Here is a 72,089-nt window from a genome sequence, read left to right as displayed (position 1 = left end):
ATAGATCTATATGCATATACATATGCATGTATATAAAACACATATATAATAATGCATACACATATGTATAAAATACATATATAAATCATTCTTCAGTGGGAATCTCAATATGGCAGAAGGTCTGAATCTGAATATTAATTGGAAAGTTATTAGGAAAGGGAAGGATTTTTGCTCTGTATGCCTTAGGTCAGTAGGTACAATATTATTATTTTCAATATTAAAAACGGAAAACATTGAAAATACTGTATAATGCCAGAGAAATGAGAAAATTCACTTCCTTCACTAGAATGGAGAGGAGGATTACACATTTGTAACACTGCATATATCAAAGTATTCAGTTATGTGTTGATTAGCTTTGCTCATATGTTTTCTTCCTCACCTCTCCCTTATTTTTCTTTTTCAGTTTGGAATACAAGAGTAAGAAAGGATGAATATTATATTTGGAAATGAAGCTGATGTAAAAATGAAAATTTAATAGGAATTTAAAAGAAAAAAGAAAAGGCATCTTTGGCAATCACATGCAATTTTGTTTGAATGGATAGTATGAATTCAGTCAATCATTTTTCATCCCTATGGATAATTCTTATGGTCCTACCCCAGATATTTCACACACTTCTCTTAGCTCTTCACCTGCCCTGGCCTTCAAAGGAGCTCATTCAGGTATAGAAAATATGTGGTTATAGCAACAACCATTGTTACTAATTGATCAAAGTGGTTATCAACTGATTACCCACTGTATGGGCAGCTGATCACATGGTCACATCATTTCTGACTTCACTTTGTTCATGCTATTTGATAACAATTGTGGGAATACCCCTCATATGTGTTGATAGCATCCATTCTATTCCTAAACTCAGGAGCCATTAGAAAGGCTATAAGTTTTATTCATGAATGTCTGTAAAAGCATCCAAGAACTGCATTGCCGCTACTAAAAATGTCAAGTACCATATGTGAAGTGTTAGAAGAAGAATTAAAGGCTGAGTTTCCCCCTGGGAAAACAAACATGACATTGACCAATATGTGATATGGATAACACATTATCAGATCCCTTGCAAACATGGTAAGGTAAAAATAGCCATAAGCCTTAAAATAATCACAATACCGTCATGCTTTCTGAAGTTCTAGGCCCAGGTGGGTCAGAGTATGATATTAAGCTTTGTTCTATTATGTATGGAAAAAGCAGAAAATATCAAAGGTATACTGAATAGTACTAGCTTTCAAAGGAACAGGAAGCATACAGAATTTTGGAGCTAATCCCCTGTCAACTGCAGAGTTTACACGCATGATTTCAAAATTTTTATGTAACTCCACCTTTCCTTAAAAAACTGGTCCTTTTTGCTTGATGTTTTGCTCTCAGATTTTCTGAGGTGACTCTTGTAGACCTCAGTTTCAGCCTGTTGTAGGTGTGGATTTTTGCTGACTAAAAAGAAAACAAACCAAAACAACAAGAATAATAACAAAAACTATGAGAGTAACATGAGGAGTTTCTTCATAGAGATAAAAGTTTTCTGAATAGCCACTATACTCATTGGGATAGGTAATTGATCAGGGAGGGGGAAAATGATTGTCTTGCTTCAGGGAGTGCCTAGTTGACGTTTTGTAACATAAATCTACAGTGGACCCAGATAGCCTAGTTTACTAGCAGATGAACAAAAGCAAGAGTGACAAATGGTGAGAACACTCAGTTTGGTGGGTGAAGAGGCTTAATCAATTATAAGGGGGAAAGGAACCTGAGTACAGAGAATAGCATATAGTTGCTCAGTATCACCAATTAGTCAAGGTAGGGAAAGAAGAATAGTGTGGTTTGTGCAATGGTGATTGCAGAGGGGAGAAGAGAGCTAAGGACAAAGAACTAGAGGCAACAATGAAAACCAAGAGGAAGCTTAGGAGGTCACTGTGGTCTTCTGGTGGTTATGGTGAAAGAATTAATTCAGATTGCCCCTGAGCTCCTTGGGAAGACTCAGGTGTGAAGCCAAGGGCTACAGGTAGGAGGGCTATCCAAAGCACCTGATTGATCATGCTCTCTTAAAGTTGTAGATTGATCTCCTAATTGTCAAAGGCAATGATATTTTTGTGATTTTTCTTTTTTTGCCTCAATATCTTTTTTCTTCTTGTTATATTAATACTGTTGCCATCCTAATTATTGAAAAAATATCCTACCTTGAAGTTTTCTGATCCAGAGTTCTCCTGGTTCATCTCATTTCTTTAACAATAAGTCCTCAAATAAAGCCCTCATTTGTAAAATATGTAGGAAACTAAATCAAATTTATATAAATACAAGTCATTCCCCAATTGAGAAATGGTCAAAGGATATGGACAGACAGTTCTCAGATGAAGAAATCAAAGTTATCTATTGCCATATGAAAAAAAATTGCTCTAAATCACTATTGATTAGAGAAATGCAAATTAAAACAACTCTGAGGTACCACCTGACACCTATCAGATTGACTAAGATGACAAAAAAGGAAAATAATAAATGTTGGAGAAGCTGTAGAAAAATTGGAATATTAATGCATTGTTGATGGAGTTGTGAACTGATCCAACCATTCTGGAGAACAATTTGGAACTATGCTCAAAGGTCTACAAAACTGTGAATACCCTTTGACCCAGTAATACCATTACTCAGTCTGTATTGCAAAGAGATCATAAAAAAGGGAAAAGGACCCAGATGTAAAAAATATTTATAGCAGCTCTCTTTTTGGTGACAAAGAATTGGAAATTGAGGGAATTCCCATCAGTTGAGGAATGGCCGAACAAGTTGTGGTATATGAATGCAATGGAATACTATTGTTCCATAGAAACAATGAGCAGGCAGATTTCAGAAAAACTTGGGAAGACTTAAGTGGGCTGATTCTGAGTGAAGCGAGCAGAACCAAGAGAACATTGTATACAGTAGTACCAACACTGTGAGGTGATCAACTGTGATAGATTTAGCTCTTTTCAGCAATATGATATAAGATACAAGACAATTCCAAAAGGCTCATGCTCTTCACAAAGGAAAATGCTCTCCACATCTAGAAAAAGGAACTTTGGAATCTGAATGCATATTGAACCATACTCTTTCTACATTTTTTGTTGTTGTTTTTTTGAAGTTTTTCCCTTTTGTTCTGATTCTTTTTTCACAATGTGACTAATGCAGAAATATATTTAAAGTGATTGTACATATGTAACAGATCAGACTGCTTTCTGTCTTGAGGAGGGGGAAGGGAAGAGAGGAAGGGAGAAAAATTTGGAATTCAAAATCTTATAAAAACAAATGTTGAAAATTATCTTTACATGTAACTGGAAAATAATAAAATACATTTATGACTTAAACAATTAACTAACTAAATAAAAAAGCAAAAAACAAGAAAACCAATAACCCCCCTCTCTCTCTTTAATGTATTTCTCTTTCTCCTCCCATCCCAAATGTAGACATTTCTATAGGTTGGATGTTTGAGTTCTTCCTTTTGTGCACTCTCTTCCTTCTAAAATGCCTATAATGACATATTTCCTATTATCACTTTTATAGAATTTTAATTCACTCCAAGAAATATATATTAAGCCCTAAGATATTACACCCAATTATATTTATATAACCATGATTATTTCCTAATGCTTCAAAATCAAAATAATTTCAATGATTTACATTAATATTTAATATTTTTTATAATATATACAGGAGACAGTATTGTGTAGTGAATGGAAAACTGGTCTTTCAGTAAGTAAGATATATGTTGAAGTCTTCCCTCAATGCATACTGTGACTTAAGAGTAAGTCACTTAACTTTTTAGTGTTTCAGGAAACTCTAGAATTCTATAAATTGCAGATCATGTCCTTCTGTATTGGTAGAGAAGATTTGTCACCAGGAGTTTCCTAAAATTACAAAATTTCAAATCTCGATCCAAAAACATAAATTAAAACAAAAAAGATTAAAAATTAATGACAATTTCATAATGAAGTTCCCGAACAATCATTAAGATTTAGAAAATGTTTATTCTTATTGCTACATGCTACAGAACATGTTTTGAAGGAGATGATAAATATAGAATAACATTTTAGTAACCATAATGAGCCATCACAGTTTCAATTAGGAACACATTATATATCTGTCCTCTTGGAAGAAAGGCAAGGGACTATTAGAGCAGAATGTTATATGTATATATTTGTATATGTGCGCATGTATGTATAAACACATACACAGATACATATACATGTATATGCATGCATGTGGGTGGGGATGAAAAGGTTTTGCTTAATTGATTTATTTTGTTACAAAGAAAGTTTTAATTACAGGGTGAATAGAGAAAGGTGGTAAATTTAGAAATGACTAGGTGTAAACTCAAAAACCAAAAATTGAATAGAAAGATGAAGAAGTAAGAGGAGGAGGAAGAGGAAGAGGAGGAGGAGGAAGAGCAGGAGGAGAAGATGAAGTGGAAGCAGAAGAGGAGGAGGAAGAGGTGGTAAAGGAAGAAACCATATTTTCATGTGTAAATTACTTAGCACAAAATAAAAAACTGCATTTATTGATATACAATAAACTCTTAAAATTATTTTATATGTAATATGTCCTTTTTAGATGAAATCACTTGTCTACCTGATTTAACAGAGTTTATAAGATTTTTGACTCCTTTAATTTATTCCTTTAATCTCATTTGATATCAAGTTTATCCTGATCAATAATTCATTTTTCTAAAGCCTTGATTACAGTACATAGGTGTAAAGTCAGGTTGGAGTCAGGAAAGTTCCCAGGCCATGGAATCCTATTTGTCTTTATTTCCTGGATAAATTTCTTAACATTTTGTGACATGTAGCAAGCATAGTGAAAGATCATGTTATATTCTACTTTAGTTGGTAATTTCTGTAATGCCAGAACAATTCTGCTTATCAGTATACTGAAATGCCTTTCAGAGTTCATTATTTCTTCAACTGGGGCATAACTTCCAGGACCAATGGAAGTCAAAACAAAACAAAACAAAACAAAACCTACTACACAAATTTTTTATGGCAAACGTTTTGTTGCATAACAAAGATCCCCAGATTTATAAGTTTATATTGAATGGTTCTGATTACAATTTTAGTTCAGCATCAAAAATGAAAGTGAGTTTAATCAGTAAAAAAAAAAAAATACCCTTTCCCCCTCCAATCATTGGTATTCTAGTCTCTGGATTGTCTTAGATAAAATGGTCTTTGAGGTCATTTCTAGCTATAAATCTATGACTCTATGATCAAATGAAATAATATGTATAAAGTACTTTGCCAACCTTAAAGTCCTATTTGAGTATGGATAATTATCACCATCCTTTGATCTTATGAACATCAATTTGTACTGAACAGTTCCAGAAGCATTGTTGTATGACTTTCTTCATGTCATTTGGAGCAAGTAGGAGGGGTAGAATTTATACCTTCTTTTTCAAATTGCTCATCTTTCTCTGTTAGACCATAATTATATACTTATTTCTAATATTTGTATTATATTTATTTATTCAAAATATCTTATCTACTTATTGACATGGATTGTATCCCTTTTCATTTCTGAATTTCCAGAGGAAAATCACAAAATCACAAACTTTCAATGATTCAAAGGACCTTGGCAGTCATTTCATTTTTTGGATATTCAACATGTTCTCAATTCCTAAGCCTCCTCTCCCCTCTAATTACAGGACTGGAGGGGTGGTACACTAAAATCTTCCCAAACCTATTCTTTATAAGGGGGCTGAGATTTCAACTTTTTAAGTAACTCTACATTTTCTATCAGCCACTCTGTTTAGCTGCATAGTTTCACTCCAGGTAACCCCATGCTCCTTGGTTCCCCCCTGAAACCCCACTTCTTTTTCAACTTCTTTTACAGCTTCCCCTCATTAGACTATAAGCCCCTAGATGGTATTTGTATCCCAGACACTTAGCACCTTGCCTGGCACAGAATACGTGTTTTTAAAAGTTTATTCAATTGAAAGGAATCATCCAGCTTCAGCTTGAAAAATTCCAGAGTGGATAATCTATTACATCTAGAAACCATAAATTCCACTTTTCTTTTCTTTTTTTTTTTAGTTTTTTTTTAGTCCACTTTTCAATTAACTTTTGGGATATCAATCCTGAAATCAAGCTTCAATTTGCCTCTTCATAACTTCTATTCAGTTGTCCTGGTCTTGCTCTAATCCTAGAAATGATAGAAAACCAAAGGATTTTATTGATCAGGGTGTGAAGTAGTCGTTTGTGCTTTAGGGTTCAATAATACAATCTTACATCCCCTTTTGTTATTCATTTTCCCCTTCTGTGGATGTATCAATTCTCCTTTGTTACCTATAAGCATCTTTTAATGCACCCAGTTAGCACTATAATGGTAAATGTTTAACAACTGACTTTTTGGTAAAAAATACTAATGTCCTTAAATATAATCTGCATTATTACTATTTTCTCCATTACTTTCTTAAGTCTAGTCAATCAAGCAAAAAATAAATTAAGCTTTAATTTATAGGATTTGCTTATTTCTGAGGTGTAAATGTTCACATTGAAAATTTAACAATTTACTCTCATAAATCCGTTTGAGCTGGCTCCATCACATTCCTCCTCCCATCTGCCTAAATCCTTTACTGGTATGCCCTGTATTAGATTGCCCTAATTCAAAAATTCCTACCCTTCAGATCTTCTTACTCAGCTTCTGTATTTTTCTGTTTTAATTCCCCAGGGCTCTGCTGATTGTTCTGTGATATGATAAACTGATCTGTAGCTAAGTGCTAATAGATGTTAATGAGTTAATGTGTTAGCCTTTCTAGATAATATATTTGCATTTTAATAGGACCTTCTGGAGACATAATTATTTAAGCCAAATTGATAAATCTAAAAGTGCCAGGCCAGGAAAGATCTGGCTTAGATCTATTCATTTGTATTTTGAATACTCAATTCACCTTTCTGTCTTCTCAATAAACAGTTGTATATGATGATTCAGTAACTGTTCAAAAGATTATTTTATCTATCTATATTTCTATCAATCTATCTATCATTTATCTATCATCTATGTATCTATCTATTATCTATCTCTCTCTCATCTCATCTCTCTCTCTCTCTCTCTGCAGGTTGGTATCCCTGATTTAAGTCTCTTTTCTTACTCCATTTCATTCTCAGATTAGCTACTAAAGGGATCTTGCAGGTCCAATCATGTCACACAAACACCCCACCACACCCAACTCAATAAACTCCACTGGCTCCATAACACCAAAGTTTGGTGTTCAGGCACTTTCATAAGCTACCCTACTAAAATTCTCATTTACCTTCCCCCTTTTCCCTCTATTCTCCAAGTATCCTATGAACCAATAACACTGTTCTCCTTTTATTCCTTAAACAAGATACTCGGTCTTCTGACCTCGGGGAATTTTCACTGGCTGTATCCCATGCCTGGAATGCTCTCCCTCCTCATCTCTGCCTCTTGACTTCCCTGGCATCCTTCAAGTCCTGGCTATAATCTCACCTGCCAGAAGCCTTTCCTAATCCCCCTTAATTCTAGTGCCTGTCCCTCTGTTGATTATTTGCAAGTTATATTGCATATACTTTGGATATAGTTGTTTATATATTGTTCCCCCATTTGATTCTGAAGTCCTGAGAGCAAGCACTATACTTTGTCATTCTTTGGGTCCCCCAATACTTAGCTCATTGCCTGGCACATAGTAGGTGCTTAATAAATGTTTGTTAATTTACTGATTGACAAGTCTAGACATGTGCTTTTTGTTGATTAAAGAGTCTATTATGTATGGATGATTCCTTTACCAATATAGAAAAGAGAATTATTTTAACTTATAATTTTATAGAAATACCTACAGCAATGAGGCTTTTCATTGTCACAGAGTTGGTATATGTTAGAATCAGTCCTTAATTCCTATAGCATTAGCCTAAATCTCAGAAGAAAATGTAAAGACTTTTATTTAGGCTCCAAACAATTAAATTCAAAAGTGCAGAATAGAGCAGGCATGGTGGGCCAAGATTCTGTCTGATAAAAAGTCTAGGGGTTTTGGTGAACTTCAGGCTTCAAATGAGATAGCAGTATGAGATATCCAAACAGTTAATATAAATTGAGAGGCATAGCTCCAAAGACTAAGAGAGCAGTGGTCCTTCTGTACCCTCTCCTAAGCAAATCTTTCTACATGTTGTGTTCAGTTCTGAATGTCCAAATCAAGAATACTGACAACCCAAGGAGCATACAGAACAAGCCCACAAGGTTAGTGAATGTCTTGAGTCCATGTCCTGTGAGAATCTTTTGAAGAAACTGGAGACATTTAGTTTGGAGGGACTTACAGGGACATGACAACTTTCTTCCAGTATCTCAAGAAACATCATGTACAAGAGGGATTCAATTTGCTTTTTTGGCCCAAGAGGGAAGAACTAAGAAAAAGTCCAGGACATGGTAAAGAGACAAATTAATGTTTGGTGTTAGGGAAAAAAAATCCCCAGATTATCACTGTCCAGAAGTACAATGAGATGCCTTGAGAAGGAACCTCCTTGGAGGGTTTCAAGTAATGCTAGATGACCACTTGCAAAGTACATTATAGTGGGTGATTCTTTTAGGTGTGAGCTGAAAGAGTTAGCTTCTTGGGTCTCATCTAAATATGAAAATCTATGATTCTGGAAACACAGATCTCAAGGCTAGCCATCTAGACATACAAGTCACCCTCTATTATCTAGTATATGATATTTTATCCTAATCTTGCACTGGGCACATTACCTCTAAAAAAGCTTCAGCTCACCGATTCTACTAGGCATTGGGCTTTGCACTTTAAAATTGGAGCAGCTAGCAGATGGGACCCCATGTGTCTGAAACCCATTTTCTGAACTTGTGAATGCTTTTTTTGTTCCTAAAGGATTGCTATAATTATATATGCTATTTTGGTTACTTTTATGGGAGAAAAATCTCCAAGTTATGTCAAGAAGCTAGTTCTAATTTTATTTAGTTATTCATTAAAGTGACACTCATGCAAGTACCTGACTATTCAGTGTTTATGAAATAATTTCAATATCCATAATTGAACTTTTCATGCTAAACTTAAGCGATGAGTCAAATGAACTTTAAGGACATCAAGGATATCAATGTATAGCAGTCTTGTTGAATATCAATCTATTGGTGTTATGGAAACCTGATGATGGTGGTCTCTGAACTACACAGATGGGTGAATTTAAATGCAACATAAACATAAGATGAAAATATTCAAGATGCCTGGTGTATGGTTTTGTTTATGTTATAACCAACTAAAATGTTAAATAGTTTTCTAGGTTAAAATATGGGTAGTTTTCATATTCAAAGTATTTTCAGTTTATTTCTCTCATAATTGAAAATTTGGAGCCAGATTCTCTTTTTTCAAATGAAATGCAAATTTACATCTGGAAAGTTTTAGGTATATAGGTATTGAATGCACAGAAATCACCCATTTATTTGTTGGTGAAACATTAGTTCCACAGGTACGCCTGAATGTAAACATCTTAGAAATTATAGAGGAACTGGGGTCATTGTTTCCTATGTTATATAGACCTAACTAAATTTCAAAAAGAAGAAAATTCAAGGTAAGAGAAATAAACTTATATAAGGGATGGAAAAGTCATCATTCTATTATCTAAAGGCAGAGAGATATTTTCTATGTCACTTCTATTGCTTGTCACTAAATGAAATTTTAGCCTCCTCAAAATATGAGTTTATCACATTGAGTTTCTTTGCATTTTGTAGCTTTGTCATGCCTATTTTGAGTTTGTAAAAATGCATTTTTGAAGTGTATTTTCCTATTTTAACCTACATTAATATAACTCCCTACTATTAATAATAATAATATTAATTTGTCATTGGCATTTTCACATTTTGTCAATAGTATGAAAATATTGTGACAAATTATTATTAATATTATTATTATTATTGTCTGAGTTTGCAAGGTGATTAATATACAGTACCTCCCTTGTTCCTCACATTAGTCCAATTAGGGAGCCACTCAAGTCGCATAACCCTCATTTTACAGATTGAAGACACTAGGGCTTAGACTGCTTGCAACTTTCTCCCAGTCACTCAGCTAATAGATACTGCAGCTAAAACAATTGTTTGAATCTCAGACCAGTAGCCTTTCCACTATATGATAAAACATGTAGACATGATATTCATGTATAGTATGGGATTAATAAAATTCAGCACCCTCTTCAGCAGGACTCTTAAATTCATATGCAAATAGATGGGGAACAGGCACAAATAGTCAAGGTCACACAGTTATTAAGTATTAAAGCCAGGCCAAGAATTCAGCCTACAATTCTGACTCTAAGATCCATGCTGTTTTTATTACAGAGGGTCATAAAACTAATACACAAATGTATTCAATTACTTTTCCTAATCTATGATTTCATAACTTCTGATGATATAATTTCTTTGCAGTTTCCTATAAAGAAATCATTCAGGGTGTGTTTTTTAGATATATGTTACATAGTATTTTATAATTTAACACAATTTCAGTCATGCATATTTTGCCTTGACTTATGATTTCATTGGTATAAAAATAGTGAGGAAACTCCCTATATAAATCCAGGTTATCAGCGGTCACGTGTCTTAGAAAATCATCTGAGGGTCTAGAAAGGTAATGTCACAGTGTCAGGGATGGAAGATGAACTCAGGTCTTTCTGACTTTCGTCTAACTTACTGTGGTCTAGAATCTTTAAATACTCACCACCTTGTGGGAAAGAGAACAGGTATATGAAATGACTGCTTTATTTTAAATCCTTCTGTTCATTTCACTTTTTGACTGAGTCCTGTGAACTCTCAATCAGGTCATGACTTCCAGGAGGAGTTCGCATACAAGTGTTAAAGGATGTTACAGACTATACAGCTCTCACAAAGTCTCTGATACAAGAAGAGTTTTTAAACAAGCTAAAAATTAAGTTCTTCCTAGTCCCTGCCCTTCACCCCAAAATGTGACTTAGCTAAGAAGCTTGACTAAAGAGAACATCTCTATTTAAACTTAGCCAATAGCACAAAATAAAGGTTAATATTGAGCATTCCCAACATTAATTAGAAATGAGAACGTAGTCATTTCAAAAGGAGTGTAGTAAGATAAGAAATAATCTCTTGTGAAATGTGTGCAGAAGTAGATTTTTTAAAAGCAAGCTTGGTTTATCTCAATAGAACATCAATTTCAGAATAATATATAAAGCAAACTTTCCTTTTGTAACATTTCTAGAAAAGACATTTGTTCATTGGTGTGCCTTAACCAGATTAAAATGAAGGAGCTGATTTTTATTTTGTTTTGTTTTTGTTTTTGTTTTTTGTGGGGCAATGAGGTTTAAGTGACTTGCCCAGGGTCACACAGCTAGTAAGTGTCAAATGTCTGAGGTCGGATTTGAACTCAGGTCCTCCTGAATCCAGGGCCAGTGCTTTATCCACCTCGCCACCTATTTGCCTGGAGATGATTTTTAAAAAGTGAAAAAGTGTGGTTAGTGATAAGAGAGTTGGGCTCAGAGTCAGGAAGTACTGGGTTCAAAGTGAATTTCTGCCACCTATTATATAACAGTGGACAAGTCACTTAACCTTTCACTGCTCAGGTAGGATAATCATTGCAAAGCTGCATTGATGGGAGAATTCACCAGGAAGTCCTTACTACAACAAAATAACCAGTATGGATTTTCCCCTCCACAGCTCTGCAACCTCTACCCACAAAAGGGATAAAATCATTTTTTTTTAACTAAAAGTTCTCAATCCAAAACAAAGGCAGAACAGATGTAAAAAATGAACTAACTGGGTAGACTTGCAAGTTATTTGTGGAAAGATCATTTAGAATGTTGCATTATAAATATTTCTAAGGGAATCATTGAAGAAAGATACTTCAAGTCACTTAGAAAATAAAATTGGCATTTGCAAGAATGTCTCATTTGAAAAACCCAAATAAAAATAATCAGCAAATGCTGTTGCTCAAGGCAAATGTTATTGCTCTAGGGCCTGCCGGTTCAGGCATGATAGATGAAAAAGGACATTAGATTATGCTTGATCGCTTTTTGTTGGATTGGGTTGGTTCTGAAGTCAGAAGATCTAGTCTTGAATTCTTGTTGCTCTGCTTCTACTGCCTGTTTGTCCTTGGGCAAATCACCTGAGCTCTATGGGTAGCAGTTTCTCCAATTAAAAATTGAAGGAAATGTCCCAATCATTTTCTAAGGAAGCTGTAGATACTCCGATCCCCATTTTATGTGGGTGAATGAAACTTTCTCCCATTTCTTGGGTGAATCAATTAAAAAAGGATACTAGATAACTCTGTAGAAGTCAGACAAATTGTAGTAAACTGTAATCATTTATTTTATTAGTTTGATGAGATCCTAACATTCATGCATTGAAAAAAAATACCCTAAACCACAGTGGGAGGATATATACTGAGGAGAGAAGTATTTCCCAGTTTGATTAAGGGGACATATTGAGTGATAAGGGAACACCAGATTCTATTGTATAGTGACTAGCCAGGGTAGTTAGCTCTGCTCACTTTCCTTGACCACAAAGGCACAGGGAAATGACTAAATGGGGATTTTAAGCAGGGCATGATATATAGAATAGTGAAATAGGCACTAGACTTGGAGAGAGAAACCCGGGATTTCAAAATGCCATTTATGAACAATGTGACCCTAAGTCATTTAACCTTTTTAAACCTCTGTAAAGTGAAAATAATAATACTTATTTCCAGGAAATGAGAAAAACCACTTTATAAATCTTAAATCATTATTTAAATATGAACTAGTATTATTAATAATAATTTCTGCTCTTTTCAGCTTAAGACTTATCATAACAGCAAATGCCATCTGTGTCATCTAATGGAGTACAATGTGTGCCTTGTATGTCAAAAGAAGAAAAAAATGAGTCCATTACAGGATACAGTTTTGGGCAGAACAAGCTGCTCTGGCATTTGGGTTTGATGTAGTTCATTCTTGTTATTATTATCGAATAAACATGATTTTCTAAGTATAATTTGTATGGGAAATATACTAGAGTGTATATTAAGCTCTTTTTACAAATGGGATGTCAAAGTTACATTGAAATAATATTATTTGGGAAAAAACCCTAAATTTGAAAGCAAATTAATGCATTATTTGTTTCTATTTTAATGGCCATGTGGCCAAGCTGATTTTAAACTGTTTAAACAGTTTAAAAATTAACTTCCAAATTAGCTAATCTACATCATGTAGTTCTTTAGTGGAAACTTTTTGTATGATATGCATCATATTCAATCCTAGGGATTCAATGTTTGAAACAAGACTAAAGGAAAGGATTATTACCTATACCAAATCAAATGAGTGATTTGAAGAGAAATCACAAGCATGGAGCATCTTTGTCATTACATAGTCTTGGCTGAACTCATAAAATTTACTTCTCTTTGAAAGTTCTATAATACATAAGAAAATCATGGTAATAGACAAACAAATTATATGATATTGTAATGTCTCCCCTGGACTGTTTTCCCTTTCTTTGTTCAGGACTATATTGACTACTCCTTTACTAGGCTGATATCAATTTTCTCCTTGTAACATGAAAGGAAGCCATGAGAAACCATGAGAAATTATAGCATCATTCAGTTGTAATGTGTATTGCCATTTAAATCTGTCATTTTATGTACCTGACTCATGTACACAATCATTGGAAAATAAGGTGAGGAAAAATCAGAGGGTAATTTTTTTTAAACATGTCCTAAATCATTGTCTCTGTCTCCTTGTTTAGAGACTCATTCCTCAGTGCCTCCCTCTACTCTTATGTTTGTCAGAAAGTGACCATGCAGAGCCCACATGGGTTGATGAGTGCATGGCATAGTTGGCCTCATCTGTCTCATTTATGACCTCCCTGCCAAGACTGAACTTGACAAAGGCTAGTGTCACTAATAACATATATAAGGTTCTCACCTAGTCTTCTTACCATTGAGAAGTTTACTGGGGCAGACATAACTGAGAGCAGAAAGGTCATTAGTCCTATTGGCACAGTATTTGCTTTTATGCAAAAAGATAAGCTTTCTACAGCATGTGATTTTACACGAAAACATTTCTGGGGTTTTAAAGGAGCTACATGAGCTGCAGGTAAGCTAGAAAAGAAAATCATCTGTAGAATAAAATCTATAATTTGAATAATCTGAGTGGTGCAATTAGACTGGGGACTTTGTGTTTATTTCAAGAGATTTTTATAATACCTCTATTTCATAAAGTAATTGAAATTATGTCTCAAACAGCAATTACCTTGGGATTAAATATTGAAGTTATACAGTGAAGGCTCAGAACAAGCAGGGTACTCTGCTATGAACAAAATACAGCATGCTGTATCTGAAAACCTGGTATTTTGTATTGAGGAGTAAAAATGTTAATAACCAAAGATGATGGCCACATTTATCATGACTTTATCCTAGAGAAATATTCAAAGGAATTGTAATTTCTGGGTTGGGGTAATGTCTATAGGGTACATTCCCTCTGCTAAAACATGAACTACAAGTCATCTGTTACTTAGTAGGCCAATCCTGGGGAACTGGCTAGGGTATACAGAAATCATATGATTTTCCCAGGGTCACCTAGTTAGTGTCAGAATTTCATCTTGTACTCAGATCTTCCTGATGCCAAACCTAGCATATCACAATGAAGTAGAGAGAGTTGGATTACACCCAGAAAGATCTAGCTTTGAATCCTGGCTGAAACACTTACTAGTTTTATACTCTGTGTAAGTCCTTAACTGAGCTTATTTTATCTTATCTGACCTTGTTCTCTCATCTTATCAAATGATATGAAGGCTACTCCCCCACAACTTTGTTATGAGGATCAAATGAGATATGATATGTAATGAACTTTTGTAAACCTTAATGAACATAGATAAATATCAGTTACTAAGCTGTGTGGCCTGTCATATTAGGCTCAAAAACCTTTCTCGTGTTAGAAATAATGTTTGATCGTTTGATTGGACGTGTATGTTCTTTACCACAAAACAATGAGAATTCTTTATAAAAATTCCCAGAGACCCTTTATTTTTTAGAAATATTTATACACTTGTAATTTAAATGATGTAAAGGTCCAACTAGATTCCTCCCTCTCCTGGGGGAAACCCCATTTTTCATTTCAGAAAAGATACTTCCAAAATCCAGGAGTCATTTTCTATTTAGAGAGTCTTCAATGTTCTAATCTCTAGTGACAGACAATAGAAGGTTTAAATAAGCAACTTTGTTTGTAGTCATTTGCAGTGTACCCAACTATGGGTAACACATTTTACATTGCTTTCTGCTGTAATTATAAAGAAGATGCTTAACCCTCTCTGTGCTCATAATTTATCCACTTCAATGGATAGCCATATTAATTTTCCTTCTGAGTAATTTCCATATAATTATGTTTATGCTTATTTTACATCAGTATTTGTAATTAAGCGCCAACTTACAAGTGCATGATTCTAGTGAAAATACACTCAATAAAATATAGGGAGCTCTGTACCTGATTAATATTTCGGTGATAAATATGGCTCCATTTGATGAGAAACAAAAAAGGAAAATGAAAGAAGATAATTTAAAAAATACACTCTTTTTGTAAATGCTGAATCTCATTAATTTTTTAATGTCTATGCTGTATCAACTACTATAGACCTATAATGAATAATAAAATCTTTGTTCCCATGCCACACTACAAAGATACCCAAAGCTACTCTTTATTTCTTCTTTTAATTTTTCTTCTTCTTTTTGGCTAGAAGCATGTAGTAGCTATAAGATTTAAGTCATTTCTTGGTAAAGAAGAAGTTAATGAGTGACGATTTTCCTATCATGCCATTGAAAAGGAGAAAATTTTCAGGGAAATACATTAACAGATTAATTGCAGTTTCCATGATTTATCAAATAAAATATCAGGTTTTTCTACAGTTAATTAAGTTATATCAGCTAAATTTTCCCATCTGTTCTGGGAAAATGCATTCCCTGCTCACTAAGAGAAGTGAAGGCAATTATTTTGTATCTTCCTTCCCTATTTATTTTATCAACCTTCTTCTGACCAGGTGAAGGCAGATGATCAGGTCACATTGAGAACTATAGTTAACTTGGTATTTTCAGTTTTAACAACTTATATCACCTGCTGAGTAGACTAATGCTCTAATGAATGGCAGGAGTGTGAACCTAACTCTCAGTGTTTATGGGTATATGCTCATATTAATTGGTTGTAGCAGTTCATTCTGATGTCATTATCAAAGAATGTTGTAATGTTGGAAAGTTCAAGGTCATTGGAGTCCTTGCCTGGATCTTCTGAATAATGAATTCCATCTTACCATTACAGAGGTACTTTCTCTAAGTCCCTCAGCTTAGACAACTGCCTTCCCAGGATGCTTGAACATTCACTGTACTACTAAAAGACTTACTTTCAATTTATATTCCGTACAAATGGGATGTGCAGTCTGACCATCAAATACCCCTTGTCCTTATTATAGGACCAGTTAATTTCCTTTTGCAGTAATATTTTTGATCATGCGATATTAGCCGTCCCCTCTTTTTTGGCTTCAATAACTTACTGAACTAGATCACAGTAGTGTTTCATCAAGTGTGTTCTCTATCTTCTTATTTGTAATTTTTCTGTAAATTTAGTTTGAAGGATCATATTTACTTCTTTATATAAAATCTATCTCTTAATCCTCTGCCACAGAGGTTGACAGACAAATTGTAATTATTCTCATGGAGGATCTCTTTACAAATGTTTATCATGATCACTGCAATATTGGATGAACAAGAATTGTATGAAATATTTTTTCTTGTGGTCTTTTGATACACAAAGCCAACTTTTTGCCTCTCTTGTGAATAATTATATTATTTAGCTTCAACTTTATTTTATTTTCAGTTTTAATTTGTAATGAGAATTTCATATTTATTCCATTCCTCTAACAATATCTCCACATGTTGGTCACTGGGCAAGAATCTCACATTTGGAGTGAGACCAGATACATTAAAGTTTATATATGATCTAGAACTGTGATTCTTTGAAATTCCTCTTCCATTCTTCTACCACAGTCACTGTAGAAGCAGAAGGAGCACACAGGATGGAGAACTAGCTTGTAAACTTCTGTTTTATGAATTGACAAAGAGCTGATCATCAAGTGACTAGAATAATGGTGATAAAGATCTCCCTAAAAAATTATACTCAAAACAGACATAATCTGTCGCTGAGAATATATTCAAAGCTTCTTAATAAGGGTAGAACTTGATGGTGTTCTGCTATTATAACTTTCATGAATTCACTTCCATCCTATGATGAAATACCAGAAGACTTACTTTGTATAAATTCAAATATAGAATGATATCATTATCAGCAGGAGTAACAGTATTAGCACTGTATGCCAGGGACTCTAATATAGCATTTGGTAAATAGACAACTTAGTTATACTTATGAATAAGTGAATGACAGATTTCCAAAGGTTACTGATAAGGGAGATAAAGTGGTGCAGGCTCATCACTAGTTAGTTGGACACTATGTGATGAATTTTTTGTCATGGTAAAATAAAAATACAAAACAACCTCTAGTCTCATATAGTTCCCTCCTCTTCTGTGATGAAGCTGGTAGAGTGATGGAAACTATGACCTAGAGTATACAGAATCACAGAAATTTAAGCATTCTCTATTCAATTAACTATTATAATTCTACCCAGAAGATTCCATGTAGTGTCCAGGGATGTACATTCTATTGAAGGAACTGAATTATTGTAATCTTTACTTTTTACTAAAATGAAACCAGATTTAAAAAAGGAAGTTAAAAATGACAAGCAAATAAAGGCTGTTAAGTGGTGTAAATAGAGTTCTATATCTGGAGTCAGGAAGAAGTAAGTTCAAATCTAACCTCAGCCATTTACTAATTGTTTAGCCATTGGCAAGTTATTTAGCCTCTCCTTTCCTCAGTTTCTTCAACTATAAAATTAATATAATAATTAGACTTACCTCCCAGCATGGTTATGAGGATCAAATGGCATAATATTTGTAAAGTGCCTAGCACAGTTTCTGGCACACAGTAGGTGCTTGATAAATGCTTTTCCCCTAATGGCAGAGGGAGAAAAAGATTTTGGAAAACTTAACTCTAGAGTAAAAATAAAAAAGGCAATTGCTATAAAATACTGTATAAATATAAGCTACTATTATTACAGAATTAATATTACATCATACTACATTAATATTAAAATATATATCATTTCTTCACCACCCTTTTATTCCCCTGGCCCTGATCTGAGTTTTATTTCTTCCACTCTACTAAAACACCTATTTACAATATAACTAATATTGTCAAATACAAGTTCAGTGGTAGGTCATGTGAAGAAAGATTTCAAGTTTTATTTTTATTTATTTATTTATTTATTTATTTTTTAGTGAGGCAATTGGGGTTAAGTGACTTGCCCAGGGTCACACAGCTAGTTAGTGTTAAGTGTCTGAGGCCGGATTTGAACTCAGGTATTCCCGACTGCAGGGCCGGTGCTCTATCCGCTGTGCCACCTAGCTGCCCCAAGATTTCAAGTTTTAATTGACCACAAGCTCAATGTAAATTAAAAATATGATGTTGAAAGAACAGATGTGACTAGTGTCAAGATCAAGAAAATCACTTAATATTTTGAACTAATTAAATCATATATAGAGTATTGTGTTCAGTTCCTGCCATAAAACTTCAAGAGTCACAGTGGCCAGGTGGAGATTGTCCAGAAGTAGCTTCCCAAGATTATTATTATTATGAAACCTTAGTACTTAATGCAATGTCTCATTGATCTTGGTACTTCATCCTATTATCCCTCTCAGAAGATTACAACCTGTCAATTTATTTCTGTAGGACTGCATGATTCTTGCCCTTTTCTCCATAGATGTGTGTATATCTACTTATCTATCTACCTACCCACCTATCTACCATCATCCATCCATCTATCTATCTATCTATCTATCTATCTATCTATCTATCTATCTATCTATCTATCTATCTATCTATCTATCTATCTACCTAGGGTTTGCCCATCTAATATACTTTGTTCTTATTTCAAGAACAGAGCAATTGTTTTTCTAATTATATGATGATGACATCTTCTGTGTAATTTCTTAGGACCCTCAAATCCAACATGTATTTTTCCATTGCTCCCTAGTTTACCTACAATTTTAATTCTTCAAAGATTGTGGCATTCCATGAATCACAGCTATATTAGTATCATTGAGAGAAAATTTGTATAAAAAATGCAGGTGTAATCATTCAACATTAAACAAATACTAAAATCCTAATAGATATGCTAATGGAGAGTGGGGAGTAAGATAGATAAAAAAAATAAATTCTACTTATTGTACAGTAAAAATGTGTCATATACAGAGATAAAAAAATTCAAATTGGAAATAGGATCAAAAGATCAAAGTATAACATGCCATGATAATTAAAGAAGAAACTACTTATATCTAAGGGAATTTGATGTTAAATGGATGATTAGACATTTAAACTTAATGGTGGAAATGCAAGTAGGTAATCTTAGGAACAGTGTGAGCAAAGATGTGGAGAGAGAAAAATATAGGTTGTATTTAGGAGCAAAAAAGCAAGTTACATAAGAAATGGCTGAGAGAATTGGAGATATTTTAGTTGAAGAAAGAAAGATTTCAGGGGGCATGACACCAGTGTTCATAGATAAGTAAGACTAACATATAGAAGGGGAGGTATATTATTTATATTATTCCTGAGAGTAGAATTTAAAATTAATGGATAGAAAATTCTATAAATTCTATCAGTCTAAGTTGAAGGAAGTAAACTTTAGGTCAATATGCAGAATAACTTTTTTTAAAATCATTACTTTTCCAACTTGTAAAAGGATGCTTTTTGGAGTAATGCATACTGAATTACCTCAAGGGTCACTTCCAATTACTCATTCAAAATAATTGATGTTACTGATATATTGTATCAAGCAGTTGCTGCCAATTTATGCAAATTATGAAGTGAAGCAATAAAGGTGCTGGGTTTTTTCCATACAAAATTTCTCTAAAAAGTAGACCACTTCTTCCATAATTATTATGCAAACTTCATTATAATTGTTGTTTTTAATAATTTTTTAGAATTAAGGACTTTGAGATTAGAATAAATTTTTCCTTCTTTCCTTTCTTTTTTCTTTCTTTCTCTCTCTCTCTCCTTCCTTCCTTCTTTCTTTCTCTTTCTTTCTTTCTTTCTTCATGTGCCTGGAATTTACTAAGCATTTAATAAGTGGTGTTGTTTGATTAATTGTGATGTATTTTATTATTAAGTTTCCATCTTTTTGTTCAATATTTGTGGAACATTCAACAAGTTTACCGCAGAGTTAGACATTATATTTGCTCTGGGACCAAGACGGCAAGATTAATGAAATAAACACTCCAACAAACATTTTGAAACCATATTGTTTCATGTTAGATGAACCAAAACATCTCCTTCCTTCTCTGCACTCTAAGTCCACAGAGAATTAGAGCAGGACTGAAAGTTGAAGCAGAATTTGAACTTGACCTGATGGAGTCTATGGTCAGCTAACCATAAAGCTACCTTCCTCCCCTGCGCCTCAAAAAGTGTCCTTCAGCATCAGAGCATGTTAAGTTAAAGAAAATTTTTCTTTTATTTCTTTTTTAGACATTTTCTGAGGCAGAAACCAAGGACCCCTTTTGAAACCTGATACCCATGCCAATATGTAATAGTCAACTTTATCCTACAATATCTTTATACTGTCATATAGATATGTGCTTAGGGAGTATGTGAGCAAGCTTCTTGGGAAGCTATTGTTGTAATATAATGGGCAAATGGTATCCTTACAAACTATTGCATCCTGAAGAATAACCTCAGTAAGGAACTTTTCAGGATTATAACCAGTTACACAAGTTCAACATGGTCCATATGATCATACAACATGCAAAGGTGATATGTTTAGCATAGCATTTCTGGAAAAAGGAAGACTGACTAAGTAAATAAGTGAGAAGAAGGAAAAACTTTAGTTTTCTCAAGAAGATGAGTTACTGTTTTCAATTTTCATTCTAAAAAGTGATGTTTACAAATAAGAATATCATTTTACTATGGATAAAATTTTCTAAAATCTCACTTAGTATCTGTTAGCCTTATTATCACATGTATATGAAAGTAATACATTTTTGTAGCATCTTCCATAATTTCTATTAATTCACCTGCAAAGTAGTCTTAAAGAAATTTTAGTGCTGAGCCAATTTTTCCCCAAATTTAAATTTATTCCTATAGTCATTTTTTCATTACCCCTTTTCTCTTTCCTCATTTTAACCCCCCCCAATATTCTATACATATATTAAAATATCCCCACAATACTCTAATACTAAGCATATAGTGGAATGCCCATTCCAGGAACCAGAAACTTAGTGATGATCTTAAGCAACAGAAATTTTTGGCAGTCCTCACTTTGTTCTTAGACCTCAGGTTGGAGAGTAATGTGGTAGAATATAGAGGATTCGATATACTGGGCTAGCAAGAATAGTTTAAACAAATATTTTGTTGGACTGAAATGTGTTTCAGGTAGAAGAAATGAAATCAAATGATGGAAGACTATTTTAGCTAAGAGAAGGGACTAAGGCCAAGCATTAAGGAAAGTGGTGTGAGGATCAACCACTGAAGTTCCACTGTATTGCCTCTGTTTATTTGTTTATACATATCACTTGTCTTCTCTTTTAGACGTAGTTATTTGCTCATAGGGATTGTTCCATTTCTTGTACTTGCATCTGCAGTGATTAACATAGTACCTGGCAAAAAGTAGGCACTTTAAAAATACTTGTTTGATTGATTGTGGTGAGGAAATGACCAGGGCTCTTTGAAGACTAAACTCTGATAGGTCTTACCAAACTGGAAAGTCTTTGAATTATGGGCCAGATTGTAAACTGTATGATGACATGTGTCTGAGTATCAATCTTGCTAAATTTGGAAAGGTTCATTACCAGGCTGGAAAAATAGTAGATAACTTTTCCATCACAGCAATTTTCAAAGACAATTTTAGATCAGTTGCCATCTCCATACCTGGATGGAGAAGTACTTCCATTAATGAAATCACAACTCCTTGAAGTATTGAGGTAATTCTCAGTAATAGGAAATTAAAACAGAAAACCAACCAAGCAATAACAACAAAACAAAAACAACCACCACAAAAGAAACCTGCCAGATATGAAAGCTTTTGGAATTAGTTTTAAAAGAATCTACAAAAAGAAGGTGATTCTGGCAGGAGAGTGGTTAATCAAATAGAACGGAAGCTTCAGCATTCTAGTTAGTAAATAAACAAGATGGAGAGTTATGTTTGAAGTAGTGATAAGAAGGATGGGATACACTTTCAAGATGCTGTAACAGTAGTGGTATTTAATGGTAGCTAAGATTTATTTGCCTTTCTTCTTCATCTTTTACCCTTAGCAATACTGCTGTGGCATGCTAAATAATAAATGTTCCTATAGTGATAACTACCACGATATGGAATAATCTCTCAAGGGTAAATGTAAACTCCAGAAGTTGGATTTTATAAAGCAGGCCAGACCAACCATAAAAAAGGATATGGTAGGAAGCCGAAACCAGAACGTCGCCCTCTGGCAATCTTTGCAGAGCTGATGACTTTTGAATCTTTGCCTGTAGAAAATGTGAGATGATGAAATGATCAGAGGTCAACACATGGGGATGGGTCCCTTGGCTCACATCATTCACAGAGTATCATATTTTATGACCCCTTAAGAGTGTAAGGGAGGAAATACTACACATTCATACGTATATAACATTTTCTATCCTAGGGATTTTAAAATAGGATTTCTTTATGTGAATTTATTAACCTTCCAAACACTTTTGTGAGAGAAGTATTGGGTGAATACTGCTTTGCTTGTTTCCCTGAGCTACAGAGTGGAGACCAGGGTAATATAAATAAGCAGAGGGATGGTTGTGGGTTTATGTGTGTAGGGCAGAAAGATTCTCCATGACATCAATGGTCAGTGTGTATGTGTGCAGGTACGTGTGCATGTGCGTGTGCACATGCGTGCGCGCGTGTGTGTGTGTGTGTGTGTGTGTGTGTGTGTGTGTACTCATGCAGGTATTCAAGTTTATGCTATTAAGTAAATTAAGATGAATTTTTGTACCTTGTAAAACTGGGATGGGAGAATAGGGTTGATTATCTCCACTTGAAAAAAATATAGAAAATGAGGCAAAGTAAGAATTTGAGGATTTTTTTCCCCCCTAAGTGCACTCTAAAAACCTATACTAAAATGTGAAATTTCATGAACTTTATATCAATTTTGAGGCTCAAAAGACTGCTAACACTCTGGTCAATTTGTGCCGGGATAATGTTCATTTGCTCTAAGCTCCAATCTAAACCCAACTGAAAGTCAATAAAAGCTCTTTGATAAATAAAGTTCAAGAGTTAGTCAAGTTTTTAACTAGTCTAGAACCTACTCAGAATATCACTGTCTTTTGATTTAGCAGGAAGTAAGAAAAAAAGACAACTCCATAACTTTCCACAGAATGAGAAAGTGAGAGATAGATTAGCAATTGCATTGCAGCTTCAGGAAATGGTTACTTGACATGAGGGCAGACCATTAAATGAGTGAAAATGGAGAATCAGAACACTTGGCACCTACAGGATCTATCCCATGAAAAGCTGAGTGATGATTCCAAAGCTTGTAGAATTTTGACAAGATTGATTGTCTAAGTGATTAAGAAGCATCTTCATATGATTCAGAGTGGATTTGACTTGTGCCTACTGATTGTACCTTTATGTAGTGGGATGAGTGTACTGGAGCTTGGACAGAGAGATGTGTGCTTTTTATTTTTAATTTTTTAAAGAGGCAGATGGCCAGTGAGAAGACAAATGACTGGGCTTTAAGAGATTCAAGAAAGGGGTGATCCATCTTAGCGTGCCACCATAAAAACAGATTCTAGAAAACAGTACGGATTTTGCTCTTCAAATAATCTTCAAATAGCTAATAAAATTTGTTTTTCATGATTTGTAGTGTCATTTGTGTTTATGATGCTACAGTTGCCATGTCTTATAAAACATAATTGAAATACATATGTATGATTTACGTATAACAATGAATATATTTTATTCATGTAAGGGAAGAGAAACTGTGTTCTATATATGCTACATTGAAATGTTTACTGCATATTCAGTAATAAACTGCAGCATAGGATGCCCTTAGACTGTTTAATTCCATGTACCAAATCTAAGTCATGATAACTCTAGAAGGAAATATAATAAATGAACTTTATTTTTCCCTACACTAAACAGAAATTTTGATGGAAGTATCATATTTCAAATTTGATTGAAATTTTTTCTCTTTCTTTCTCCTTCCATTTCTCCCTCCCTTCCCCCCCACCTTTCTCTCTCTCTGTGTCTCTCTTTCTCTCTCTCCAACATGCACCATAGATGCTTAAAAATAATGTCTTTTGATGATAAAAAGTCATTTTAATGGTAAGGACTGGTCCATGTGCCCAGAAATTCACATCAATAATTTCAATGAATGATTTAGACATTTGTAAATTGTTACTATATTTTAAGGAGGAAAATAGAAGAGTAAAGATAAGTGAAAGAAAGCTTTAAAAAAAAAGCATTATTATTTAGCATGTAGTTCCAAGTTTGCAGGCTCTATAAGGGTCTTGGGTCATCTCCTGAGATTCATAATAACTATATAAAATGTTATGGTACATCAAGGTATATAAATTTTAAACAATTCCAATTGACCTCAGGAATGAATGTTTTTGATATTCCTTTGTCAATGAAAAGATTCCTCTCAACACTAAAGAAAATGATATGTAGGAATTTATAGTTTTGAGATCAATTTCAGTATGTGCTCATAAAAAATAAACAAAACCACAAAAACAAAGTGGAAAATATTCCATTTACTTGTCCTTCATTTGCACTGAGGAAAGAAATATTTTTATATTCTTTCCCAAGTAATGAAATTACAAACACTATACTCAGAACTATTACCCTTAATACATGCTTAATATTTCTTCTTACTAGAAAAACATGCCACAGAACTGAAACACTTTTTGAGTCAGACTGGATTTTATTGTTAACTGGGTCCATAGGGAGGGAAAATTGTTTAAATGATGTCGGATGGATCAGTTTTTTCCTCCTCATAAAGTTGTGATGGAACATTTTGGAAGTAAGGGCAGTGGGAGTCATAATAATATAGAATTATTATCCAATTTTTCACAATTCTTAAAAAATTGGGTGACTTCGGGTAAATCCAAATCATAGCAACATTCATAAAGAAAAACCTTTTTTGATGATTGTTATCCTTCCTCAAAGATTTTTAACATCGAATGTTGATGTGTGTTTATGTGCATGTATCTGTGTGTACATGTAGTCAAGTCAACAAGCATTTATAGAATACTTATTATGTTCTGAACACATGCTAAACTCTCCTAATGTAAAAACAAAAGGAAAAACATTGTTACTGCCATCAAAGAACTCACATCCTAATTGGCTGAAAAGCAGGCAGAGTCATAGTGGCAGGGCCAATGATAGTGGTAGAATAATATAAATTCCACTGAGACAAAAGTTAAGCCAGGAGAGAGAGAAGGATGTGTGACTGACTTGGGCTTTTCCTCAAAATGGAGATTATGGGAAGGATTCATCAATGGAAGGAGAGGGGTACAGTTTTGAAGTCATCTTCCAGAAGGCTTCAGAAGGCAGTAGAGATATGGAAGCATATTTGGAAACAGTGCTGGGAAAGTAGTGAAAATAAGAAAAACAAACAACTAATAAAAACTTCATGGAAATGCGAGGTGTCTATTTCAATCACAATCATATTATTTGAGGAATTGTAATTTTCACCTGATGATAGAGAGGGATGCCATCAATGTTTCACACTTGTTCCATAAGACTGTTAAATGTTTAACCGAGAATTCAGTACTAATGCAAAAATTTTTGAGCTCTGACTAGATTTTAATACAAGTTTAAATAATAAAAAAGAAAATTCCATTTCCCTCTTTCTCAGTGTCAGTGGATATTAGAAGAAGTAGCACTCTGTGATAATGCTGGTCTCAGGGGATAAGGGCAGCACCTGGGTTAGAAATGCATCTGTGTTATAATGAGAAAGATGCTTTATATATTCCTGTGTACCCAGGGGATGTGCAATGATCCCAATAAAATCAAATTCTTACTTTAGAAATGCTCCATAATGGGTTTTTTACTGTACTTACCAATGTCTCATCTATGCTAACATGAAAGAAAGTATATATAAGACTTTTTAAATGTTATTTATTTTTAGAGATATATTTATGAAAAGGAAGCAATACAACTAACTCACCTCTTGCTTTTGGCTTCCACATACATAAAAAGAAAAACTCAAAAAGAATAGCTTAACAATTTCCAGAAAAGCATCATATTAAAAATTCTGGGAAATTTGAATGGCAATTAGCCAAATTATATAATTTAAAAGTATTCTTGGGGCACCTAGGTGGCACAGTGGATAAAGTAGTGGCCCTGGATTCAGGAGTATCTGAGTCCAAATCCGGCCTCAGACACTTGTCATTTACGAGCTGTGTGTCCCTGGACAACTCACTTAACCCTCATTGCTCTACCAAAAAAAAAAAAAGTATTTTTGATGCTGGATCAAAATATGTCAAGATTGTATATTCTAAAAGGCTGTGTCCAAAGATCAGCAGGGGCCCCTGTAAGTTCTGTTGAAAGCCACAACATTAAGTGTGCTATTCAAGGATCAGCATAGCTAACTTTGAGGATGTTTCTTAACAGAAGGTGAGTTATCTGTGAGGAGGTTTACCAAACCATAGCAAGTTGTGAAACCTACGTTAAGGAATTAAGGGGCTGCAATTGACTATGATGGGGAAAATTCTTATTTTGATCACTGACTTTTTAAACCATTGAAATAGGAAGAGAAAAGATATGTAAAAATTCATATTTGAAAAAAATAATTTATGGACTTCCCTAATTTATTCCAACTTTCAAAATACATGTTTTGGAGGGGTTTTTTTTTGTAAATTATTTTTAACTTTGGAGAAAATATCCTTATTCTTATTACTGTTAATCTTTCTGTATCACACAGGGTTGTTTACTGGAATAATTAATTCCCTAATTGAATTTTTAACAGAGCTGAAGTGAGGGAAAAGATTATTAGATAAATATTATAAAATATAAAGACATTTTAATTCTCCCCATTGTTACTGTTGTCTCTGAACTTATTGTTTTTAATATAATTTCCTATCTGGTATCAGTTGGAGTTATAGGATGGGCCAATTAAAAGAATCATCTTTAATGCAATATGGCTTAAATTTAGTTTCTTAATGGGTTGTTCTCTTTAATAGCTTCTAAGTATGGGAAATTCTTACCAATTCCTGGAGTATGTGTTCTAAAGAGCTCTGTAAATAGGGTAATATAGGAACATTTTCCTGCATTGCTAATAGATTCTCTTTAGACTTCCTTTTAGTCCTTTGGACATTTACTACATTCTAATCCACTTCTTTTTAAGGTGCCATGATTAAAGGAATATATTAATGTTTGAAAAATGGACTTCAACAGGTTAAATGAGAATGTATACTGAAAGTCCAGCAATGAAACATTTCTATGCTATGTGGGAAGACAGCACAGCATCAGTCAATATTTAAAACTATGAACAGTGAATCCTCAAAGAATGAGGGTACATGAAAATACCAATCTTGTACTTTAAGTGGTAACTAAAATTCTTAAATACCAATTAACTCTGTTTTCCCATAAAGTCATGCCTTGGTAATTAATTAGGTGCTCTGATAAATTAATTCATGCTTTCATTCCTCTAGTGGACCATTTAGTGCAATGTATTTCATATAAGCAGGTAGGTGGCACAGTAGATAGAATGTCTAACCTGAAGTCAGGAAGATTCACCGTCCTGAGTTTAAATATAGCTTCATACACTTGCTAGTTGAATGATGCTGCTCAAGTCACTTAACCCCTTTTACCTCACTTCCTCATCTATAAAATGAGCTGAAGAAAGAAATGGCAAACCATGTCATTATCTTTGTCAAGAAAACCCCAAATGGAATCAAGAAGAGTCAGACACAACTGAAATAACAGAACAACAACTGCATAGAAGACTTTAGATCAAAAAGACTAGATTATACCTTGAGGACATTTACACCACACAAAATGGGCCCATAGTGGCTGAAAAGAGTTAATATTGTTCTTCAAATAGACAACAAATGAGCTGAAGATGGTATGGTAATTTAGCCATTGGTTTAAATTGTCTGGTAGGCAGGTGAGTCTGGTTAGATACTACATTGCCTTCCAAGCTACTTTATCCTCCTATTTTGCTATCTCCCTATGCCAACTACTTCATTGCCTTCCAAGCTACTTTCTCCTACTATTTTGCTATCTCCCTATGCCAACTACTTCCTTTCCATATTCAATAATTTAGTTGTTGTGCCCCATACCTCATGAAATCTTAGATACATATTTATTGTCTCTACCAACTGCCTTTACTTAACCAGACTAATAGGGTTTCTTTTTTGACATTGGGTGTTTGTTTCTTTCTAAAATACATCCCTGGGGTAAAGCATTGGCCCTGGATTCAGGAGGACCTGAGTTCAAATTCAGTCTCAAACACTTAGCACTTAACAGCTGCATGACACTGGGCATATCACTTAACTCTCATTGCCCTGCAAAACAAAACAAAAGATAAAGTAGGAAATGCAATAGAGGTGGGCTTGCATCATTGTTTAGGGGGCATTAAGATCATGATAGAAAATAAATGAATAATATTTTGTGTTCATAGAAAACTTGGATTATAATGTATATGATCAAACACATTGGAACTAAAAATAATATGAGTGATTTCAGAGAATATGGAAAAATGTTGTTTAGTTGGGAAAGGATTTAAAACTACATGTAGATACATCTCCACCATTCTAATACTGTCTATGCTCTGCTGTCTCTTTCTAGACTTTGGAATTAGTAGTGTCCTGTAATAAGTGATTTACCTGGCCTCTATTCTGTCTCAGAGGTGTCGTAAATGAAAGCTTCCACATAATTAAAAGCCCAAGGAGATTCCACCACCTGCAAACAAATATGGGAAATCAGGAAAGACAGAAATAGAGGTATTTTCAGTCCAGGCACACAGTCTTAGCTGCTAATTTCCATACTGTTCTCCACTTCTACCTTAGTGAAACTAAGAGAAAAAACCCAATGTAAAAAATGTATTATTTCAGAGTTTGAGAAGACTGAATAGAGTAAGATATAAGTAATAATAAAGCTACAAAATTTTAAATAATATTTCTTTAATTCAGAAGACACTTCTTTATGTTGTAGGGCCTCAGCATTATTCATTCATTCAGTAATCACTCATAAATACCTACTCTGTGTAAGGCACTCTCATCATTATGAACATCTATTACCATTACAATGACAATGCAGGAAATGCCAGTGAATAGTTTTCCACTTTAACAAAAGACAGATAACAGAAAGCTGAATTTGATCCATCTTGTTGAAATTATTTAGTAGAGGTTCTTTATCTTTCTAGATAATAAAGGGGGGGGAGTCCCTGAAAGATAAGTTGCATATTGATGGTGGATTTGTGATCTTATCAATATGTTTATTCTATTCAACAATGCTGATCAAACTTCTTATCCTATGCAATTGTCATAAATGGAAGGGGGGGGGAGAAGGGGTGGAAGCAGTGTCTACCTGGTATCTTAGGGAGGGGTTTTTCTCCAGATATATTGATATTACATGGATAGTAAGGGAGTTTGTGAGCTATCTATAAATTACCAATGTATAGCTCTAATAAAAATATAAATTGCCCTTACGTATTCATTTAAAAATACTTACATAGTAGTTATGTGTTGAAATGTAATGATTTTGAATTCATAAATATATGTATAATATTTTAGATAAGAAATATATCCCTGAAATATTATGTATAAACTATTCTCTACCTAGGTATTTAAAAATCTCTACACTGAATATTTTTGCTTCTTGTTCAATTGTTTCAGTCACATCTAACTCTTTGTGACCCCATTTGGGTTTATTTTTTGGCAATGATACTGGAGTGGTTTGCAATTTCCTTCTCCAGCTCATTTTAGAGATGAGGAAAATAGGGTCACATAACTAGTAAATGTCTGAGGCTGATTTTGAACTCGGGAAGATGAGTCTTCCTGACTCCAGGCCCATGACTCTATCCACTGCACTACCTAGCTGCCCTCTTTATTTCTCACCCACATACACACAAAAAAAACTCATTTAAAAATCTTGGTTTTATTGCACTTGGGGTAGGGATAGGATAAGCCTATATTTTTCTTCTAATAGAGAGAAACAGTATCCATTTATTAATATGCTAGTAACTTATGTACTTTTTATGATAAGTAAGTTAACAATGTCAACTATTTGATGACAGTACCAGTATAGTAATGATGTGTTTTTTTTTACCTGTTTGAGGGTGATTTCTTATCTTTCTGTGTTTCCCTAGTATCTAGTATGTGCCTTAATAATGCTTTATGTGGGGGCAGCTAGTTGGAGCAGTAGATAAAGCACTGACCCTGGATTCAGGAGGACCTGAGTTCAAATCCAGCCTCGGACACTTGATACTTACTGTGTGACCCTGGGCAAGTCACTTAACCCCCATTTCCCCGCAAAAAAAAAATGCCTTATGTGTATGTGTGTATGTGCTGAATAAAACAAAAATTGCCTGAAAAAGCTGTAATATAACTACCACAAACTCCTATTTTATGAAGAGAGAATAATTTAAACTCAGAGAATGGTGTTTACTGTGTTCTTAGTTTAAGATTTTTTTAATCCTCAATTAAAAAAAAAAGAAAATCTTGAAAATGTTTGCCCTTTTTACATGTAAGGGCAAAGATAATACTAACTACTGCATACCATTTCTGAAAGAGAAAATAAGAGTAAAACTATTCCTTACTTGGCAAGAGAAAATGTAACAACTTCTTGAAACAAGGAAAGTAATAGATAATGCATTATTTTGGAAAGAAATTAGCAAAATGATATTGATTATTGGCAGAAGCAAATTAGAAGAAAGGATAAAACTGAAGGGAAGTCATTTCAGGCTAGACCTGAATTGTTTACACAAACAACTGAAAAATAGGATATGAACATAAATAAAACCAGTAACTTCAACTATCATCGTTTTCTAGAGACTAATCAAAGAAGAATAAAAAGAAGAGTTATGAGGAAGAAAAAGTACAGTAATCATATCATCAATTAGGCACACAAAAAATCTTGTTTAGCAGAAGACATAGAAGGGATGGGAAACAGTCATTTTGAGAAAAAGTTGAGTAGTCATAGTAGAAGCCTATAAGGATTCTTTTGTCTCACAAAAGGAATGAAAATAATTCAAGAAAAATAACAAGTTTGACAGAAAAATGGCACAAGATCTAGCTAGTAGCATCATTTGGGGGAGAATTTTTATATTTAACTGGAAATAAATATAAAACATCATTGCAAAAATAGGTACTTATTTTCATGTGCAATTATATTAGACAAATCACTTCTGAATGCCTGTCCCACTCTGGTGTCATTTTCAGTCCTGTCTGACTTTTTGCGACCCCATATGAGATTTTCTTTGCAAAGACTGGAGTGGTTTGTCATTTCCTTCTTCAGTACATTTTGCAGATGAGGAAGGTGAAGCAAACAGGGTTAAGTGACTTGCCAGGGTCATACTACTAGTGTTTGAGGCTGGATTGGACTAATGAAGATGAGTCTTCCTTATTTCAAACCCAGTGCTCTATCCACTGTACCATGCAGCTGCACCACTCTAACAAAAAATTTAATTCTTCAATGGATGTTGTCAACATTGATACTCCTCCCAATGTTACAGATTACAACCAAGTTATGTCAGTAAAACGTGCTAGAGGAAAATACAAACTTACTGTAGATGTGGCAAGTGACTCCTTTAAGTAAAATCACCTCAGAGGAATTCAAGAATGGATATAAAAACAGGACAAAAAAACAAAAAAATGCAAAAAAAATCTGTCAAGATTTCATCAATATGCTATATCCTCTACCAATTTCTGAAAAATCATAGATCACATTTGGAATCACCAAATCACTATTCCACTATATTTGGGATCGAATGTTCTCGTAACTAGTGTGGAATGTGGAGAAGTATCATTTAATGAAATAAACAGAAGAAGAATCAGATGATGGAATATAAAGAGAGGAAGTGTATAATTTTGATCAGTATGATAGATAGATAGATAGATAGATAGGTAGGTAGATCTACTAACAAATTAAATTGTGCTGAATGCAAAACATCTAAATATTGTGGAACCTTCAAAATCCAGTTTTGGTTGCATATCAGAACCAACCATCCAATCGTCTACCTAGGCTATTTCACCATCTACTTACCCCTACTGACCTGCAACTCTTAAAGGGAGGACAATATAACCAAGCATCTTATCTAAATAATAATAATAATAATAATAATAAATATCGACAGCAATAGTAATAAATGTTAACAATAATAGCTAGCATTTAGATAGTGTTTTGAGGTTTGCAAACTACCTTACATATGTTATCACAGTTGATTCTCACAACAACCTTGTAAGGTAGTGCCTGTAAAATCTGTATTACTGATATAATTTGGTTGTACTCTTCAAAACCCAATCGCCATGAAATTTTATAAATAACTTTACTCTTCGCTGGCATTCCATTGCCTACCTTGTCTTAGTGGTTTATAAGATCAAAATTCAGACCAAAATAATGAATATAATATTGAACTTGAAATCAGGAAGACCTAGGTTCAAATTTTACCCAAGTCTAGCTTCTCTATAATCTAAGCATTTGACCCCTCTCATTTTTTTCTCCCAATCTTTTATTGCATCATTTTTTACATATTATTTGCCTTCTACCACCAAAGCCTTGAAGTCACCAAGTATTAAAGTTTGTGATGATTTGATAGTGGTTAATTAATTTTTGCACATAATTTTACTAACATTCTCTGCAACAAATGTTGGTATATGGGTTGCTACTATTTTCATGGTGCTTCTTTTGAAAATGATGTTAATTTCTACTTGATTATATGATTAAAGTGTTTCCTAAAATGACTTTTTTTGTTCTCTCTGGCTACATGGCAAAATAAATTACAATAGATCCTGTATTTATTTACCCAATCAGAACATGAGAGCCAAGCTTCCATTTACCTGAAACTTTGATTCTAGTGATTTTTACTGTGTGGATATTAAGATTTATTATGATTCAGTTTCTCTAATATATACACTCAACTAACATTATACCCATTTTATCCACTGGATAAACTTCTTACATTTCTAATACTAACAGCTAAGTTCATGTTTTAGACTGTCTAAAACCTCCAGGATTTTAAGCCCCCCCTATTTCCTTTTTGGCCCCTCTTTTACTGTCACTAAAAAAGCATAAGGAAGACACTAAGAAATGAGTACCATATTACATTTTGTATATTTCATGCACAACCATAAATTTGTCAGTAGTTAGGTCTTCCATAGGGCCAGACTGATGATAGGTTTCTCTATACTTAGATATGCTGGGTCTTGGAAAACATACATAAATTGATATGTGAGCCATACTGAAAGCCTTACCTAGATGCTAAAGTTTTTTTTCCCCCCTAGAGACAGTATATGAAAACATGAGACACTGAAATATAACTGTTGAAGAAGATAAAACAAATCCAGAAAAATTCTAAATATTACTAATCCCAAATTGGATAAATTGTCAGCAATATAAATAGAATTTAATTATAACTAATAAAATATTTAATGCCTACAAAAATGCCAAACTCGTGTAAATACAAATAAATAATCAATATATAAAAGATAATATTAATTGTGGGAAAATTCAACATTAATGCCTACATTATACTAGTCTGGGGAAGATAACAGTACTACTCACATAATTCTAAAGATTTATTAACATAGAGAGAAGCCCAAATGATACTTTAGAGAATTAGAGAAGATAGTATAAAAATTAAATAGAAGAGAAAAAACTCAAAAGTATTAAATATAACCATAAAAAATAAGAAGAAAGGAATTATAATATCAACAGATAAATTTTTATTTTATTGTCATTACTTTTTTACATTGGATAAAATTATCAAAACTATTACTAATAAAAACAAAAATGCTATAAAGACTAAAGAACTAGACATTACAGGATATATAAGTAAATTCAGATGGTCATGTAATGATTTATGAATTCAGAAAAACAAATTATTCAATAAATGCTGGTAGAAAAACTGTGTTATTTTGGTTGAAAATGTTATACTAGCATTGTTCTCAACATAACACATCAAGTTACAAATGTAGAACTGATCTAAAAAAAATACAACAAAGAGATATATCATTTCAAAAAGTATTAGAGGATGGAATCTTTCTAAGTCCATGAATAGGGGTAAAATTCACCACTAATTATGCTATAGAAATTTTTTTTTTTTTAGTGAGGCAATTGGGTTTAAGTGACTTGCCCAAGGTCACACAGCTAGTAAGTGTGTGTTAAGTGTCTGAGGCCGGATTTGAACTCAGTTACTCCCGACTCCAGGGTCGGTGCTCTATCCACTGCGCCACCTAGCTGCCCCTGGTATAGAAAATTATGAAAGATAAAATTAATTATTTCACACACACACACACACACACACACACACACACACATATTTTTGGTGGGGCAATGAGGGTTAAGTGACTTGCCCAGGGTCACACAGCTAGTAAGCTTCAAGTGTCTGAGGCCGGATTTGAACTCAGGTCCTCCTGAATCCAAAGCCAGTGGTTTATCCACTGTGCTACCTAGCTGCCCCCAATTTCACATATATTTTTAAAGAAACTATACATAAGATGGCAGAGGAAAGACATTAAACACAAAGCTCCTGTCACAATTACCCCCAAAACAGCAACAAAACAAGCCCTGGAGTGGCAAAACCCACAAAAAGACACTGAGATTATTTTCCAGATTAAAGGGGGCCTTACTGGGCTATAAGCAGAATCCGACGCCCAACCCCCAATCATGCTGACACAGACCCCAAACACACTGCACAAGGGGAATTTACCCTCAGCCTCCAAATCAGCTGCAGCACCCATGTCTTCTGAAACTAAGCTTACCATCAGGTGAGAGGGCTGAACAGCTTGCCCGGGGGTGCAAAACACAGGGGTGTCTGCGGGACCTGAGGAGGAGTTCAGATATTCCACTCCAGCAGGGAACCAGAAAGAAAACTTGAGCTGCAGGAGGCAGAGGTGGGGGAAGGGCACAGGCTCCTCAAAGCTAAAAACCACCACAGCACTCTGCTAGCTGGTTAACTAGCAATTTGGCTTGAGGTTACCTTCAGAGCAGAGAAGAGGCCAGGTGAGAGCAAAACCTGCCTTCCCTCAAACTGAAACACCTGGGACCCTATGGATCTTGGGACAATGTAGCTTGCAAGTAGGGCCCCACCATAAGAGGGAGCTAAAAAGTCAAGCAAAGAAAGTTGAGAAAAATAGAAAGATTCTTTAGCAACAATGAGGATCTCAGTGCATCCTCAGAAGAAGATAACAACCTCATGGTCCTTACATCCAAAGCTTCCAAGAAAAATATGAATTGGTCTCAGGCTATGGAATTGCTCAAAATGAACTCTGAAGAGAAGTAGGAGAGATAGAAGGAAGATTTAGAGAGGTGGAGGAAAGAATGGAAAGAGAAATGAGAACAATGCAGGAGAGGAATGAGAAAAAAAGTCAACAGCTAGAAAAGCCAAATGGAAAAGGAGATAAAAAAACTATCTGATGAAAATTATTGCCTAAAACCTAGTGACTTTATGAGAAACCAAGACACAGAAAAGCAAATCCAAATGAATAAAAAAATAGAGGGCAATATGAAATATCTCCTTGTGTACAAAAATTAATTATTCATAACTATAACTAACCTGGAAATTATATATAATTGAATTTATGAAAAATTATGATTATATGAAAAACGATAAGTTTAGAGAATTTATAATTGGTCCGTAAATCCCTTCGTGGTCACCATTCAAATGTTAGAATATTTTTGAGTTGACTAGGCCTAATTTGGGGGGCTAATCTGACTGGAGGACTAAACTGGGGACTTTTGACTATTTGGCTATCTGACTGTGTTTAATTTAACATGGGCCATTTATAAAGTTCCACCACACTGCTCCCAAACTGATAGACTAAAGATTAAGAAGCCTCTGAACTAAACAATCAAAGCAGAGTTTATTTATGAGATACAATTTCAAATTAGGAATACAGGGAAATAAAGTACAACCTGACTGCTTTCCTGTGGTCTCTTTCCCACCTGCTGCACCTCGAAGAACTTCTTGAATACAATAAGGGCCTTAGCAGCCTCCTGCCTCAGGGCACGTTACACTTTCCCTGGTTTGTATTAAGGCCTGTAACCTTGTCAGCTTCATCTCTCCTTTTCTGAACCAAACTCTCCTCCATCCTTGTCCGGGCTCCCCTCTAGTCAGCCCCCTCCTAGTCCGTTCTCCTCTAGTCAGCCCCCCTCCTTAATCTTGTCTCTATCTAGTCCGTCCTCTCCTCTAGTCAGAGCCTTCTAGTCTGTCCTCCTGGTCTATATATACCTTTTCTTCTCTCCACTCAAATCTCGGGGCTTCTTTCACCCCCACAGACCAAGCTAATCCACCAGCCAGGGCTGCGGCTGGTTGGAGGGGGGGAATGCTCCAAGTTTCACGTGCCTCAGCACAGGCTATCTTTCAGATAACTCTGCTCAGGTCGGAGGGAGCTGGGGGCTTTTTTTCCCCCCCCAGCTGTCTGATCTGGTGTCTTGTATAGCTCACGGGGCTTTTTCACTCAGCTGAAGCTGAGGAGGAGGGGGAGAGACCCTGAGGGCCTAAGGCTTTCTAATCTCAGCCTAAAGGTAGGGTCCCCAAATCAAAACAAATTTCCACACTTGGAAAAAACAACTGGCCTGGAAAATAGATAAAGGAGAGATAATTTGGAAATCACTAGACTACCTGAAAGCCCTGACGAAAGTAAGAGTTTAGATAGCATCTTCCAAGAGATTCTCAGGGAAAATTGCCCTTATGTTCTAGAAACATAAGGCAAAATAGAAATTGAAAGAATCTACTGATCACCTACTGAAAGAGATCCCAAAAGGAAAACCTCCAGGAATATTATAGCCAAATTCCAGAGCTCCCAGGTAAAGGAGAAAATATTGCAAGCTAGAAAAAAGTAATTAAACTACTGTGGAGCTCCAATAAGTCTAAAACAAGTAACCCATGATGACATCTTTAAAATAGGGTTGAGTGGTAGGAGGAATAGAATGGGGGAGGGGGACGAGGAGAGATGCTCTGGGGAGAGGTAGTTCACATGAAGCAAACAAGAAAAACTCTTATGGAGGGGAGGGAAAGAGGAGGAAGGAGTGGGTGAGTGAGTGAACCTTAATATCATCAGATTTGGATCAAAGAGGGACTAACATACATACTCAAGTGGGTATAGTAATATATTTTTGCTCTGTAGGAAAGTGGTAGGGGGGGAGATAAGTGGGGGGGAAGAAGAGGGGAAGGAAGGAAGGGCAGATTGGGGAGAGTGAAGTGAAAAACGAAACACTTTTGAGGAAGGTGAAGATGTTCTGCATGACTGCACAAGTATGACATATTGAATTGTTTGATTTCATAGGGAGGGTTGAGGGGGAAGGTAGGAAGAAAAATTTAGAATACAGAATTAGCTCCTTAAATAAGACCTTAAATAAATAAAAAAAACTATACAAATAAAAGCAATATAGAAAAGAATTTGAAATTATATGTATTTACGAAAAAATGTTCACCCCAAAATTGCTGGTCTTCCATACATGTAGTGTTTTTCCCCACCTCTCTACACATAACATAGGGAAGAATATTTTAAGAGATCTTTGTTTATCATGTCAACATGTAGAAATTATATAGTGGTTCTCCTGTTCAATTCTAGGCTTAAATCATTGTTCCTTTACTATGTTTGTCAGTAATTTATGCACAGACAGACAAGCTTGTCATTCTATCTGGATAATTGCAAAGTAGTCCAACATTCTTCATTTATTTTCCCCCCTGTTTTTACACTTGGATCAAATGCTTCAGAGTAATTTTGGATTTCATTTAAGAGGTTGAAATATTTTGGGTGTGATAAAACAATAACAATGACCATCACAAAGAGGCACAGTGGAATACCTTACCATTTATAGTGGCAATGGAGAAGTGGATGGATATAAGCAGGATACAAGACATTACAAACAAGTATTTATGCATGTACAGGGAAGTGGTATGATATCAATTAAATATACAAGCACCATGAAAGAGAGATGAAACATTAAAGATAACCAATGGAGAACCCACATATTTGTCGGGAAAATTTTTTAAGTCTGACGGAAGAACGAAAATAACAAAGTTTCCAGGCTGAAGCAAATAGGTTTATTGAGAGAGGGTTAGTCCCCCAACAAAGCCAATAGGTTTATTGAGAGGGTTTTAGCCTCCCAATAAATCTGGTCATCCAGGCATTGGGCCTGAAAGACCCAGAATTACACAATCCATGGGTTTATATACCCTTCCAAAGTCACACTTGTACAGCATTATATCATTAGTTGTACTTCTAAAATTAAAACATATTCTTAGGAAATATGAGGAACTACCTAAATGACTATAAATGTCAGCATTATGATGACAATAAGGTGGGTCATTGTTAGGCCACTGGTCAGCAGCGTGAACTCTCTATAGGAAACTATGTCACTCGTGATTATTAAAATATAGCATTGCTGACTGCTAGATCTTGTGATATTACCTAATGCTTGACATTGGAAAATTAGGAAATATGAGAAAGGACTTAACCTTTTGACCTTATGTAATCTATATTAAATAGAATAAATCATAATTTTTTAGTTAATATATTGATTATTATCTTAATCAAATCACTTATAACTATAGTAAATCTCTTATGACTAAGGGATGGGGAAAATCTCACTCACACATTTTATTGTTACCCTCATGATATTAAGAGAAAGAAGCATTAGATTAATAACCTACTTCATTCCAGGTACTAAGTGTTTTAAAAATAGCTCATTTAGGGGCAGCTAGGTGTCACAGTGAATAAAACACAGGCCCTGGATTCAGGAGTACCTGATTTCAAATCTGGCCTTAGACATTTGACACTTACTAGCTGTGTGACCCTGGGCAAGTCAACCCCAATTGCCCCACAAAACAAAACAAACAAACAAAAACAAAAAAAGCTCATTTAACTTTCATAACAACTCTGTAAAGTAGGTTCTATCATCATTATCATCATTCCCCTTTTACAGTTGAGGAAATGGGCAAACAAAGGTTAAATGACTTATCTAGGACCACACAGCTAGTAACTGTCTAAAGTGAGATTTGAACTCAAGTCTTCCTGACTCCAGGGTCAGGACACTCCTTCAATAAAAACTTGAGGCCATCTATCATGACCTCCTCTTCCTGCCCAATTCCACACATTATATCAGCTCAACACGTTCTCTAATTTTCTCCTTTGCGACATTTTTGCCAACACTTCTGCTTGTAACTCATGGTCTCATAGGTTTCCTTGAACCTTATTCCTTTGATAATAAACTCTCTTGCCATAACTTTCAAGTTCTTCTTATTTGTGTTTTCTTTCTTACAATCATGCCCCCATCTCTCCAAAATTTAAGAAATCTCAATTTTACTATATCACACATATGTTATCATTTATTCCCTCCTTTCATAGACTCATTTCTAGAAAAAGCCATCTCCTCTCATTGTTTTCTCATTATTATCTTTGATTCACTTCTCAACTCCTTATCATGCTTTATTTCTACCACCTGACTGAAACTATCTTTTACAAGGCCCTAAATAAATTATATATTACTGACTCCAATGGTCTTTTCTCATTTTTTTATCCTTTTAAATTTCGTAGCATTTGATAGTGCTGACCACCAACCTCTTAGTCACCTTTTCTGCATGGGTTTGTGTGAATATACCTTTTCCTTGTCCTATTTCTACCTGTTTCATTATTGATTTGTAATGTAATTTGAGATATGGTGCTCTTAGGCCTCCTTCTTTCCGTTTTCTGCCTCTCCCAATTCACTAGATATTATTGATCATATATTTCTCCATATAAACTTTGTTATCATTTTTATAGTTCTATAAAAGTATCCTTTGGTAGTTGCATTTTTCTTATTATTAGTGATTTAACAAATTTTCATATGTTTGTTGATAATTTGTGTGCTTTTTAAAAAAATATTCATATCTATAATGGTTTTGGATTTCTGGTTTGTGAGCAGCATCTGACTTTTACAAAAGCCAATGTTGTATCATGAAAGAACAGGGGATTTAGATTCAGCGTTCTGAGTTCATATCCAAGCTCTGTGAGTTATACCTATATGACTTTGGAAGAATTACTACACCTTTCTGAACTTCAGTTTTCTCTATTATAAAATGAGGGCATTGAATGGCATGATCATTATGGTTCTTTCAAACTCTAAATTAATAATAGAAATTGTAGAGTTCTTTAACGACTCTACACTTGTCCCTACAAAAGGCCCATAAAATACTAATATTCATCCAGTGAAGAACATTAATACTAATATTTTTTCCAACAGTTTTGAGTCATAAAACACTGTCCTTGAAAATATGATTAAAGGATCTGAAAATAAATTCATTGCATTAAAACTTCAAGCACATGAGATTTTCCAACAAGGGGATGAGAAAATTGACATATGACTTAATCATGATCTTTAAGTAAATAAATGTCTTTCACAGAAAAGATAATAAACAACTCCTCTTAATTCCTCCTGAGGAGAGAACAAGATACTTCATCATAGGATTTTGCCATATAGTCTTTCCTTATGAAAGAAGATTGTTAAGATATTGTGTTGGGCCAGTAGTGCAACTTATCCTGTATGCTTCAGCTGAAATTCTTTACAAAAAAAAAAAAGATTTCTCTTTAGTATGAAACATATTTAATCTTGTTCTCCTTCCATAAAATGTGGGAGGATGAACTAGATGTTCGATTTCCACTCTTAATATATGTGATAGGAGTTTGTTTAACTTAGAAAGTGACAACCCTCCATCATTCTGCCACATTTCTAATATCCTCATGAGAGCTTCAGATTATGAAACTATGAATGTTTTCTATTAATTGCTTCAGCACAATGATTAGTTTAATATCAAACTGAAATCTGTAACTCACAAACAAATTATTATTGTAATTACCTCATATAAATATTCATTAATTAATCTTCCCCCCACCAACTTATTGCACTCATTTAAACAATGCAGGCTCAATAACAATTTGTGAAAAGGCTGTTAATTATTTTTCTGCAGCCTCTTAGGAGTTATGAAATTTATGTAATAATACCTAGGTTATACCTTTAAAAAATGTCAGGAGTAATCCAAAACTGAATGGCTTTTTCTTCCTCATACAGTTATGAGCACTACTTAGTCAGTAGTTAACTTTCGACAATAGAAGATATGGATTTTCTTATGAATTGGAATATTTTCATGGGAACAATGGATAAATGATGATAGTAGTAGGAAAAGGCTGAGGTATTTGGTTTTAACAAGAAAATTTGGAACTTTCAACAGATAAGAAAAGAATATAGAGAAATATGTGCTCTGAGTTTACACTTGGACTATATTTTTAGTGATCAAGAAGAAAGAGCAAAAGGGAAAATAACTAAGGTGAGATTAGGTCGGGCACAATAATATGTCAGGCATAATTGATAAGGATTGTGGAATGTATCTCATTTTTACCTCATGATTGAATATGAAATCCTTCATCTGAGATCATCCAAAAGCAGCACCATGTAATACCAAAAAAAATCTTAGTAGTTTTATGAGTTTTGCTTTCTGTATTATGTTCTATTGAGTAAGTGTGGCTGATTATGGCAGAGGGAAGGATTTGATTCTTCAACTTGGTTTTAATTTGGATTTTTGGCGTTATTTTTATTGTTAGTGATGGTACTACATACCTAGTTTGATAAGCATTATAACGTTTTTTTTTTCTTTCTCTTTCTTCAGTGTCTTCAGACTGGACATCCATTTAGTAATATGTTGTTTGTGTTTGATGAACACTTCAGTGTCAATGTTTCTACTGACCTGATGGTTGAAGGCTATCTGCACAGTCACCTCAGATAGAAAGAAATCTCCTCCCAATCTATGCTGGTAAGAGATAATGTAAGAATCCTGGGTAAATGAAAAATAAATCTGTTTATTGTTACTATAGTACTTGATATCCAGAATCTATAACCATATTTCCTGAAAAAAGTAAGATGATATAAGACAGACAAGAGGGGGATGAAAAATGACATACAAGGCTGGATTTTGGAGATTCCAGATTTTTTTTGTTGGTTTTGTCACCTCAGATGTTTGGTGCTGTTAAGAAATATGTTGTGACTCTACATTGTAGGTAATACTTATAGCCATTGCAGAAATTTATAGAGAGCTCTTTTTTACCTTCCTTTCTGGGAAAAGTCAATTCAGAATGTATGTTTCTTTTACACCTTACTGAAGTAATGAAGCCCTGTCTACTGAGCCAGTTGGGACATACTAATATTTAGCTTGGAGTGCAAATACCTAATGCCTGGCATAAAACAAATAATAATTTTGTTGTCTAGGTCTTCAAAACATGCCAACTGACATAGGGTAATAAAGGAAAGAAATGTGCGCTACCGTGTCTGGGTCTGCTTCCTTTCAATATAGGAATATTCTTCTCTTTGCACCAAGCTTCTGGTAAATTTGTCTAGTTCTACAAATTAGTCAAAGTGAGTTCTCATCTATGACAAAGTTGAAGACTACTAGGGGAGTAGAAATATTATTTTTGCTATTCAGATGCAAGCTTGATCTTAAGCATTCTCTAGTCATACCTCCTAGCAGAGTTAACCTGATCCCAGGACACTGATGGAACATTTGCCATCAAAAATTCTCTGTCTATATAATAAAATAGACAATATGTCCTAAAAGCATATCTCATCTCTATGCTTTCCCACTGCCTAACTTCCTTGTCTAGATTGCTATCCCTCTAAAGTTCTGTCTCATAGAATCCCATATTTCCTTAAGTCTCAACTCAAATACTACATCTTTTTTATTTTTTTATTTTTTTATTTAAGGGAGACAATTGGGGTTAAGTGACTTGCCCAGGGTCACACAGCTTGTAAGTGTTAAGTGTTTGAGGCCGGATTTGAACTCAGGTACTCCTGAATCCAGGGCCGGTGCTCTATCCACTGTGCCACCTAGCTGCCCCAAATACTACATCTTTTAAGAGACCTTCCCTACCTGGTCCAGCTCCCAGCTTGCTATTACCTTTCCCTCTGAGGCTGCTTTCCATCTATTCTATGTTGTATATACCAATTCTGTATATTATCTCCTCAATAAAAAGTAAGGTCTTGGAAGGCTAAATGCATTTTTACATTTTTTATCCCAACACTTAGTACCATTTCTGCACATAGAGACCACATAATAAGTGCTTCTTGATCTATTGTTTTACTGACTAACTGGTACCTGTGTGGTCCCTACCAGTTGACCACACTGACTATTTTTTTTTTTTGCAGGGCAATGAGGGTTAAGTGACTTGTCCAGGGTAACACAGCTAATAAGTGTCAAGTGTCTGAGGCCAGATTTGAACTCAGGTCCTCCTGAATCCAGTGCTGGTGCTTTATCCACCACACCACCCAGCTGCCCTACATTGACTCTTTAAGAAAAAAATGGAGCATGGCTATCCTAAGCAGAGCCATTTTTATAAAAAGAATATGATGAAAAAGGCAAAAATGAGACAGCATGTAGAAATAAAAAGACTGTTCAATTTGGAGTTAGGAATAAATTTCTAAACATTAGAAATAAATGACTTCATTTATTTGAGCCTCACTATTTTCATTTGCAAAATGGGGGTAATAGTACTTATTAAAACTCATCTTAATATAACATTTTAAGGTTTACAAAGCATTTTGTAAACCAGTTCAAATACAAATATTCCTATTTCACAAATGTGATAACTGATGCTTTTAAACAAGGAATCATTAGAATTGGAACTCCAAACCAAATCATTTGCCTGTAAGATTTGTGTTCTTCCTACTACTGATTAAGAGAATCATGGAATGCCAGAATTGGAACAGACCTTAAAGGTTATCTAGTCTCAGGTAGCTGTACGTAATCATAAATCAACTCTATCACATATTAGATATATAGTTATCTACCTGCAGTCTGGGGACTTTCAATAAGAAGAAACTCCCCATCTCTTTCCTGACATAGAATTTAATCCTGATTCTCGGAAATTTCTATCAATTGTTCTTTGGTCTGTCTTCCGACTCCATTAAGAGTTAAGTCCATGTCCCTTTCCATGTGAAAAATCACCGGATATTTTCAGATAGCTTTCATGTTCCTGCTAAGCCTTTTCTTCTAAACATCCTCAATACCTTGAACAGATTATCTTATTATGTTATTTTTCCTCAAAAACTATTAGAAGGGAAATGTTGGAGGGAATTGATTTCAATTCAAATACTTTTTGTTCAAGTTTAAGTCTTGCTTATGTCATAATTTTATATCAAGTTAAATATTTGATTGTTTTATGTAAAGGATTTTAGATTACCTGGATAAGTTATATAAAATTAGTGATATAGCTTCTCAATAATCTCTAGGAAACCAATGTTAATGAACTAACACCTTGATGATCTGACACATAGATGACATGACATAAGCTCACATAATGAAGCTATCCAGGTGTTGACAGGAGAATCAGAGAATTTGGTTTTTTATATGATAGAAACAGCAAAAGAAGACCACTTTCCTGTGGATTTCAGCAACTATGTTGTGACATTCTGTGAAGAAAGCAGAGAGCACTAGACTATGTCTTGCATCAATCCTTTTATTCATTAACTCAATTTTCAGCAAAGCTTTTTGAGTGCTCACTTCAATTATAGCAAAAAAAATGATAGAAAGGACTGCCCTCAAAGATATATTTTTCAATATTTTAGGATTTGTAATATTTTATATAAGAAACTTTTCAAAGATTTTGAAGACCCTTTCTTAACTATTATATTTAATTTATTTCCCACATAATTCCCTTTAAATATTTGTGTAGTTATGCCACTCACTTGTTTTCACTTCCCTTTTAAGAGAAATGTTCTAAATTGTTCTATTCTTACTAAGGGCAGTAGAAGCCCCATATTTTAATTTTAACCTTAATACTCACAGTGGTGCATGAAGAAGTGGAATGTTTCTTAAAAGATGGACATTGGGGCAGCTAGGTGGTACAGTGGATAGAGCAATGGCTTTGGATTCAGGAGGACCTGAATTCAAATCCAGCCTCAGACACTTGACACTTACTAGATGTATGACCCTGGGCAAGTCACTTAACCCCAATTGCCTCATGTAAATAAGTAAGTAAGTAAGTAAATAAATGAATGAATGAGTGAATGAATAAATTAATAAATAAATATATAAATTTTTAAAAAAGATGGACATTGGGAAAAGTGACAGGAACCAAGAAAGTACATATTAAGAAAACTGCACAACAAGAAAAACAATTTTAAAGACATTCAGGAATAAACCTTAAAAATCTCTTAAAGCAAGGATAACAACTCAATTATAAGCTTTACAAGGATTTTTGACCATAACAGATCTACAACTACATTATAAAGTGGCAATCATCAAAACTATTTGGTACTGACTAAGAAATAGAGTGGTGGCTCACTGACATAGATTATGTACATAAGACACAGTAGTAAGTGACTACAGCAATCTACTATTTGATAAACCCTGAAAGACTCCAGATTTTGGAATAAGAACTTACTAACTGACAAAAACCATTAGGATAACTTGAAAATAGTGTATCAGAAACTAGGTATAGAACAAAATCTCACATGATATACCAAGATAAGGTCAAAATTGATACACAATTTAGATATAAAGGGTGATACCATAACCAAATTAGGAGAGCAAGGGATAATTCCTCTGTCAGATTGATGCAGAAGGGAAGAATTTATAACCAAACAAGATATAAAGTGTATTAGAAATTCAAAAATGAATAATTTTGATTATATCAAAATAAAAGGTTTGTATCCACAATACCAATGCAACCTTAATTAGAAGCAAAGCAGAAAGTTGGGAAATAATTTCTATAGCAAATGCTTCTGATAAAGGCCATATGTCTGAAATATATAGAGAAATGAGTCAAATTTATAAGAATGCAAGTCATTCCCTAATTGAAAAATGATCAAAGGCTATGAACAGGCAGTTTTCAGATGAAGAAATCAAACCTATTCATAGTCAATTTTTTTAAAATGCTCTAAATCAGTATTTATTAGAGAAATGCCAAATAAAACATCTCTGAGGTACCACCTCACAACTATCAGATTGGCTAACTTGCCAGAAAATGATAAATGTTGGATAAGATATGGGGAAGGTGTGACACTGACGCATTGTTGGTGGAGTTGTAAACTTATCTAACTATTCTGCACAAAGCAATTTGGAACCATGTCCAAAGGGCCACCAAACTGCATATCCTTTAATCCTGCAATACCATTTCTATGTCTATACTTCAAAGAGATCATAAAAAGGGGGAAACAAATCTACATGTACAAAAATTTTATAGCAGCCTTTTTCTTTTAGTAAAGAATTAGTATTATATGAATGTAGATGAATGCTATTTTGCTATGATAAATGATGAGTAGGAAGATTTCAGAAAACAACAACAACTGGAAAGACATGAATTTATGTTGGAGGAAGTGAGCAAAAGCAAGAGAACATTGTACACAGTAACAGTAACACTGTGTGGTGATCGACTATGATTGACCTAACCCTTCTTATCAATACAGTGATGCAAGATAATTCTAAAAGGCTTATGATGGAAAATGCTATCCATACCCAGAGAAAGAACTGATGGATTCTGAACATATATTGAAGCATACCTTTTTCACTTTTTTATATTTTCCCCCTTTTGTTCTGTTTCTTTTCTTTCATATCATGCCTAATGCAAAAATATGTTTTACATGATTGCACATGTATAACCTATATCAGACTGCTTGCTATTTTAGGGAGGAGAGAGGGAGAAAAATATAGAACTCAATCTTTCAAAAAATTAATGTTGAAAATTGTGGTTGCATGTAATTGGAAAATTAAAATTGTTAAATTAAAATAAATTGATCTTATTAAAGAGCATTTCTCTAGTGAGAGCTTGTTATAAAAAAAATCAAACACAAATTCAGACCCTTCATTCTGCCCTCTCCTTCCCCTCTCCAAGAAAGGTAAATTACTAAATTGTGGGGAAATTATGTCAAAATAATTATTAACAAAAAACCTATGAGGGAAAATCCACAATAGCAGAATAGAGGTATCAATCCAGCAGAAATTTCCCAACATTCCTCTCCAAAGAACTTTAAAATAACACCTCAAATTGAATTTTAGAGCAGCAGAGACAGCAAAAGTTATGGTAAGACTTTTTTTTAGCCTGATACAACTTAGGAGGTTGGAAGCAGAGGTCTGTGACACCAGAGTGTGGGGACTTCAAGGGTACACTGAAACAATACCAACACTGGGTCCTGAAGGCAGCTGAGACAAAGGAAGCAGCAACTACAGGAGCTCTCAATCCAGAGTTGGTAAAGTGCTAAGTCAACCTGTAAGAAAAAGGTTACACGGGACCCTTTGTTGGCACAGGTGTAGCTGACACTGATTAGAAACTCTAGTATGAGTATAAGCAGCTCTGGGTCACAGTTCTCTGGGGAAAACTTTTGATCATGTGGTCACAAGGGAGCAGGATCCTTAGCTGAAGTCTGGGGATAAATAGCAATACCAGTGCTTGCTGCTGAAGGAGATCAGGGGAGCAGGGGAGCAGGGAAGCAGGGGAGCTGGTCACAGTTTCAGGACTAAGAGTACTATTAGCAGTTGTGACTGTGGAGAAATAGGGGCCTTTCCCATTTAAAAAAACAGAGAACACGTCAGGAGAGAAGTGACCAGACACATTGTTGTGAACAGAACTTAGCAAAGGACAACTGAGGCAATTCTCTGAGCAAGATATATTTTATTAGCAGGGCCATGCAATGTGATAACAAAGGGGCCTTAGACTCCATTTGTGTAAAAGATATGGAGTGAAGACTGACAACATCTTTTATATCTAGGTGTTTCTTCTGATTGGCCTGACAGTACATCATTTGAACCTCCCCTGACAAATGTAAGGCAATCCTGATAGGTAGACATTTTTAATGAAGAGGTAGGTTAATGGTTCTTAGTTCTTCCCTGTTACTTCATTGTTAGATTAGTCCTTAGTATCAGTCTGCAGCTAGGAAAAGGGGGCTGGCTTTTAGATGTGACTGATCACACCCCTCTCTGACACCTAAGGAATACCAGTTGCTTTATGAGGGATAGCTGCCTCCAAAATTATTGGTTAGAAAAAATAAGCCATCCCAAACAGGATCTTACTGGCTCAGACTCCCCCATTTTTAGACCAGGTCACCCCAAACTTTGATTAAGGGAGGCAAGTACACAAGTCATCCTCCTATGAGTAAGAGACTTAGCTCAAGCTGGCTTCTATTTATGGGGTAAATAAAAGTGAGGGTCCCTGATTATGCAGATGCCATAGGGGCTGGGAATAATTACCTTACTCAGTTATGCCCTTCATGAGCTGCCTGATGTTCACAGGTTGGGACCTTAGGAATAGATGGATTCAGAAGGAAATATTGGGAATGTTAACACAAACTTTAATTTTTCACAACACTCCCTTGGAAGCACCAAAAACTTGTAGACCCCTAGAATTTGCTCCAAAAACAGCAACATGAAAAAGCCTGAAACTTAGCACAATGCCTCCCCACCCCTATGTAAGCAGAGCTGAAGTTAAACATGAAGCTTAAGGTCAAGAAATAGGCTGGAAAAATGAGCAAATAGAAAAAATGTAACTTGAACATAAAAAAAAAATTACTACCATAGCAAGAAAGACCAAGAACAAACTCAGTAGAAGACAACAATTTGAAAAAAACCACAAACAAAGCCTCAAGGAAAAATATTAGCTGGACACAAGACCAACAAGAATTCAGAAGAGCTTTTACAATGGTGGGAAAAATGGAAGAAAGAAGTGGCAGCAATGCTTGAAGCTCACTCTCATGAGATTTTGTTCAAAGAGGAAATTTCAAATAAATAATTATATATATATATATATATTTAGTTATATATAAATAATTATATAATATAATTTTATATATAAAATTTCCTCTTTGAACAAAATCTGATGAGAATGAGAGCTCATATATATATATACATATATACACACATATATACATATTCATACATGTATGTATACACATATGTATATGTGTATATGTAAATATATATGTATGTACACTCAGTTGGGTAAAGAAATTTATCATATCCAACAGGTAACTGTGAGGGTAAAGTGATAAGAAAAAGGAAGTACAAAAGCAGGGGTAGCAATCATAATCTTAAACCAAAAACAGAAATAGACTATATTATAAGAGATAATCAGGGAAACTTTATTTTGCTAAAAGGTATCAGACAATGAAATAATATAAAAAATAGAAAGTTTCTCCGATAAAGGCACCATTTCTCAAATATATAGGCAATAGAGTCAAATTTATAAAAATAAGGGCTATTCCCCAATTGATAAAGGGTCAAATGTTATGAACAGTAAGTTTTCAGAAGAAGAAATGAGGGATATCTGTGGTCATATAAAAATGCTGTTAAGCACTATTGGTTAGAGAAATGCAAGTTAAAGCAACTCTAAGATACCACCTTATACCCAACAGTAATGACAAATACTGGAGGGGATAAGGGATGAGGGGAAATAGTCATACTAGTGAACTACTGATGGAGTTATAAACTAGTCCAAGCATTCTGCATGATGGTTTGTAACTGTACTCAAAGGGATATAGAAAAACTGTGTATACTCTGAGCCAGATATATCACTGCAGATTCTGTATACCAAGAAGGTCACCGAAAAATAAAAGGAATAGTTGTAGCAGCTCTTTTTGTGGTGGCAAAGAATTGGGAATTGCAAGGATGCTCATGAACTGGGGAATGGATGAATAATTTGTTTCATATGATTGTAGACTACTATTGTATTATATGAAACGAGAAGTTGGATTTCAGAAAAACCTGAAAAGACATATACAAACTGATACTGAATGAAGTAAATAGATCTATGAAGAGTATACACAATAACAGCAACATTGTATAATGATCAAATAAAAGACATAGCTCTTCTCAGCTTTATAATGATACAAGAAAATTGCAAAAGACTCAGGATGGAAAATGCTATCCAAGGGGAATGGTTTCAGAAAAAAATATGGGAATATATATGAACTTACTGTAAGGTGAAGTGAGCAGAACCAGGAGACCATTGTACACTGTAAGAGCTATATTTTAATGATGAACAGCTTTGAAGGACAGATACTCTTATGGGTTCAGTGATCCAAAATAATTAAAAGGAATTACAATAAAAAATGCTATCCATCAGGGGCAGCTAGGTGGTACAGTGGATAGAGCACTGGCCCTGGAGTCAGGAGTACCTGAGTTCAAATCCAGCCTCAGACACTTAACACTTACTAGCTGTGTGACCCTGGGCAAGTCACTTAACCCCAATTGCCTCACTTAAAAAAATGCTATTCATCTCCAGAAAGAAAACTAATGAACACGATCAAAATTAAAGTTATAATTTTCTCACTTTACTTTTCTTGATTTTTTGATATGGTTAATAGAGAAATATTTTGTTCATAATTTCACATGTATAATTGATACTATGTTGTTTGCATTTTCAGTGGGTTTGGGAGAGTCAGGAGGGAGGGAAAAATTTGGAATTATTTTTTATTTTAAAAATAAATAATAAATTAAAAGTTTGTAAATAATGCTTAATTATGAGTTAATATACGCATGTTTTTAGCTCTACTAAAATTTTATGAAATATAACCTAGACATATGTTAAGAATATGAGAAAATAAGCAATTTTTTAACCTTCCTATCTATTAAACTGAATAGGAGGCATACATAATACAACACTCCATCATTGATTGATTGGGGGAAAAAGTATTTGCATCCATAGGGTTAAATGAAGCCTTAAAGGTTGTCTTCTATCAATATAACTCCCACAGATATTTTAAGATCCTACCAGATTCCTTGGTAGGTGAAACGTCCTAGAAAACTTTGTTAAATGATCCTGTAACTGTCAATATTAAATCATGCATAAAATAATGAGAAATATGCACACTAGAATTATTCACCACTGTCAAAGATCTTCTGTACAATGTTCAGTAAGAAGAGAAATTTCATATTAAGACTTCTTAACCAGGCATCTGTGAACTTTTAAAATATACTGATGACTGTATGTTGATATAATTATTTTCTTTTATAATCTTATGCAATATATTTTCTGTATTTAAAATTATCATTGTGAGAAGGTATCCATAGACTTCCAAATGGCTCCAAGATACAAAAAGGTAAATGATCCCTGCTATAGATGGGGAAATTATCCAGGATATTTGGATGGCATCATGCAACTGCATCAAGTCTCTAAATATTACACTTTTTCCTCAACAAATTTCATGACTACTCAAAAGAGTTTGATATAATAATCTATTCATAGAAAACACAAGTGAATGAATAATGTATTTGGATCATAAAATTAATTGAGATATAAAATCCACAAAATTACTCTATCAGATCCTCAGTTCTGCCTCAAAGAATCCCTACTTTCCTAAGAGTTTCAGCATGTGTTAACTACTACAAGAGAACTATCCCGATTCTCCTATCTGTGTCATCATTACACAAATTATATTATTTCTTAATTTATATATAAATAAATATAGTGAATATTATTTTATATTAATATATTTATTAATATATCAAATATATTATACAATCTATTTGTGCATATGCATATGTATAGTTTTTACCTATCTATGAACAGCCCCTTTCCCCTTCTCCAGTAGAAATTAAACTCCTTAAAAATAGGGAAATTTTCACTTTTGTATTTGCATCCTCAGTACCTATACCACCGTTTCGATCATGGTGTGTGTTTAATAAATTTTTGTGGGAAAAAAGAAAGGAAGGAAGAGAGGGAAAAGAGAGAGAGAGAGAGAGAGAGAGAGAGAGAGAGAGAGAGAGAGAGAGAGAAAGAGAGAGAAAGAGAGAGACACAGACACAGACAGAGATAGAGACACACAAACCAAGAGACACACAGAGAGATAGAGACAGAGAAAGTTGCAGAGAGAGAGAGGCAGAGAGAGAGAGGCAGAGAGAGACAGAGAGAGTGGCAGCAAAGGACAGAGAGAGAGAGAGGGAGAGACAGAGAGAGTGGCAGAGACAGAGAGAGAGGGGGAGAAAGGAAGGAAGGAAGGAAGAAAGGAAGGAAGGAAGGAAGGAAGGAAGGAAGGAAGGAAGGAAGGAAGGAAGGAAGGAAGGAAGGAAGGAAGGAAGGAAGGAAGGAAGGAAGAAAAGGAAGAATGAAAGAAAAAGAAAAAAAAGGAAGAATTATAAAAGACACTAAATATACTGAGCTGGTACCAGAGCTTAATAAGAAGGGGAAAGTGCAATACATTGGAAACTGAGCAGCATGTTCAGTGTTCCATAACTGTTCTTTGCTGCCTCAGCCCATCTTTTAAAAACTAATATTCTCCCAGTGGTGCTATATGGCTGTGAATCATGGAACATCATGTTCTCAGAAGAAAGAAAATCATAGGCAGTGGGAAATGGAAAAATGAATGGTGGGTTGTAGCATATTAGCAGCAATGACTTACACATGAGAAGTGGCATAAAAGACATCAACCATGACATATATGACTAGAAAAGGTCATGTAGCATGAACAGGGGATAATAGATAGACAGCTTGAATGTTATACTGGTATCCATGGAATATTAAAAGACCCAGAGGAAGGCCCCTAGTGTATTGGCTGGGTCTACTATGGTAAATTTAAAGAAGGCCATGAACTAGAATTCTACATTATGAGGAAAAATTGGATGGCCTGCTTACTGTACAGGTGTAAGGAGTATTTATGCCGATAGTATCAAAGATAAATTTAAAATACTAGTTATCATGATCTCTGTACATATATTAGTACCTGGAAAACTATTAAAGATACTTGGTTTTCCTGTTTTTTCCTTGATTTTTCTTAAATGTTTTGGAACTAATTTTTAAAATTTAAACATAGCATTTCAAGTTTGCACTTCTTTTGATTGAAAAAATGAGGGAATTTTTACAAAACTACATTTAGTATATATATGTGTGTGTGTGTGTGTGTTTGTGTGTGTGTGTGTGTGTGTTCTTTTGCATTTTATTTGATCTATTTGAGGCTACAGACCTAATAATGGCATCATTAGGTCAAAACCCATGCACAATTTAGTATCTTTTTGAGCATAATTCTAAATTCCTTTCTAGAATGAGTAATTCATTTCACAGTTCCACCAAAGGTAAAATGATGTGCTTGTTTTCCTGAAGCATCTTCAACATTTCTGACTTTTTAAAAAAAAATTGCCATTCAGATGGGTCTAAGGTAAAACTTCAGAATTTATTTAATTTTAATTTCTATAATTATTAATAATTTGGAATATAGCTATATCTTAATGATGTCAAGAAAAAGTGGTCGAGTCCAATGTTTTTATGGACCTAGATCATAATTTATTATGAGAATCAAGTCTTAAATGTTGTGTGAATATTTATACCTTAGAAATAGGCAAATACTATAAATAAAGGATTGTGTTGTGGATCACCAGAGACAAAAAATGTGTTGCATGTACATTTTTTTGAAGAGATGGTTGTTAATTTGTCAGCACACAAATTAGGAATACTTTGTATGTTTGGTGAAGCCTTTATAGCAATCTTATTAGAACACATGGAGAAAGTCCCAAAAGGATGTCCAGGCATGGATATGATATGATCTCATCAGAAAAGATAGGGCCATCATCAAGGAGATTATATAGCTCTTTCAGTCTTAAATATTTCTACTAATTATGGTAAAAATTAATATTACTGTATAAAACATGTCGAATTTATTTGGAATCCTATAACAATGTATTCCATGTGGAGGAAAATACCAAACGAAAAAAGAAATCTCAACATTTGTTTAGCATTTATAATCAATATATTTGGAAGTTATACACCAATAATTCACAAAGCCCATCTTAAGAAGGAAATCAGGAACTTTTGAAAACTCTCAACTCTTAAAAATCAATATGATATCATTTTCTGGTAAAATTTAGTCCAAATATAATTAATATTTAAGTGACATTTTGTTATTTGTTATCTACCCTTTTCACTTATTGCTGCTAATTAGAAAGACAATGACTATGCATATGGTGTATGGGGTATTCAGGGAGGAATACCACTTCTGGTGTAAGGGCTTGCAGAGCCCTTTTTTGGTCTACTCAGCTACCATTGGTGTCTACCTTCGACTAATTCTTAGCTATATCTCCAAAAAGCTATAGCATGAACAGCAGCCAATCCCAGTAAACTGTCTCAACAGATGGGCAGGCCTCAAACCTCTCAGTAAGTTAGAGGGATGTTTACTCAAAGCAAGCATAGATTTTCCTTGGCAGAATGGGTGGTTGGGAAAAATTTATTTCAATGGTTATGAAGGCAGCTGAAGCAGGTGCTTTGGAGCTCTTAGAGCCTGGTCAAGCATTAAAGATGCCAAACTCATTCACTGCATCTCAGGCCGTTGACAGTCATCCTGACATTTGCCCTGCCACTGGACTTCAATGACTCAGGAAGAGAGAGTGAGGTTCATGATTCTGTGCAACTCTGCTTCACTTAAATTTAATTCATGCACAAGTCATTACCCTTGATGTCATTGGTCCTCTTTGAAAAAGAAAGTCAAACAACAACAACATGAAGATACATGTATACATTCACATATATTTATTATATAAATGAATGTCTTAATTTGTATATATGAAAGCTACATGAAAAGTTTTAAATTGTAAAAATCTGTGTTGGGTATTAAAGAGAGGATTGGGGGCAGCTGGCTTTGAACAAATTTGGTATTGGACGATAGGCCAATTTGGTTAATGTAGTATACTTCTTTTTCAGAATATGTTGAGGATATGAGGTGTTATGGAAATTGGTATTTTTCTCTGTGTGTTTTTAATATTTGTTTTTTATCATAGATTAACCTAACCAGTGGGATAAGGTACCAAGTTAGGCTACATTTTTTGCTGAAGTGTATTGACTTTTAGATGTTTGTGTAATGAATCGTGGGAAATCTTTCCAATGATTTTTTAAAGCCCCTAGATAACATACAATATGAATCCTAAAAAAGAGAACGTTTTGCTATTAAACATACTTATGAAGGCATTCCTACAGAGACATTCCTCAAGGCTAATATGCTACATAAATATTATTTGTTGGGTCAATCCTCTCTCTATGTGGTGATGTATCAAATTCTGGAAGCATAGAAGGCTAATTAGAAGAAACTTAATCTAAGATTCATATTTTAGAGGTCAGAAAATTGAGGCCCAGATGAGTAGACTGACTTACTCACAGGCATAGATTTGAGTTATATGGTAAGAGGATAATGCTGATATAAACAGGGCTTTTTCTGTTAAATATTTAACAATAAGTTCTCAAAATAAGTAATTAATGCATTTATGATATACTTTAAAGTTTAATCTGTATTGTTAATATTTTTCTATCACTTTCTTAAATATAGACAATCAAAAGAACAATGAATTAAGCTCTGATTCATAGCATTCTTTTATTTTAAAAGTGTAAATGGTCATGTTGAAAATTTAGCAATCAGCTCTTCTGAGTCAGTTCCAGTTTCAATTGTAAGGGTGCTTTTAGTCTTGTACTCTTAGAGAGCTCTTATTCTACATAACTAATTCATAAAGATGTTACTGTATCCTAGAATGTTTTATGAAATAAGAGGGGCAGTTAGGTGGTTCAGTAAATAAAGCACTGGCCCTAGAGTCACGAGGACCTGAGTTCAAATGTCACCTCAGATATTTATTGGCAGTGTGACCCTGGGACAGTCACTTAATTCTAATTAAATATAAGGAGCCATCTCTAATTATCCTGATACATATCTTGCCACTAGACTCAGATGGCTCTGTAGGAAAAAGTAAGGTTGGTGTCCTTGCATAGCCTTCCCTCACTTAAATTCAACTGAGTCCATGTCATGACATCACCCACATGTCATGGTCCTCTTCAGAATAAAGGACAAACAATAACAATAAAATTAGATGAGGGAATGAGTTCTGAGCTAGATCATGCACTAAAGGCAGATGAGTCAGAGGCAGGTACATAGGCTATATTACTGCCTGTAGGACTCTTCAAGTCACTTGATCTTTGAATTTTAGTTTCCTCATTTTAAAAATAGATATAATTTAGAACTATTGCAGGAACAACTTCAGAGGGGTCTTGTAAGGATTAAATTTTACATTTATATATGTACTTACAGAGAAATATATTATTTATTATGTATTGTTATATATGGTAACCTATCATATATAGTACATTAAATACATTAAAATTCTATCTAAATATCAATTATTGTGATGATGATGGTGATGGCGGTGGTGATGAGGATGATGATGAAGATTATAGGCTAGTGTGTATGGTGGGGAGAAGAATTTAGGAGAGGATAGAGAAGAGTAAGGCAATAGGGACAAAAAAAAATTGATCAAAATCAAGTCTTACCTGATCCATGAAAGGGAAAATGTTATCTTATTAAATGATGATAAATGTATGTAAATAATTATGACATTTATTCATGGGTGTCAATACAAAGAGGAAGTTTATAATTGCTATAGGTATATATAATTTGGAATCTTGCACACTTTCAAGGACAGTAGAAAGACCATGTTGGCACTGCCTGTAGATAGGTAGAATGCCAACCTACCAAATTTGGAAGGTTTCTCCTCTGGTCTTTAAGAAGGTTATAATGCTCTGTCTATATCTACATATGGTTATATATCAAGATCTCTACATCAAATATTTCCTTTCTGGTGGTATAATGCTATGTGGTTAAGAATAAGATATACTTCTCTATTCTCTCAAAGTGATACCATAGTTCTAGTTCTTAGCTTGCTCTTGCTAGCTTAGAACCTTCCCACCAAATGCTAGTTTTATATACATACAGACACACACACACACACACACACACACACACACACACAAACCACAAATAGCTTGTAATCATCTTTAGTAAAGAAAGCATCCAACAGAAAGTAGAGAAGCTATTAATATTGTAATATAACAAAGAACACAGAAGAGTATTGAGCCCTTCAGCTGGGAGTGAGACAAAATACTTTACCTTAGCCAAGGAGGGAAGGAATGATATCAAGGTAAGTGTTTACATTCTAGTTTTCAAATGTCAGAAGTTAAAAGCCATGAAAGTGTACAGGTTCCCAATAATGTTGGTGATCCTAAGAACTTTTCTTGGGCTTTGCACCTGACTTCTCTGGCTGGACCTTATCCTACCTATTAGGTTCTTTGCTTAATTTTGACTCCAGGAACATCATACCTCCTCAGAAGAAGCTCATGATGAAATTCCATCATAATGGAGACTGATTAAGCTTCAGATACTGAAAACCTCCCATATATATTTAATTACCTCTCTCCTCTGATTAGAGGGCTTGATCATTAACCTCTTTCCAAAGCCTCCTTTTGTAGTGGACTCAGAATTTTCTAGCTAACTTTGTCATTATCTGCTCTGCTTGGTTTTAATTCTTTGAACATGCCTCTGTGTGTCACCCTGTGGTATCCAGTCCTCTTCCCTCCCCAGCTTTTCAGCTTCCTTTTGTATATTTTCTTCACTCATTGGATTGGATTGTCTTTCTTTTTCTCACTTTTCTGCCCAGAACTGTGCCTAACATATAACAGGTAATGAATATTTATTGACTATTGAATTGCATCTCCAACAAAATGAAATTTCTCTTATGCAGATACAAAGAATTGTGCTCAGCTTTCTCTCAGCCAATCAGTAGTCATATTTCTTTAAAGGTACACAACACAGGACATAAGCCTTTCATTTTAAAATTTTTGATATTTAAGTAAACATGTTTTTTTAAATGTCTTATCATTCAAGCGTGACGGGGAGACCAACATGATGTACCCGTCATTCCTTTGGACGTGGTTGATCATCATGCTGACAAGGAGGGTGTCAATGAAACAGAAATAGATGCAGCGTCTGTTTACACTCTCCCTGCTGGAGCTGACTTCCCCATGTGCTACTCTGTTGCAGAATGTTATTATTCTCACCATGAAACAGTGCATGGTTCCTGGTACATTCAAGATTTGTGTGAGATACTGAGAAAATATAGCTCCTCCTTGGGGTTTACAAAACTTCTGATCCTAGTAAACAGGAAGGTTTCTCATCGCAGAGTGGACTTCTGCAAAGACCCAATGGCATTGGGAAAAAGCAAATGTTTTGTTTTGCCTCCATGATGACCAAAAAGTTCTACCTCTTTCCGCTTCTCTAATCCTGGGCCTTCATGGTAGTGGCTGCGGACACTCCCTCCATGGGTCTCTGTCTCTTCCTGGCCGATAGTGGCAGCCCCCGCCTCTTCCTCCGTGGCTCCAATGGTTTCCTCCTGCTCCTCCTTCTCACCCGCCCTTGGTAAGCCCATAGGCCTTTCATTAAAAAACAAACACACATACACCCCACGATTGGGCAGAAACAGAAATATGTAATTATCAAACCATATCTTTATTATGTTACATTTAATTATCTCTTGCATCATTGCGTTTTTAATTATAAAATCTTGAAAACCTTTTTTATGTATGTATACATGTATATACATTCATATATTTATAAATTAGGTCACAGATGTAGAAGTAAGTGAAACCTTAGAAAACATCTACTGTAAAACTTTCATTTATGAACAAGTAAACTTGGGCCCAGGGAGGATAAAACTTGTCCAAGATTTTTTTTTTTTTTCAGGGCAATGAGGGTTAAGTGACTTGCCCAACTTCACACAGCTAGTAAGTGTCAAGTGTCTGAGGCCAGATTTGAACTCAGGTCCCTTGAATCCAGGGCTGGTGCTTTATCTACTGCAACAACTAGCTGCCCCCAACTTGTCCACGATTACCCACATACTAAACAACAGGGGTAAAATTTTAGCTTAGTCACCTCAAAACTCAATATGATTTCCATTGCAAAAATCTGTCTGATTATACCTTATCTTCTTAACTAGATCATTTGAAAGGGAATGTGTAGTAGAATAGAAAAAGCAATGACTGAAATAAGAGAATTTTATTTCAAATCTTGCCTGTCACACTATTTATGTGGTCTTAACCTTTCTGGGCCAATGTATAAAATGAAGGTCTTGGACTATATAGCAACTAACATTCCCTTGCATCTCAAGATTTATGATCCTAGGAAGTTTTGTTGTTGTTGTTGGTGGTGGGTTTTTTTTGTTTGTTTTTTGAAAATAGAATTGTGTAGAATCCTTTGTTTTAAGAGGCAGCTCTTTGCATGGACCCATACAAAGAATAGTGAGCAAATGGTTGTTTGTTGAATGAATGATAGATGGTGAAATCACCATCTCAGATTCTAAATTTAAACACTCACATAGAATGTCAAGTATTTCTTCCTATTGATTCTACATGGTTTAGTTTTCAGGCAAAGAAATGTACATTCTAATATCTTACAGGTATGTTTTACAGCCAAACATTCAAATTAAACATCAGAGGAAACAGAAGTCATCCTCTGGAGAATTGGCTGACAACGACTTTTATGAATTTTGCTACTCCTGGGGAAGTGCATTATAATGCAGTGCATTGCTCCACCAGATCTGTTGTAAAGAACATTTGGAATTTTGAAGATATGTTTTTATCCCAGACACATCTGTTCAAGCCCTTCAACTTTTCCCAGGGCAAAGAGCGCCTCATGTTTATGATGTTATGCATGCTTCAGAACTTGGCTGTAACAAACCAGTTCCTTTTAAGGAAGAAGAAAGGGAAGAAGATGATTAGGCGCATAACACTGAATAGATGCAGCAGCAGAAACAGCAAGCCAAGCAATGTATGTGTTAGAATGAGAAGAGAATCACATAAAAGAAGCAATTTGGTTTTGGCTAAAGATATTAAAATATAAACTTAAAATCCCAACAACAAAAAAAGATCAACACACAAGCTATACAACATTCAGTCCATGTCTACACACAAATATTTTGGGAAGGAGTCAATCAATGTAAATTGGGCAATAGTTTCTTAAAAACAAAAATATGCCTTCCATATATTCCAGCCCAAACAGTTTACAAGTGTCTGATCAATAAAGCTCTTGCCTTTATTCTATCTCCAGGAATTGACTTGTAAAGAGTCTATGTTCAAGGGCAGCTAGGTGGCACAGTAGATAAAGCACTAGTCCTGGATTCAGGAGGACCTGAGTTCAAATGCGACCTCAGACACTTGACAATTACTAGCTTTCTTACCCTGGGCAAATCACTTAACCCTCATTGTCCCACCCCCCCAAAAAAAAACAACCCACCACCACCAACAATAGTCTATGTTCATTCCAAAAAGCCTTTATTAAGCACCTGCTATATTGCAGGAATAAGTTTTAGTGCTAGGGAAATAAAACCCAAACAGTCCCTGCCCTTAAGAAGCTTTCATTTTAAATATGGTGAAATAACATACGCATATATAAATGAATACAGAATCCTCATGACACAAATAGTAAATATTTACCAGACCAACAGAAACTAAGGCGATTATTATAAGTGTTACTTAAGAGTTGACATTCAAGGGGGAAGCTAAGTAGTGCACTGAATAAAGTACCGGCCCTGGATTCACAAGGGCCTGAGTTCAAATCTGGCCTCGGACACTTGACACTTACTAGCTGTGTGACCCTGGGCCAGTCACTTAACCCTCATTACCCTGTGGGGGAGGGAGAGTTGACATTCAAACTCAATTTTGAAGGAAGTTGGGGGTCTACAACAGGGAGGTAAGCAGGAATGCATGTTAGGAAAGGGAGACGTTACAAAGTCAAACAGGTGGGTCATAGAACATCATGTGAAAAGAACAGCCATTAGGCTATTTTGGTTGGAATATGGATTGCATGAAGGAGGAACCTATAAAAACTCAGCCTGGAAAGGTGGGTTGGAGCCAGATTTCACAGGATTTCAATGCCAAATGGATGAGACTGTATTTTATGTTAGAGGCAAGAGGGAATAACTTGAACTTCTTGGGCAGTGGAATGACATGTTCATAAATATGATTTGGCAGCTGCTCAGTCAGTGTAATGGAGAGAAGGAATATTATTAGTTAAATGGCTATATAGGCAATGGATTGAAGAGAAAAGAAGTCAGAGTGGTTTATTAGCATCCTTTTGCAATAATTCAGGCCAAAGATAATGAGTACCTGAAAGAAGGGCATGGCTGTAACTGATGTTGTATAGACAGATGCTACAAGTAGTCATTTGGTAATTGATTGGAGAAAAGGTTGGGGTGAGGGAGAGGGATAAGTTAAAGATGATTCTGGGACTGCGAACGTGAGTAACCGAAAGGATGTTGTACTACAGAACAGAAATGAGTATGTTAGGAAGGTTTGGGAGGAGGTAGTGGAGAGGTTTAAGTCTCTTTTGGATATGTTGAATTTTATTTACCTATAATAAATGCCTATATGTGGGTGATACATATCAGTTAGTTTGTCATGCATGATATAAGCTTAGAAAAGAACATAGGGTATGATAGGTTCATGTTGAATAAAATGGATAATTTGAAGAAAAAAATACCTACAGATTGTCTTAAATATGTAACATGTCTTTGTGGGGGGAGGAAAAATATAGTTCACCAATAGATCCTTGACATAAGAACATTGGTCTAGTTAACTTTGGACTGAAATACAAGATAAAGATTTTTTTAAATTTCCTGTTTCCAGACATCTTCCTCTCTTATTCTGGTCTCTCTAGTTCACATACTGCTTGTTTGTGGTGTCTACTAAATTAAAGATGTCAAAGATCTGAGTACTGGGGACAGGGTGATTAGAATTTTGTCTGGAGGGGCCAAACTTGAAATAACCAAACTTAGCACCAAGTTATTCTTTTAAAAAAACAAGCTACCAAAAGGCCTACTCCTTCTCGCTCATATGACATTGTGTTACCTGCTTTCCCTTAAAAGTTTGTTTTGTTTTTTTTTTTCTCCAGAAATAGTCTCTGCCAAATGGTAATGGTGTTCTGAGATTTCTGTCTCCTGGTTTTCTGTATCCAAAGCAAGCATCACAAAATGAGGGTACATTTTGTGCTGCTTGCTCTGGAAGGCCTTGCCTTACCTTTAACAATTACTAGTAGGGGCAGCTGGGTGGCGCAGTGGATAGAGTACTGGCCCTGGAGTCAGGAGAACCAGAGTTCAAATCTGACCTCAGACACTTGACACATACTAGCTGTGTGACCCTGAGCAAGTCATTTAACCCCAATTGCCTCACCAAAAAACATACAAACAGACAAACAACAACAAAAACCCTTTAATTAAAAAATAAGTAAATAAAATGACTAGTTATGGCATTGTAACAAATTAATCTGAGATTAAACCAATTGGGTCTGTTTATAAACCACCAATTAAGAAGAATGCTTTTTTGGGAAAACAAACCAACAAATAAATGAAACTACACTTGATTAGACATGTGATACCATATTCCCTGGCAAAATTGTATTCAAGCTAGACAAGTTCCTTGCTGAAAAGTTAGCAACTATACAGTAAAATTAGAAATTCTACAAAAGCATATTTCCCCATTTTTTCTTTATTTTTTAATTTATGGAATAAAACAAGCACTTCCACAGCATGGTACAATAAAAAACAAATAAATAAACAAATGAATGAATAAATAAATTAATAAATGAATGAATGAATATATGAATAAATAGGCAAATAAATAAATGGCTTAATGAATACATAAGTAAATAAGTAAATAAATGAATGAATGAATGAATGAAAAATGTGCACGAAATGACAAATTGATTATGAACAACTTGTTATTCCTTTTAAATACATAAAAAGTCATGTTATAAATTTCATTTCCCCACTTTTATTTTCCTTCCTCCTACCTCAGAAATGGCTACCATTAGATGGAAATAGATGTGTGTTTGTGTACACATATATAACGAATGTGTATATATATGTATAAACATATATAGGTACATACATATATTTATGTAAAATTATTCTATATTCTACTTATCAGTTCTTTTTCTGGATGCAGATAACATCTATCTTCATCTGTCCTTTACAGTTAATTTCATTATTTACTATGGCAAAAATGACTTATGTGCTCAAAGTTATTGTTCCAACAATATTGCTGTTATTGAATACAATGCCCTCTTGGTTCTGCTGATTTCATTCTTCATTATTTCATTATGTTCTTCTAAGATCATTGAGCTTATCATTTCTTTTAGAACAATAATATTCCATCACAGTTATATATCACAACTTGTTCAGCCATTCTGCAGTTGTTGGGTATCCCCACAATTTTCAGTTCTTTGCCACCACAGAGAGAGATACTATACACTTTTTGGAACATACAGGTTCTTTTCCTAATTATCTTTGGAAATAAACATACTAGTGGTATTGCTGTGTCAAAGCATATAGGCAGTTTAATAACTCTTTGGGCATAATGCCAGTTTGCTCTCCAAAATGCTTGGATCACTTCACAATTCCACTGACAATGAATGTATCCCAATTTTTTCACATCCCCTCCAACATTTATCATTTTCCCCTTCAATCATTTTAGCCAGTTTGATAGGTGCAAAATGATAGTTTAAGGTTCTTTTAATTTACAATTCTCTAATCAATAATGATTTGGAGCATTTTATTTTATATGACTATAAATTGTTTTGATTTCTTCATTAAAAAATGACTATTCATATCCTTTGGCCATTTTTCAACTGGAGAATGATTCATATTCTTATAGATTTGACAAAGTTCTTTATATATTTGGGATATAAGTCCTTTATCTTAGAAATTGTATACAAATCCCCCCCCCAATCTTCTGCTATCCTGATCTTAGCTATTTTTGTTTTATTTTAACAAAACCTTTTTTTTTTAATTAATGGAATCAGAATTATCCATTTTATAATTAAAGTTGTCCTATCATAAATTATTTACCTATTCATAAGTTTGATAAGTATTATATTCCATGTTCCTCTCATTTTCTTGTAATATTTCTTTATATCACATCCATTAAGTAAATTCACTTTATTTTCTAGCGTTGGTGATACTTCATATTCAAAACAAATAACTAAGATTCTCACACACCCAGGTATTACAGAAAATGTTCAGGTTGGTAAAATAGTATTTTGTGTGGCAGAGGGAAGTGTTAGAGGATTTATCATTTATTGAGAGTTTTCTCATATATCAGTAAGTCAGTTAGACTCAGTGGTAATACCGAATTTAGTGATGATAAATAAGACAAGTTTGCACCATGAACCTTCAAGCCTGCATCGAGGTCTGTTAAGACTATTCAATGACAAAAAAAAAGACTATTCAATGACACTGATAGGTTTAACAAAGGGAAAGGTACTGAATTCTTGTCCCTGCATCTTTTTTCAAGAACCCTTGAGCCCCTGCTGCCTCTGCCTAATACACCCTTCTACGTGATGCAGTTAACCAAATGTTTTTTTTTTTAACATATCAAACTCAAGAAAAATAGGAAATTATACCAACATTTTCTGAAGTACCTAAAATGCAGTAAATATTCATGAGAAAAGTGAAATATTTTCTGAGATGGCAACAGAATGCATTTTTTTTTTGGTGGGGCAATGAGGATTAAGTGTCTTGCCTAGGGTCACAGAGCTAGTAAGTTTCAAGTGTCTGAGGCTGGATTTGAACTCAGGTCTTCCTGAATCCAGGGCCAGTGCTTTATCCACTGTACCATCTATCTGCCCAAAAGAATTCACTTTTTTATGAAAAAGAGGAACCATTTCTGTTTTTACCCCCTTTTCATTTAATATTTTTAATGCCACAACAATTTAGACTAAGACATTTCTGAAAGTAAATGGGAAAGAACATGTTATTCTCTTCACTGGACTGATTATGATTCTATTTCAAAATAAAATAATATTTTTACTTACTCTTTAATAAAGAAGGGGAGATTATATGAAGCAAACATTCCAAGAAAGAAGACTGTCAATCACAAAAATGTATCTACTGCTACATTGCCTTGATAACCTTTTTTCTTACACATCCATGCATGTATATATGTATATGTATTGTGTTGTTTAAAATCTAAATTGGGGATTCTAATCTGCCCTCCCTTAGTCTTGGGGGGAAGGTGGCTAAAATCACTGATAAATTCAGCAAGAGTTTAGGCCTTTAAAGATTTATTAAAATATATATTATAAGTTAGTGAAGAGAGATTGAGAACAGATTCCTTATTGCATGAAAATCCTAGCTCAGATCTAATTCAGTATAGCCAGAGAGAAAGAAAGTAATTTTCTTTCCTAGCAGCCCATGTGAAATCTCTCACCACCACTCTGGTGTCTGAATGACTAAGAGGGCCCCCCTCCTCCCCAACCCATTCTTCATCTGTCGCCACACTGGCCTTCCTCACCAAAAACAGTTCTTCTATGAGCAAGTGTCCACTTCCTCATTCCTCTTTCTCAGAAACCTCCTCCCCTACAGGAAACAGGGCCATCCATACACACACAGCTCCAAGATAATTGGCTGGTAGCTCCCACTGACAAGTCCCACAGGTGGTCCTATATATGTAACTTCTAGACTCTAAAGTTGCATGGTCTCTAAATCACATGTATTGTCCTCATGGTGGAGCTTCCCTACAGTATCTCTCCAGCAGGGGTGCCATTCCAATTCTCACAGTATATACATATATATATATATATGTATGTATGTGTATATATATATATATATATATATATATGTGTGTGTGTGTGTGTGTGTGTGTGTATATATAGGTATAGGTATAGGTATAGGTATAGGTATAGGTATAGGTATAGGTATAGGTATAGGTATAGGTATAGGTATAGGTATAGGTATAGGTATGTATACATTCCATACGTGGTATGTATATATATTTGTGTTTGTATACATACATATACACAAACATATACATATTAAGAAATTGAACCCAAAAGAATGATATTCTTATACTTTTATATATATAATTGGGGGGGGCGGGGCCATGAAGGTGAAGTGAATTGCCCAGGGTCACACAGCTATTAAGTGTCTTGTCTGAGGGTGAATTTTAACTCAGGGCCTGCTGAATCCAGGGCCAGTGCTTTATCCACTGTGCCACCTAGCTGCCCTGATATTCATATACTTTTAAGAATCCTTTCACAGTTTGTCTGTTACTTAGAATATTAACCATCTCTGAAATCATGTATCTGAAGTGTAAGAGGCATTGTGATTTTGGAAGTTTCTAAAGGAAATCAGATCCAGTGGGTAATAATAAAATGTGGAGTCAGTGATTTCTCTTTTCTCTGTTATTCTATGAACAAGCACATTTACTTAACTGGCACTTATGATACTTTCAGGGTATATCTATCAATAATTGATGACAATGACCTGGAGATACTATAGGATGTTGAAGTGTCTTAGAAATCATCAAAGAAAGACTAAATTGTGTTTTGAGTGGTTTTAATTTAAACTTTTATTTTGTTTAATTCTTTGAAAACATACATATAGTAACATATACATGGTTATTTTACAATAAACCTAATACTCATTCATACTGTATATTAGAGAAATTAAATAGATATTAAGTGAATGGATGAAAGAATGGTGTGCCAAGCTGGAAAATATATTGTTTCTCCAATTTACTGTATTTTTGTGAAATGGCTCTGTCATGCCAAGAAGATTTAGCTATCTCCATATGACTTCCAAATAAAATATAAAATCCTTTGTTTGGAATTAAAAAACATTCACAATCTTCATTGAGCCTATCTTCTAAGACAAATTACACATAGTAATGCCTCCCTCCAACATGTAATATACATTCTGTTCTCCAGTCAAATTAGACCTTTTGGTGTGCCTTCCAAATAATATTCTATCACTTGTCCCCATACCTTTGCTTTTCTTTCTAAGGCCATCCTATCTCCTGGTGCCCTTTAAATATATTTTGCATTTACTTATTATTGTATAAATTTTTCATTTACTTCTCTATGTATATATATATATATATATATATATTTCACCACAAGAGTTGGGGGTGATGATATTTTATTTTGACTTTGTATGCACAGTGATAATGCCCACAGTAAACAATTTGATATAGGTTATATATGTGCAATTATGTAAAATATATTTCCATATTAGTCATATTGTGAGAAAAGAAACAGATTGGAATAGAAAATATAGAAAGTGAAAACAGTGTGTTTTAATCTCCATTCAGCCAATATTAGTTTTTTTTTTCCCCCCTGATACTGGGAAAAATTGAAGGCAAAAGCAGAAGGGGATTACTGAGGATGAGATGGATAGATAATATCAGGGAAACAATCAAAATGAGTTTAGACAGACTTTGGGAGGTAGTAGAGAATAGAAGAGCCTGGGATGTTATGGCCCATGGGGTCATGGAGAATTGGCCATGAACAAAAAAATCTTGAAATGTATAACGTACTTCCAGATATTGTCTGACCCATCAATAATTTGTTCTACATATTGTCTTTTTGTCAGTGTTGCCTGAGGCTGTGTTGTTCTTTATTTACAATATAAATCTACACTTCTCTATATACTTCCTTTTACCCAGGTCCATACATCTATCAAAATAATTTCACTCCAAATTCTATCAGCCCAAGAATCGACAAAGCATTATTGTTATATCTATTCTTGAAATATGTAACAATGGAAAACTCCAACAGGGATCAAAAAGTCTCTGTGATACATTTTTTTCATATTCTATAATACTTTAGCCTCATATATTCCTTACAGTAACTTATTATAAAATCTCAATTCATTTATGAATTTTATTATCTTCATTTTTATCTCCACATGTAAAAATTAATGCATGCTGAAATTATATGATCTCTCTATATAATAAAACTAGGAAGAGACAGAAGAATTGAGAATTCAAGAGTCTTACTTATTACATTGAGTAAAAATTCCCTGCAAGATTTTAGATATAATAAACACTAGTGATAACATAGAGTAGAAGAGCAAAAATGTACTGGAGATGTGACATTATGTACTTAAGGAGTAGGCAGAATCTACTTATAAATTAAAAGAAGAAGAAAAACAATAAGAAGAATGAGAAAAAATAAAAAGAAGCAGAACAAGAAGACCAAGAACAACAAGAATAAGGAAGAGAGAAAGAAGGAAGAAAGAGGAAGAGATGGTCAAGTTGTTGATGATGATGGTGGTGATGACATTCAAATAAACCAAAGGTTGAATCTAAGAATTTAAATGCCTGGGATACAGACATCAGTATCAACATCACATAAAGTAGAATTTAACAGAGTAAAAATAACAAAACTATTTTGTAGTATATGTGAATGAACATTAAATGAAAACCCCAGTCATCATGTAGCTATGTGGCAGCAAAATTTGAAGTAATGAATGTTATTTAGTTCTGGTGACAATGACCTCCATCACAGAAATGAATAATCCAGAATAGGAAGGGACCTTGGAGGCCCTTAGTCCAACACACAACCACATCACATCGACATCATCTTTACAATGATGAAAAGATTACAATTTATTATCCAGATACAACCTGAAGACTTCCAGTGACAGGGCCTCCATTATCTCTGGACATGGGCCATTCTAGTACCACGCAAGTCTAACTACTAATAATGTTTTTCATGACATTGCTCTCTTTAGCTTCCATTCTTTTTTAGTGTATATCAGAGGCAATACTTTAGTCACAAAAGTCACAATCACAACACTTAAGCTTCCCTTCTTCTTGATAGCTTCTTTTCCCTTGATTTGACAGTACATTTCGTCGGCCTTCTATTTCTCTGAAAATGGCTTCATTGCCTTTTTACCAAGGTATCATCTCTTTATATATGTTTTCCCTTGATGATTTCAGCACTGAACATACAATCATAAAACCTGAATGAAAAAAATCTAGCTCTTCCGCTTACTAACTGTATGCTCTTTGGCAAGTCACATGGCCTCTGGGACTTAGTGCTATCCTGTATAAAATGAAGGATTTGGTTTAAATGTCTTCTAACATCTATTTAAGCTCTATATGAATGGTTCTATGTCCTTCAAATAAACTATACTCTAGCCAAATTGGTGAAATCACCATTTCTTTAACATGTTCATAGATTTCCTACCATCATAGGCTTGTTACTTCTTTCTATGCTTGAGTGTCTTTCTTCTGATATTAACTATTGAAATACTACCCACAATTTAAATAGCATATCCCCTCCATAAAGCCGCATATAAAACAATCATTATATATGTATGTGTCTGTATGCACATGAGTGTGAGTGATTATTTTGGGGCATTCAGTATATTTCACCTTATATTTATTACAGTTCATTTTATTTCTTACTTGCAAGGTTTTTTAGGACAGAGGTTACTTATTTATATTTTGTTGTTTGTTGTTGTTATTGTTATTATATTCATTTCTGTACCTAGCAGAATGCTTTGCACATGGTATACCAATAAATGTTCGTTTTTTGAATAAATAAGTAGCACTATATTAATTTAGAACAGTAAACATGTTCTTCAAATATGTTTAAATAGTGTAATAGACTAATAAAAAGCTAATGAACCAATCATTAGAACAAGGAGAGATTATAATGGTGAAAAGTCTATGAACAATATCTGAAAATTATGAGGCTAAGTAATTATTTAACATAATTTAAACAAGGGGCAAAGTTAGATTTTTACACACACACACACACACACCCCTCTTTGCTGCTTGAGAATTCTGAAATTTGATATACCACTGGCATAAATTCATGATAAAAACCAATTTTATATTGACAGGGCATTAGATCAGATTAATTAAATGTTAATTTTGAGTTCTAATTTTTCAATTCATTAGAAAAATAGAAAAGTCTAAAGTATGGAGGACATAAAAATAACCAAAACACAGATAGAATATTCTAAAGGAGGTATTCCAAAATCTGAATTTGTTAAACAAAATGATTTCTGAGTTTTCAAGAGTTGTTTTCTTATATAAATGACTTTTAAATGCTCATCTCATTTTTATTTTACTTTAAAATGTAAGTTTTTATCCTTATAATAGTGTACTTAATATATGATGTTTCAGGGCAGCTAGGTGGCACACTGGATAGAGCACTGGCCCTGGATTCAGGAGTACCTAAGTTCAAATCCAGCTTCAGACTCTTTATACACTTACTAGCTGTGTGACCCTGGGCAAGTCACTTAACCCCAATTGCCTCACCAAAAAACAAAGCAAACAAACAAAAATATGATGTTTCTATAGCATTTTTATATGTCTGAAACATTTTATGTACATTTTCACATCTATAAACTATTGTCATAATATCTATTTTACTCATGAGAAGACTGAAGGTAAGGTAAGTGACTTGACCAGGGTCACAAAGCTACCAAATGAAGTCAAATTTGAACTCAATACTTTATGACTACAATTCAGGGACTATATCCATTGTACTTTTACACCTGAAAAATATTTATCAGCCATGTAATTTCAAACAGGAACTTAAAACACACACACACACACACACACACACACACACACATACTGAAGAAAGATTTAAACTCAGTATAACTGCCTTAAAATATACAAGAGGCCTTCCTTTATGTGTCATCATGCAATGGAAGAAATCCTAGGTTACTGAAAACTCTTGTAGTGGACTATAAAATCTGGTGGGTCTTTTGAGATTGAGAGGAGGTATTTAATGAGAAAATCATAAGAATTCATGTTGTCTTCAGTTCATAAGAGGGTTGGCCACCATAAGATGAAGTTTGATTAGCTATAGTAATTCATCTTACCATAATGAGTTACAACTTACAGTGGTGCAGAAGGCATCCTGTGCTGTTAAACATTTTTAGTGTTTATCATGTAGAATCACAGAATTTGAAACCTTGCTATCCATGTAGCCCAACCCAAAGAGGAAATTATCCATCCACATGAAAACATCCTTGATAAGTACACATAAAATCTCCAAGGTGGGATGAATTTTCACTTCTTGAGAAAAAACATTCCATTTTGATGCAACTCTAATTATTAGGAAGTTGTGTATTTTGTCATTTGTTTTCCCCTAACATAAAGCCTAAAACCCTCATTTCAATTTGCAACCATTAATTGATACTACTCTTGGGCCACTTAGAACAATTTTGATCACTCTTCTGCATGTCTTTCAAAAACTAAGTATAAGTGAGTAGAACTCAATAAAAATCCCATTCTGATGCATCATCATGGAGTGGAATAATATTGAATAGTCATGTCCAAAGACTCACTAATGATATTGGATTGAGAGCCTATGATTGGCATAAGAAAGCTAACAGTACATTTTAAAATGATTTATTCAGAACACCTAGACAGAGGGGTAAATTAATTGCTTGAGGAAGTTTTTATTGTGTTTCTTTGTGGAAGAGTTTATATTAATATGTAGAATCATTTATTCAAGAAATTGTTTTATATATCTCAAGACTAAACACTATAGAAAATCATTTATTGTTGGGAAGATTTGTAATTTTAGGAACTCTTCAACTAATTATCAAGGGATACCATTATAGAAAACTTGACTGTAAAGAAGAGACCACTACAGTTTGAGTCAGGAAGACTTGTGTTTTAATCCTGACTCAAACAATCATTTACTAGACATGCTGCCTTGGTCAAATCTTTAATCACTAATTTCCTCATCTATAAAATGGGGATAATTATAACCTTAGCTACTTCATAGAATTGTTGTTAGGATCAAATGAAAGAATATATGTAAAATTCTTTGCAGACCTTAAAGTGCTCAAGGTTTTTTATCAATACTTTCAAATTGTGTTGCTGAAGATTTTGGAAAGTCTCTTGGACAGGAAGAAGATCTAATCAATCAATGCTTTAAAAAAGTCATTCAGGCTATTCACTGGAAGACCAAATATTAAAGAAAAAATACTTTGACCACATGATGAGAAGATGGGACTTGTTGGGAAATACCTAGATGTTGGGAAAGATTGAGGGAAAAATGAAAAGGGGATAGCAGAGGATGAGATGGATATGTAGTATCATAGAAATTACGATCATGAACTTAGGCAGATTTTGAGAGAAAGTGAAGGGCAGAGGGACCTGGTATGCTGTGATCCATGAGGTCAGGAGGAGTTGGACATGACTGAAAGAGGGAACAACAACAACTTCCTTACTCTAATTCCAGAACTCTACCCATTATACCATGTTGCTGCCTCTCTATAAATGTTGATAAAGTGATAAAT

The sequence above is a fragment of the Dromiciops gliroides genome, chromosome 3 (assembly GCF_019393635.1).
Source record: "Dromiciops gliroides isolate mDroGli1 chromosome 3, mDroGli1.pri, whole genome shotgun sequence".
NCBI lineage: Eukaryota > Metazoa > Chordata > Mammalia > Microbiotheria > Microbiotheriidae > Dromiciops > Dromiciops gliroides.
The sequence above is the reverse complement of the archived record's forward strand: the minus strand, read 5'-3'. Positions refer to the sequence as shown.